The sequence below is a fragment of the Hordeum vulgare genome, chromosome 2H (assembly GCF_904849725.1).
Source record: "Hordeum vulgare subsp. vulgare chromosome 2H, MorexV3_pseudomolecules_assembly, whole genome shotgun sequence".
NCBI lineage: Eukaryota > Viridiplantae > Streptophyta > Magnoliopsida > Poales > Poaceae > Hordeum > Hordeum vulgare.
Genome location: NC_058519.1, coordinates 573879080 through 573951168, shown reverse-complemented (window position 1 = coordinate 573951168; position 72089 = coordinate 573879080). Strand labels below are relative to the sequence as shown.

Sequence of the window (72089 nt, the reverse complement as noted above, 5' to 3'; positions counted from 1 at the left end):
GCTCTCTAGTTGGCTGCTTCCCAGTCTTTTGCTAGCCTTCACTTGTACTAAGCGGAACACTGCTTGTGCTTCCACTTCCATAAACCCAAAAGTTTTTCCATGAGAGTCCACCATACCTACCTATTTGCGGTATCTACCAGTCGTTCCAAGTAAATTTGCATGTGCCATTCTCTAAACCTTCAAGAAATATTCTGTTTTGCATGCCCAAACCGCTCATGTGGTGACAGGGGGCTATTGGTATCTTCCATGTTAGGCGTGTTGTCCTCGACATGTGTTTATTCACTGTCATTCACGAGAAAGGGGCCGGTAATTGGAATGCCCAGTTCCACGCTTAAATCGAAAACATAACTGTAAAACAAGACTCTCCCCGGATTGATGTTAGTATGGACGGTACCCGAGGATTCGGCTAGCCGTGGAGTGTGATTGATTGGTGGTGGGGGAGTTAAAACTTTACTTTTCTATTTGGGAACCGCCTATACCATGAGTAGCATGCAAGATATTGAGAACTCTTGGTCATTGCGTTGACAATGAAAGCATGCCACCCAAAATTATTATCTCTGTTTTAAAAGCTTGAGCTCTGGCACCTGTGCAAATCAATGCTTCCCTCTGCGAAGGGTCCCTCTATTTATTTTCCTATTGAGTCATCCTCTTCTTACATAAGCACCAATTAGAGAGCACCTCTGTCATTTTTATGCTTTGCTTTTGATTGATATTGAGTATGACTATGACTGGATCTTTGTTTCTATGAATTACAATGTTTAGTCAGCCCTTGATCTTTGAAAGTGCTCTACATTTATGTTTTGCGGTCTCAGAAAGAGCTAGCGAGATACCACCTATTCATATTGCTTCATGCTTGTTTTGATTGAATTGTTGGTATCTGAAACTCATTATTATTTGCTCGCTAGCTGATTATGCCATTGACATTAGTTTACCGTGAGATCTTTGTGTCACTTGCTTATGTGGTTAACTTGTGATCTTGTTGAAATTCTGGTTATGAGTTAGACATAGTTGCAACAACAAGATCAAACAGAGTTTGTCAAAGTTTTTGTTTCTCTTTCAGTTTGTCAACTGAGTTGCTTGAGGACAGGCAAGGTTTTATGGATCATAAAAAGAATATCCTATGGGATAGCTATATTGTTGAATTTGAATATGATCCCACATGTAATTGCTATGAGAGAGGAAAATATTTTGGTAGAAACTTTCATGTTACCAAATTACCTCTCGTTATGTTGAGATTGGTATTGTCTCTTTCTTCTTCCTTGCATTTGTAACTATTGGTTGTCTTGCCAATTTGTTTCCCTATAAAATGCCTATGCATAGGAAGTATGTTAGACTTAGATTCCATCGCTTTTATGCCTAGCTAAGGGCGTTAAACAATAGCGCCTGTTGGGAGGCAACCCAACGAATCTATCCTTTTTCTTTATGTTTTGTGTTTTCTACACTTTCATAATTCTGTTATGATTGTGTCTCTTGTGTTTCTTTTTGCGTTTGTGCCAAGTGAAACCGTTATGATTAGTCTTGGGGATGATCGTTTGATCATGCTGGAAAAGACAGAAACTTTCTGCTCGCTAAAAGAATTTTCATTTTTTTTCTGTTAGAGATTTTGAGTTGATTCTTTTTTCTGCTGATTTCTACGCGAATTATTAAGACTCTCATAATTTTTCAGAATGTTTTAAGTAACATAAGTATACTAAGTATACAGATTGCTACAGACTGGTCTGCTGTTAACAGATTCTGTTTTTGTTGAGTTGGTTGCTTATTTTGATGAAACTATGGATAGTATCAGGGGGTTATTAGCCATGGAAGATTGAAAATACAGTAACCCAACATCAACATAAGTATAATTTAAGTTTTCTACAGTACCTAAGTGGTGATTTGCTTCCTTATACTAATGATATCACGAGTTTCTGTTTAAGTTTCGTGTTGTGAAGTTTTCAAGTTTTGGGTGGAGTTCTTATGGACAAAGAGATAAAGAGTGGCAAGAGCTCAAGCTTGGGGATGCCCAAGGCACCCCAAGTTGATTCAAGGATGCTGAAAAAGCCTAAGCTTGGGGATGCCCCGGGAAGGCATCCCCTCTTTCGTCTTCAATCCATCGGTAACGTTACTTGGGGCTATATTTTTATTCACCACATGTTATGTGCTTTGCTTGGAGGGTCTTGTATCGTAGGAGTATTTTATTTTTGTTGTGTCACAATCTTCCTTTCTGCACACCTAGAGAGAGAGAGACATGCACTCACCGTGATTCTGTCGAGCTTCAGTTATATCCTTTGGTTAGGCAATTCAGCTCACATGTGTTTCACTTATATCTTTTGAGCTAGTTGATTTTGCTCTATGTGTTTCACTTCTATCTTTTAGAGCATGGAAGCGCGTGGCGTGGTAGTTGATCTATGCTATGAAAGTAGTCTCAAAAGGGGTAGTTATCCAAAGGGATATGAAAACTTCAACCTTCATGTGCATTGAGTAGTTAGAGAAGTTTGATTCATCTCAATTAGTTTTGAGTTATGGTTGTGGTAATATTGAAGTTATACTAGTAAGGTGTTGTGGATCTAGAAATACTTGTGTTGAAGTTAGTGATTCCCGTAGCATGCATGTATGGTGAACCGCTATGTGATGAAGTCTGAGCATGATTAGTTTATTGATTGTCATCCTTTCTGTAGCGGTCGGGATCGCGCGATGGTTTATACCTACCAACCCTTCCCCTAGGAGTATGGGTTGAATGCTTTGTTTCGATTACTACTAAAACTTTTGCAACAAGTATATGAGTTCTTCATGACTAATGTTGAATCCATGGTTTAGATGCACTTTCACCTTCCGCCATCACTATCTTCTTTAGTGCCGTGCAACTTTCGCCGATGCATAAAACCCACCATTAGCCTCCCTCAAAACAGCCACCATACCTACCTACTATGGCATTTTCAAAGCCATTCTGAGATATATTGCCATGCAACTACCACCATGACATGTGCCACCACTTCTTCATTGCCATTGCATGATCATAAGATAGCTAGCATGATGTTTCCACTGATGTCTATGCCATGCTAGATCATTGTCATGGTACACTACCGAAGGCATTCCATATAGAGTCATCATTGCTCTAACTTTTGAGTTGTAAGTGTGATGATCATCATTGATGGATCATTGTCCCATGTGAGGAAATAAAAGAGGCCAGCGAAGCCCATTTACAAAAAGAGGCCAAAGAGCCCACCAAAAAAATGAGAGAAAAAGAGAGAAGGGACAATGCTACTATCTTTCCACACTTGTGCATATTAAGCACCATGATCTTCATGATTGAGAGTCTCTCGTTATGTCACCACCATATAGCTAGTGGGAAATTTTCATTATATAACTTGGCTTGTATATTCCAATGATAGTCTTCCTCAAAATTGCCTTAGGTCTTCGTGAGCAAGCAAGTTGGATGCACACCCACTAGTTTTCTTTAAGAGCTTTCACATACTCTTAGCTCTAGTGCATCATTTGTATGGCAATCCCTACTCATTCACGTTGATATCAATTGATGAGCATCTCCATAGCTCGTCGATATGCCTAGTCAATGTGAACATCTTCTCCTTGTTTGCCTTGCAACCTCCACCCCACTCCATTCCACTTATAGTGCTAAAACCTTGGCTCACGCTCATGTATTGCGTAAGAGTTGAAAAGGTTTGAGAAAGTAAAGGTGTGAAAACAATTACTTGGCCAATACCGAGGTTGTGCATGATTTAAATTCGTTGTGCAAGGATGATAGAGCATAGCCAGACTATATGATTTTGTAGGGATAACATTCTTTTGGCCTTGTTATTTTGAAAGTTCATGATTACCTTGCTAGTTTGCTTGAAGTATTATTGTCTCCACGTCAATAGCAAGCTATTGTTTTGAATCTAATGGATCTGAACATTCACGTCACATAAGAGGAGTTACAAAGGACATCTATGCTAGGTAGCATGAAAGCATCAAAAAATCATTCTTTATCACTTCCCTACTCGAGGACGAGCAGGAGTTAAGCTTGGGGATGCTTGATACGTCTCAAACGTATCTATAATTTTTTATGGTTTCATGCTGTTATCTTGTCAACTTTCGATGTTTTATATACCTTTTATATCTTTTTTGGGACTAACTTATTAATTCAGTGCCAAGTGCTAGTTCTTGTTTTTTCTGTGTTTTTACTCTTTTCAGATCTAATTTTGGAACGGAGTCCAAACGGAATAAAATCCCCAAAATAAATTTTTCCAGAACAGAAGAAGATCGGGGGACTTGAGGGCCAAGGCAGGAGGCCCACAGGGAGCCCACAAGCCCTGTCGCCGCGGCCAGGGGGGCCCGCGGCCACTAGGCTTGTGGCCTCCCTGGCGCTTCCCTGTCCTAGCTCTTTGGCCTATATATTCCCTAAAATCCCAGAAAAAATCAGGGCGTCCACGAAACCACTTTTCCGCCGCCGCAAGCTTCCGTTTCCGCGCGATCTCATCTCGAGACCCTTCCCGGTGCCCTGCCGGAGGGGACTTTGGAGCTGGAGGGCTTCTACATCAACATCATTGCCTCTCCAATGACTCGTGAGTAGTCTACTTCAGACCTACGGGTCCATAGTTAGTAGCTAGATGGCTTCTTCTGTCTCTTGGATCTTCAATACAAAGTTCTCCATGATCTTCATGGAGATCTATCTGATGTAATCCTCTTTGGTGGTGTGTTTGTTGAGATCCGATGAATTGTGGATTTGTGACCAGATTACCTATGAATTATATTTGAGTCTTTGCTGATTTCTTATATGCATGATTTGATATCCTTGTAAGTCTCTCCGAGTCTTGGGTTTTGTTTGGCCAACTAGATCTATGATTCTTGCAATGGGAGAAGTGCTTGGTTTTGGGTTCATACCGTGCAGTGACCTTTCCCAGTGACAGAAGGGGCAGCAAGGCACGCATCGTGTTGTTGCCATCAAGGGTAACAAGATGGGCTTTCATCGTAGATTTGAGATTGTCCATCTACATCATGTCATCTTGATTAAGGCGTTACTCTGTTCTTATGAACTCAATACACTAGATGCATGCTGGATAGCGGTCGACGTGTGGAGTAATAGTAGTAGATGTAGAAAGTATCGGTCTACTTGTTTTGGACGTGATGCCTATAGATATGATCATTGCCATAGATAACGTCATGACTTTGCGTGGTTCTATCAATTGCTCGACAGTAATTCGTTCACCCACCGTCTACTTGCTTTCATGAGAGAATCCACTAGTGAACACTACAGCCCCTAGGTCTATTCACAACTATAATCCGCGCTTTTACTTTTACTTTGCTTTGTTTACTTTTTGCTTTCAGTTCTCACTTTGCAAACAATCTATAAGGGATTGACAACCCCTTCATAGCGTTGGGTGCAAGCTCTTTGTGCTTGTGCAGGTACTTGTGACTTGACGTGATCCTCCTACTGGATTGATACCTTGGTTCTCAAACTGAGGGAAATACTTACCGCCGCAGTGCTACATCACCCTTTCCTCTTCAAGGGAACACCAACGCAAGGCTCCAAGGCCGCAGGGGAATCCTTTGCATATTTGCCAAGGAAATCCCTATAGGCGTAGCCAGTAGGAGAAGGATTTTTGGCGCTGTTGCCGGGCAAGGTCTTTTGTTGCCGTAGCAGGGAGTACCTGAGATATAATGCTTGATTCTCTGCCCATTTACCACTCTCGGACAATTACCTTCCGTGTTGTTGATCTTGATAGCACTGGGACGATATACTTCCTCAACAACATAGGGACCTTCCCATTTAGAGAGAAGTTTGCCTGCAAAGAATCTTAAACGAGAGTTATATAGCAAGACATAATCACCTACATTGAACTCATGCTTTTGTATCCTCTTATCATGCCACCTCTTAACCTTCTCTTTGAAGAGCTTGGCATCCTCATATGCTTGAGTTCTCCACTCATCAAGTGAGCTAATGTCAAATAACCTCTTCTCACCGGCAAGTTTGAAATCAAAGTTGAGCTCTTTGATTGCCCAGTAAGCTTTATGCTCTAGCTCAAGAGGTAAGTGACATGCTTTACCATACACCATTTTGTACGGAGACATGCCCATGGGATTCTTATAGGCAGTTCTATAAGCCCACAGTGCATCATCGAGCTTCTTAGACCAATTCTTTCTAGACCTGTTGACAGTCTTTTGCAGAATCAGTTTAGTAGGGAGACACAATTCTATGGTTGACATCGTACTTAGCAAGCATTTTACATAAAGCACCATGAATGAAGTGTGAACCACCGTCGGTCATTAGATATCTAGGGACTCCAAATCTAGGGAAGATAACTTCTTTCAGCATCTTGATAGAGGTGTTGTGATCAGCACTACTAGTGGGGATAGCTTCTACCCACTTAGTGACGTAATCAACAGCAACCAAGATGTGAGTATACCCATTGGATTTTGGAAAAGGTCCCATATAATTAAAGCCCCAGACATCAAATGGTTCAATGACAAGTGAATAGTTCATAGGCATTTCCTGACGTTTGCTAATATTACCTATTCTCTGACATTCGTCACAAGACAGGACAAACTTACAGCATCCTTGAAGAGAGTGGGCCAATAGAAACCTGATTGCAATACCTTGTGTGCAGTTCTATCTCCCGCATGGTGTCCTCCGTAGGCCTCGGAGTGATACTTCTGTAGGATTTGTCCCTGTTCATGTTCAGGTACACAACATCTAATAACACCATCTACTCCTTCCTTATAAAGGTGAGTATCATCCCAAAAGTAGTGTCTCAAGTCAAAGAAGAATTTCTTCTTTTGCTCGTACGTGAAACTAGGTGGTATATATTTGGCAACGATATAGTTTGCATAATCAGCATACCACGGTGCACTACGTGAAGCATTGATGACATTCAATTGCTCATCGGGAAAGCTATCATCAATAGGTTGTGGGTCATCAAGAACGTTCTCCAACCTAGACAAGTTATCTGCTACTCGGTTATCAGCACCCTTTCTGTCAACAACGTGCAGATCAAACTCTTGTAGCAAGAGAACCCATATGATAAGTCTAGGTTTGGCGTCCTTCTTCTCCATGAGGTACTTAATAGCAGCGTGATCAGTGTGGATAGTGACCTTGGAGTCAACTATGTAAGACCTGAACTTTTCACATGCCAACACGACTGCTAGAAATTCTTTTTCTATAGTGTCATAGTTTCTTTGGGCACTGTCTAGAGTTTTACTAGCGTAGTGAATAACATTCAACTTCTTATCGACTCTTTGCCCTAGAACAGCACCAAAAGCATAATCGCTAGCGTCACACATAATCTCAAAAGGCAAGTTCCAATCAGGTGGTTGAACAATAGATGCAGTTATCAAAGCCCTCTTAAGTATTTCAAAGGCTTCCTCACAATTATCATCAAAGACAAAAGGAATATCCTTTTGCAAGAGATTGGTAAGAGGCCTAGAAATCTTAGAGAAGTCTTTAATGAACCTTCTATAGAAACCAGCATGACCAAGGAAACTTCTTATCCCTCTGATATCTGTGGGGTATGGCATTTTCTCGATTGCATCAACCTTAGCCTTATCGACTTCAATACCTCTTTTGGAAATTTTATGTCCTAAGACGATGCCTTCATTAACCATGAAGTGGCACTTCTCCCAATTCAAGAAAAAATTGGTATCTTTACATCTCTGCAAGACTCGATCAAGGTTGCTGAGGCAATCATCAAAGGAAGACCCGTAAACGGAAAAGTCATCCATGAAAACCTCAACAATCTTTTCACAAAAGTCAGAGAATATCATCATACATCTTTTAAAAGTGGCAGGTGCAATGCATAAGCCAAAAGGCATACGTCTATAGGCAAAGGTACCGAAAGGGCAGGTGAAAGTGGTTTTCTCCTCATCAGATTGTGCAACTGGTATTTGGGCGAAACCAGAATGACCGTCTAGAAAGCAGAAGTGTGTGTGTTTGGACAACCTTCCTAGCATTTGGTCGATAAAAGGCAGAGGGTAATGATCTTTCCTAGTGGCCTTATTCAATTTCCTAAAATCAATCACCATCCTATAGCCAGTAATAATCCTCTGTGGGATCAATTCATCCTTATCATTAGGGACAACGGTAATGCCTCCCTTCTTAGGGACGCAATGCACCGGACTCACCCAATCGCTATGAGCAACAGGATAGATAATACCCGCTTCCAGGAGCTTTAGTATTTCTTTTCTCACTACTTCTTTCATCTTAGGATTCAATCTCCTTTGATGATCAACAACTCGTTTGAATTCAGGATCGGTTTTGATCTAGTGTTGGCATAGAGTGGGACTAATGCCCTTAAGATCATCAAGAGTATATCCAATAGCAGCACGGTGCTTCCTCAGAGTTTTTAGTAACTTCTTTTCTTCCTGCTCTAAGAGGCTAGCACTAATAATTAAAGGACATATCTCCTTTTCATCAAGATAGGCATACTTAAGAGTATCAGGCAACTATTTAAGCTCGAATAGAGATCACCCTTTGGTGGGGGTGGATCCCCAAGCATTTCCACAGGCAAGTTATTCTTAAGGATAGGATATTGTTCTAAGCCAACTCTATCTATCTCATCCCTTTCATCCATATGCATATCATTTTCATGCTCAAGCAAATACTGCTCTAATGGATCAGTAGGAGGCACGGAGGCTAGGGCAATAGTTTCATCCCTACTAGGCAACTCCTTTTCATGAGGTTGTCTACCAAACTTAGAGAAACTGAACTCATGTGACACACCTTCAAATCCAACAGTGACAGTTTGCTTCTCACAATCAATATAAGCATTGACGATATTGAGAAAAGGTCAACCAAATATGATGGGACAAAAGCTATCTTGACCAGTAGCAAGAACGAGGAAATCAGCAGGATACTTCGTTTTACCACACAAGACTTCAACATCCCTAACAATTCCCACAGGGCAGATAGTATCTCTAGTGGCAAGCTGAATAGTGACATCTATAGGTTCTATCTCAACAGGTGCAATCTCATCTTTGACTTCATCGTATAAGGATTGAGGTATTGCACTAACACTAGCACCTAAGTCACATAAACCATGATAACAATGATCTCCTATCTTAACAGAAACCACAGGCATGCTAGCAATAGGCCTATGTTTGTCTCTAACGTGAGTTTTAGCAATTCTAGCAGCATCTTCACAGAAGTGAATATTATGTCCCTCAACTTCTTCAGACAGAAGATCTTTGATAATAGCAACGCTAGGTTCAACTCTAATTTGCTCAGCGGGTGTAGGTGTTCTAATATAGCCTCTACGTATCACTGTTGAAGCTTTAGAATGATCATTTATCCTAACACGGAAATGTGGTTTCTCAATGTAAGCACTGGGAACAACAGGATCACTATAGGCAATGACTTTCTCTTCAACTGGAGTGGGTTTAACTACATTGACTTCTAACGAAGGATGAAATTTAAACCACTTCTCTTTGGGGAGATCAATATGAGCAGCAAAGGATTCACACAATGAAGCTACTATCTCAGAGTCAAGTCCATACTTAGCGCTAAAGTCACAAAAAGTATTTGTCTCAACAAAGGATTTAACGCAATTAAAACTAAAATTCTTACCTGACTCCTTACCTTCTTCAAGCTCCCAATCTTCAGAGTTGCATTTAATTCTCTCCAATAAATTCCATTTGAAGTCAATATCTCTCTTCATAAAAGAACCGATACAAGAAGTGTCAAGCATGGTGCGATCATCATGAGAAAGCCGAGCATAGAAGTTCTGAATGATAATTTCTCTCGAGAGCTCATGATTGGGGCATGAATATAGCATTGATTTAAGCCTCCCCAAAGATTGAGCGATGCTTCCTCTGTCACGAGGCCAAAAATTATAAATATAATTTCGATCACGATGTACTAAATGCATAGGATAAAACTTTTGATGAAATTCCAATTTCAACCGATTGTAGTCCCATGATCCAGTATCATCACATAGCCTATACCATGTCAACGCCTTATCCTTCAAAGATAAAGGAAATACCTTCTTCTTGACCTCATCCTCGGGCACACCTGCAAGCTTAAATAAACCACAAACCTCATCTACATAGATCAGATGCAAGTCTGGATGTGATGTTCCATCTCGTGTAAAAGGATTAGCCAGCAGTTTCTCAAGCATACCCGAGGGAAATTCAAAGAAAATATTTTCAGTAGGTGCAGCAACTTGAGGAGCAACTCTTTGTGCTTCCATTCGAGGTGAAGATACCCCGAACAAGCCCCTCAAAGGATTAGTATCCATATTGATAAGTGACAAGAAATTTCAGCACACTAAACGAATGTTTCCTTACCAAGTTCCACTTACCAAAGGCGCTTGACTCCCAGACAATGGTGCTAGAAAAGAGTCTTGATAACCCTCAAGTATAGGGGATCAATCGTAGTCCTTTCGATAAGTAAGAGTGTCAAAGCCAACGAGGAGCAGAAGGATCTGACAAGTTGTTTTCAGCAAGGAAAAATCTGCAAGAACTGGAATTGTCGGTAACAAGTGATTGTGTGGTGAGATGATTTGTAGCAAGCAACAATTAACAAAAGTAGCAACGGTGCAGCAAAGTGGCCCAATACCTTTTGTAGCAAGGGACAAGCCTGAACAAAGTCTTATAAGAGGAAAAACGCTCCCGAGGACACACGGGAATTGCTGCCATGCTAGTTTCATCATGTTCATATGATTCGCGTTCGTTACTTTGATAGTTTGATATGTGGATGGACCGGCGCTTGGGTACTGACCTTACTTAGACAATCATCCCACTTATGATTAACCCCTCTCGCAAGCATCCGCAACTACGAAAGAAGAATTAAGACAAAGTCTAACCATAGCATTAAACTGGTGGATCCAAATCAGCCCCTTACGAAGTAACGCATAAACTAGGGTTTAAGATTCTGTCACTCTAGCAACCCATCATATACTTACTACTTCCCAATGCCTTCCTCTAGGCCCAAATAATGGTGAAGTGTTATGTGGTCGACGTTCACATAACACCATAGAGGAAAAACAACATACAACCTATCAAAATACCGAACGAATACCAAATTCACATGACTATTATTAGCATGACTTATCCCATGTCCTCAGGAAAAAAATTAACTACTCACAAAGCATAATCATAATCATGATCAGAGGTGTAATGAGTAGCATCAAGGATCTGAACATAAACTCTTCCACCAAGTAATCCAACTAGCATCAACTACAAAGAGTAATCAACACTACTAGCAACCTTACAAGTACCAATCGGAGTCACGAGACAGAGATTGGTTACAAGAGATGAACTAGGGTTTGGAGATGAGATGGTGCTGATGAAGATGTTGATGGTGACGAGTCCCCTCCAATGAGAGGAGTGTTGGTGATGACGATGGCGACGATTTCCCCCTCCGGGAGGGAAGTTTCCCCGGCAGGATCGTCCTGCCGAAGCTCTAGATTGGTTTTGCTCAAGTTCCGCCTCGTGGCGGCGGCGAAACCACGAAAAAGCTCCCTTCTGATTTTTTTTCTGGACGAAACCCTCCATATAGCAAAAGAGGGGGGCAAATGGGCCAGCATGGTGCCCACAAGCCCCCATGGCGCGGCCTGGGGGGTGGTCGCGCCGTGCAGGCTTGTGGCCACCCCCTGGCCCTCCTCCGGTACTTCTTTGGCCCAGTATTTTTTTATGTATTGGGAAAAAAATCTTCGTTGATTTTCACGGTGTTTGGAGTTCTGCGGAATAGGTATCTCACCTTTGCTCCACTTTCAGGCCAGAATTCCAGTTGCCGGTATTCTCCCTCTTCATGTAAACCTTGCAAAATAAGAGAGAAAAGGCATAAGAATAGTACCGTGAAGTGAAATAACAGCCAAAGAAGCAATAAATATCAACGTGAAAACATGATGCAAAATGGACGTATCAAGGATCTGTCCCTGTTCATGTTCAGGTACACAACGTCTAATAACACCATCTACTCCTTCGTTATAAAGGTGAGGATCATCCCAAAAGTAGTGTCTCAAGTCAAAGAAGAATTTCTTCTTTTGCTGGTACGTGAAACTAGGTGGTATATATTTGGCAACGATATAGTTTGCATAATCATCATACCACGGTGCACTACGTGAAGCATTGATGACATTCAATTGCTCATCGGGAAAGCTATCATCAATAGGTTGTGGGTCATCAAGAACGTTCTCCAACCTAGACAAGTTATCTTCTACAGGGTTATCAGCACCCTTCCTGTCAACAACGTGCAAATCAAATTCTTGTAGCAAGAGAACCCATCTGATAAGTCTAGGTTTAGCGTCCTTCTTCTCCATGAGGTACTTAATAGCAGCATGATCAGTGTGAATAGTTACTTTCGAATCAACTATGTAAGACCTGAACTTTTCACATGCAAACACGACTGCTAAAAATTCCTTCTCCGTAGTAGCATAGTTTCTCTGGGCACTGTGTAGAGTTTTATTAGCGTAGTGAATAACATTCAACTTCTTATCAACTCTTTGCCCTAGAACAGCACCAACAGCATAATCACTAGCATCACACATGATTTCAAAAGGTAAGTTCCAATCAGGTGGTTGAACAATAAGTGCAGTTATCAAAGCCCTCTTAAGTATTTCGAAGGCTTCCTCACAATCATCGTCAAAGAAAAAAGGAATATCCTTTTGCAAGAGATTGGTAAGAGGCCTAGAAATCTTAGATAAGTCTTTAATGAACCTTCTATAGAAACCAGCATGACCAAGGAAACTTCTTATACCTTTGATATCTGTGGGGTATGGCATTTTCTCAATTGCATCAACCTTAGCCTTATCGACCTCAATACCTCTTTCAGAAATTTTATGTCCTAAGACGATGCCTTCATTAACCATAAAGTGGCACTTCTCCCAATTCAAGACAAGATTGGTGTCTTTGCATCTCTCTAAGACTCGATCAAGGTTGTTGAGGCAATCATCAAAAGAAGACCCGTAAACGGAAAAGTCATCCATGAAAACCTCGACAATCTTTTCACAAAAGTCAAAGAATATAGCCATCATACATCTTTGAAAGGTGGCAGGTGCATTACATAAGCCAAAAGGCATATGTATGTAAGAAAACGTACCGAAAGGGCAGGTGAAAGTGGTTTTCTCTTGATCAGATTGTGCAACTCGTATTTGGAAGAAACCAGAATAACCATCTAGAAAGCAGAAGTGTGTGTGTTTAGACAGTCTTTCTAGCATTTGGTCGATAGAAGGCAGAGGGTAATGATCTTTCCTAGTGGCTTTATTCAACTTCCTCAAATCAATCACTATCATATAGCCAGTAATAATCCTCTGTGGGATTAATTCATCCTTATCATTAGGGACAACGGTAATGCCTCCCTTCTTAGGGACGCAATGCACCGGACTCACCCAATCGCTATGAGCAACAGGATAGATAATACCCACTTCCAGGAGCTTTAGTATTTCTTTTCTTACTAATTCTTTCATCTTAGGATTCAATGTCCATTGATGATCAGCAACTGGTTTGAAATCAGGATCGGTTTTAATCTTGTGCTGGCATAGAGTGGGACTAATGCCCTTAAGATCATCAAGAGTATATCCAATAGAAGCATGGTGCTTCCTCAGTGTTTTTAGTAACTTCTTTTCTTCATGCTCCGAGAGGCTAGCACTAATAATGACAGGATATTGTTGGAAATATGCCCTAGAGGCAATAATAAATTAGTTATTATTATATTTCTTTGTTCATGATAATCGTTTATTATCCATGCTATAATTGTATTGATTGGAAACACAATACTTGTGTGGATACATAGACAAAACACTGTCCCTAGTAAGCCTCTAGTTGACTAGCTCGTTGATCAAAGATGGTCAAGGTTTCCTGGCCATAGGCAAGTGTTGTCACTTGATAACGGGATCACATCATTAGGAGAATCATGTGATGGACTAGACCCAAACTAATAGACGTAGCATGTTGATCGTGTCATTTTGTTGCTACTGTTTTCTGCGTGCCAAGTATTTATTCCTATGACCATGAGATCATATAACTCACTAACACCGGAGGAATGCTTTGTGTGTATCAAACGTCGCAACGTAACTGGGTGACTATAAAGATGCTCTACAGGTATCTCCGAAGGTGTTAGTTGAGTTAGTATGGATCAAGACTGGGATTTGTCACTCCGTGTGACGGAGAGGTATCTCGGGGCCCACTCGGTAATACAACATCACACACAAGCCTTGCAAGCAATGTAACTTAGTGTAAGTTACGGGATCTTGTATTACGGAACGAGTAAAGAGACTTGCCGGTAAACGAGATTGAAATAGGTATGCGGATACTAACGATCGAATCTCGGGCAAGTAACATACTGAAGGACAAAGGGAATGACATACGGGATTATATGAATCCTTGGCACTGAGGTTCAAACGATAAGATCTTCGTAGAATATGTAGGATCCAATATGGGCATCCAGGTCCCGCTATTGGATATTGACCGAGGAGTCTCTCGGGTCATGTCTACATAGTTCTCGAACCCGCAGGGTCTGCACACTTAAGGTTCGACGTTGTTTTATGCGTATTTGAGTTATATGGTTGGTTACCGAATGTTGTTCGGAGTCCCGGATGAGATCACGGACATCACGAGGGTTTCCGGAATGGTCCGGAAACGAAGATTGATATATAGGATGACCTCATTTGGTTACCGGAAGGTTTCCGTGCATTACCGGAAAAGTTTCGGGCTCATCGGTAGTGTACCGGGAGTGCCGGGAGGGGTGCCGGGGACCATCGGGAGGGGTGTCACGCCCCAAGGGGTCTCATGGGCTATGGGAAGAGATAAACCAGCCCCTAATGGGCTGGAATAAGTTCCCACTAAGGCCCATAAGGTTTGAGAAGGAAAAAACACAAGGTGGAAAGAGTTTCCAAGTGGGAAGGTGGAATCCTACTCCAAGTAGGATTGGAGTAGGACTCCTCCACCTCCAATTTCGGCCAAACCTTTAGGTTTTGAGGCTGCCTCCTCCCCTCCCTCCCACCTATATATACGGAGGTTTTAGGGCTGATTTGAGACGACTTTCTCACGGCTGCCCGACCACATACCTCCATAGTTTTTCCTCTAGATCGCGTTTCTGCGGAGCTCGGGCGGAGCCCTGCTGAGACAAGATCATCACCAACCTCCGGAGCGCCGTCACGCTGCCGGAGAACTCTTCTACCTCTCCGTCTCTCTTGCTGGATCAAGAAGGCCGAGATCATCGTCGAGCTGTACGTGTGCTGAACGCGGAGGTGCCGTCCGTTCCGTACTAGATCGTGGGACTGATCGCGGGATTGTTCGCGGGGCGGATCGAGGGACGTGAGGACGTTCCACTACATCAACCGCGTTCTCTAACGCTTCTGCTGTGCGATCTACAAGGGTACGTAGATCACTCATCCCCTCTCGTAGATGGACATCACCATGATAGGTCTTCGTGCGCGTAGGAAAATTTTGTTTCCCATGCGACGTTCCCCAACAGTGGCATCATGAGCTAGGTTCATGCGTAGATGTCTTCTCGAGTAGAACACAAAAGGTTTTGTGGGCGGTGATGTGCGTTTTGCTGCCCTCCTTAGTCTTTTCTTGATTCCGCGGTATTGTTGGATTGAAGCGGCTTGGACCGACATTACTCGTACGCTTACGAGAGACTGGTTTCATCGTTACAAGTAACCCCCTTTGCTCAAAGATGACTGGCAAGTGACGGTTTCTCCAACTTTAGTTGAATCGAATTTGACCGAGGAGGTCCTTGGATGAGGTTAAATAGCAACTCATATATCTCCGTTGTGGTGTTTGCGTAAGTAAGATGCGATCCTGCTAGATACCCTTGGTCACCACGTAAAACATGCAACAACAAAATTAGAGGACGTCTAACTTGTTTTTGCAGGGTATGATTGTGATGTGATATGTCCAATGATGTGATGTGATATATTGGATGTATGAGATTATCATGTTGTAATAGAAATATCGACTTGCACGTTGATGGTACGGCAACCGGCAGGAGCCATAGGGTTGTCTTTATACTAACATATGTGCTTGCAGATGCGTTTACTATTTTGCTAGGATGTAGCTTTAGTAGTAATAGCATAAGTAGCACGACAACCCCGATGGCAACACGTTGATGGATGATCATGGTGTGGCGCCGGTGACAAGAAGATCGTGCCGGTGCTTTGGTGATGGAGATCAAGAAGCACGTGATGATGGCCATATCATGTCACTTATGAATTGCATGTGATGTTAATCCTTTTATGCACCTTATTTTGCTTAGACCGACGGTAGCATTATGAGGTGATCTCTCACTGAAATTTCAAGACGAAATTGTGTTCTCCCCGACTGTGCACCGTTGCGACAGTTCTTCGTTTCGAGACACCACGTGATGATCGGGTGTGATAGACTCAACGTTCACATACAACGGGTGCAAAACAGTTGCACACGCGGAACACTCGGGTTAAGCTTGACGAGCCTAGCATGTGCAGACATGGCCTCGGAACACATGAGACCGAAAGGTCGAGCATGAATCGTATAGTTGATATGATTAGCATAGGGATGCTTACCACTGAAACTATTCTCGACTCACGTGATGATCGGACTTGAGATAGCGGATTTGGATCATGTACCACTCAAATGACTAGAGAGATGTACTTTTTGAGTGGGAGTTCTTAAGTAATATGATTAATTGAACTAATTGTCATGAATATAGTCTAATGGTCTTTACGAATTACGATGTAGCTTGCGCTATAGCTCTACTGTTTTTATATGTTCCTAGAGAAAATTTAGTTGAAAGTTGATAGTAGCAAACTTTGCAGACTGAGTCTGTAAAACCGAGGATTGTCCTCGTTGCTACGCAGAAGGCTTATGTCCTTAATGCACCACTCGGTGTGCTGCACCTTGAGCGTCGTCTGTGGATGCTATGAACATCCGATATACACGTTTCTGATGACTACACGATAGTTCAGTGCAAAATACTTAATGGCTTAGAAGCAAGACGCCGAAAACATTGTAAAACGTCACGGAACATAAGTGATGTTCTAAAGAGATGAAATTGTGATTTCATGCTTGTGCCCTTGTTAAGAGGTACAAGACCTCCAACAAGATTCTTTGTCCACAAAGTAAAGGAGAAAAGCTCAATCGTTGAGCATGTGCTCAGATTGTCTGAGTACGACAATCACTTGAATCAAGTGGGAGTTAATCTTCCAGATGAGATAGTGATGGTTCTCCAAAGTCACTGCCACCAAGCTGTGAGAGCTTCGTGATGAACTATAACATATCAAGGATAGATACAATGATCCTTGAGCGATTCGCGATGTTTGACACTGCGAAAGTAGAAATCAAGAAGGAGCGTCAATAGTTGATGGTTTGTAAAACCACTAAGTTTCAAGAAAGGCAAGGGCTAGAAGGGATACTTCGTGAAACGGCAAAACAGTTGCTGCACTAATGAAGAGACCCAAGATTAAATCCAAACCCGAGACTAAGTGCTTCTGTAATGAGGGAAACAGTCACTGAGGCGGAGCAACTCTAGATACTTGGTAGATAAGAAAGCTGGCAAAAAAATCGAAAGAAGTATATTTTATATACATGATGTTGATGTGTACTTTACTAGTACTCCTAGTAGCATGAGGGTATTGGATACCGGTTCGGTTGCTAAGTGATTAGTAACACGAAATGAAAGCTACGACATAAACAGAGACTAGCTAAAGGCGAGGTGACGATACGTGTTGGAAGTGTTTCCAAGGTTGATATGATCAAACGTCGCACGCTCCCTCTACCATCGGGATTGGTATTAAACCTAACTAATTGTTATTTGGTGCTTGCGTTAAGCATGAACATGATTGGATCGTGTTTATTGCAATACGATTATTCATTTAAAGAGAATAATGGTTACTCTGTTTTCTTGAATAATCACCTTCAATGGTTTATTGAATCTCGATCGTAGTGTTACACGTGTTCATGATATTGGTGCCAAAAGATACGAGTTAATGATGATAGTACCACTTACTTGTGGCACTGCCGCTTGAGTCATGTTAGTATAAATTGCATGAAGAGGCTCCATGCTGATGGATCTTTGTACTCACCTGATTTTGAATCACTAGTGACATGCAAATCATACCACATGAGCAAGGCCTTGTTTTCATTGAGATGAAACAAGATAGTAACTTGTTGGAAGTGATACATTTTGATGTATGCAGTCCAATGGGTGCTGAGGCACGCAGTGGATATCATTATGTTCTTACTTCACTGATGATTTGAGTAGATACAGGAGTATTTACTTAATGAATCACAAGTCTAAAATGTTGAAAAGTTCAATTCCGTTTCAGAGTGAAGTTCGTCGTAACAAGAGGATAAACTGTCTACGATATGATCATGGAAATGAATATCTGAGTTACGAGTTTTGGTACGCAGTTAAGACAATGTGGAAATTGTTTTGCAGTTCATGCCACCTGGAACATCATAGTGTGATGATGTGTCTGAACGTCATAGCCACACACTATTTGGTATGGTGCATACTATGATGTCTCTTATCGAATTACCACTATCGTTTATGGGTTATGCATTAGAGACAACCGCAATCACTTTAAATAGGGCACCGCGTATTTCCGTTGAGATGACACAGTATAGACTGAGGTTTAGAGAAATCTAAACTGTCGTTTCTTGAAAGTTTGGGGTTTCGACACTTATGTGAAAAAGTTTCAGTCTGATAAGCTCGAACCCAAAGCGGATAAATGCATCTTCATAGGATATCCAAAACAGTTGGGTACATCTCCTATCTCAGATCCGAAAGCAAAGTGTTTGTTTCTAGAAACGGATCCTTTCTCGAGGAAAGGTTTCTCTCGAAAGAATTGAGTGGGAGGGTAGTAGAACTTAATGAGGTTATTGAACCATCACTTCAACCAGTGTGTAGCAGGGCGCAGGAAGTTGTTCATGTGGCGCCTACACCAATTGAAGTGGAAGCTGATGATGATGATCATTGAGCTTCGAATCAAGTTACTACAAACCTCGTAGGTCGACAAGGTCGCGTACTGCTGCAGAGTAGTACGGTTACCCTGTCTTGGAGGTCATGTTGTTGAGCAACAGTGAACCTACGAGTTATGGAGAAAGCGATGGTGGGCCCAGATTCTGACAAATGGCTGGAAGCCATGAAATCCGAGAGAGGATCCATGTGTGAAAACAAAGTGTAGACTTTGGTAGAACTACTTGATGGTCATAGGACTATTGAGTAAAAATGGATCTTTAAAAGAAGACACACGATGATGGTGATAAGTCACTATTAAGAAAAGCTCGACTTGTCGCAAAGATGTTTTCGATAAGATCAAACAGTTGACTATGATGAGACTTTCTCACTCGTAGCGATGCTAAAAGTCTGTTAGAATTATGTTAGTTGTTGATGCATTATTTATGAAATATTGCACGTAGGATGTCAAAACATTGTTTTCTCGACGGTTTCCTTGAGCAAACATTATATGTGATACAACCAGAAGGTTTTGTCGATCCTAAAGATACTAGCAAGTATGCAAGCTCCAGTGATCCTTCAATGGACTGGTGCAAGCATCTCGGAGTTGGAATATACACTTTGATGAGATGATCAAAGATTTTGGGTTTGTACAAGGTTTATGAGAAACTTGTATTTCCAAAGAAGTGAGTGGGAGCACTATAGAATTTCTGATAAGTATATGTGGTTGACATATTGTGGATCAGAAGTGATGTAGAATCTCTGTAAAGCATATAAGGTTGTTTGAAAGGAGTTTTCAAAGGAATACCTGGATTGCGCTACTTGAACGTTGAGCATCAAAGATCTATGGAGATAGATCAAAAGCGCTTAATGAAAGTTTCAATAAAATGCATGCCTTGACAAGTTTTTGAAGGAGTTCAAAATAGATCAGCAAAGAAAGAGTTCTGGGTTGCGTTGTGAGGTGTGAATTTGAGTAAGACTCAAAACCCGACCACGGCAGAATAAAGAGAATAGAAGAAGGTTGTCTTCTATGCCTTAGCCGTAGAATCTAAAGTATGCCATGCTGTGTACCGCACCTGATGTGTGCCTTGACTCAAAGTATGTTGAGAGGTACAGAGAGTGATCCATGATTGAATCACTAGCAGCGGTCAAAATTTATCCTTAGTAACTAATGGACTAAGGAATTTTTTCTCGATTATGGAGGTGGTTAAAGAGTTCGTCGTAAAGGGTTACGTTGATGCAAGCTTTGACACTAATCCGAATAACTATGAGTAGTGAAACGGATTCGTATAGTAGAGTAGATATTTGGAGCATTTCCGAATAGCACGTAGTAGCAGCATCTATAAGATGGCATAAAGATTTGTAAAGAACACACGGATCTGAAAGTTTCAGAACCATTGACTAAAACCTCTCTCACGAGCAAGACGTGATCAGACCCCATAACTATATGGGTGTTGGATTCGTTGGAATCACATGGTGATGTGAACTAGATTATTGACTCTAGTGCAAGTGGGAGACTGTTGGAAATATGCCCTAGAGGCAATAATAAATTAGTTATTATTATATTTCTTTGTTCATGATAATCGTTTATTATCCATGCTATAATTGTATTGATTGGAAACACAATACTTGTGTGGATACATAGACAAAACACTGTCCCTAGTAAGCCTCTAGTTGACTAGCTCGTTGATCAAAGATGGTCAAGGTTTCCTGGCCATAGGCAAGTGTTGTCACTTGATAACGGGATCACATCATTAGGAGAATCATGTGATGGACTAGACCCAAACTAATAGACGTAGCATGTTGATCGTGTCATTTTGTTGCTACTGTTTTCTGCGTGCCAAGTATTTATTCCTATGACCATGAGATCATATAACTCACTAACACCGGAGGAATGCTTTGTGTGTATCAAACGTCGCAACGTAACTGGGTGACTATAAAGATGCTCTACAGGTATCTCCGAAGGTGTTAGTTGAGTTAGTATGGATCAAGACTGGGATTTGTCACTCCGTGTGACGGAGAGGTATCTCGGGGCCCACTCGGTAATACAACATCACACACAAGCCTTGCAAGCAATGTAACTTAGTGTAAGTTACGGGATCTTGTATTACGGAACGAGTAAAGAGACTTGCCGGTAAACGAGATTGAAATAGGTATGCGGATACTAACGATCGAATCTCGGGCAAGTAACATACCGAAGGACAAAGGGAATGACATACGGGATTATATGAATCCTTGGCACTGAGGTTCAAACGATAAGATCTTCGTAGAATATGTAGGATCCAATATGGGCATCCAGGTCCCGCTATTGGATATTGACCGAGGAGTCTCTCGGGTCATGTCTACATAGTTCTCGAACCCGCAGGGTCTGCACACTTAAGGTTCGACGTTGTTTTATGCGTATTTGAGTTATATGGTTGGTTACCGAATGTTGTTCGGAGTCCCGGATGAGATCACGGACATCACGAGGGTTTCCGGAATGGTCCGGAAACGAAGATTGATATATAGGATGACCTCATTTGGTTACCGGAAGGTTTCCGTGCATTACCGGAAAAGTTTCGGGCTCATCGGTAGTGTACCGGGAGTGCCGGGAGGGGTGCCGGGGACCATCGGGAGGGGTGTCATGCCCCAAGGGGTCTCATGGGCTATGGGAAGAGATAAACCAGCCCCTAATGGGCTGGAATAAGTTCCCACTAAGGCCCATAAGGTTTGAGAAGGAAAAAACACAAGGTGGAAAGGGTTTCCAAGTGGGAAGGTGGAATCCTACTCCAAGTAGGATTGGAGTAGGACTCCTCCACCTCCAATTTCGGCAAAACCTTTAGGTTTTGAGGCTGCCTCCTCCCCTCCCTCCCACCTATATATACGGAGGTTTTAGGGCTGATTTGAGACGACTTTCTCACGGCTGCCCGACCACATACCTCCATAGTTTTTCCTCTAGATCGCGTTTCTGCGGAGCTCGGGCGGAGCCCTGCTGAGACAAGATCATCACCAACCTCCGGAGCACCGTCACGCTGCCGGAGAACTCTTCTACCTATCCGTCTCTCTTGCTGGATCAAGAAGGCCGAGATCATCGTCGAGCTGTACGTGTGCTGAACGCGGAGGTGCCGTCCGTTCGGTACTAGATCGTGGGACTGATCGCGGGATTGTTCGCGGGGCGGATCGAGGGACGTGAGGACGTTCCACTACATCAACCGCGTTCTCTAACGCTTCTGCTGTGCGATCTACAAGGGTACGTAGATCACTCATCCCCTCTCGTAGATGGACATCACCATGATAGGTCTTCGTGCACGTAGGAAAATTTTGTTTCCCATGCGACGTTCCCCAACAGATATATCTCTTTTTCATCCAGATAAGCATACTTAAGAGTATCTGGCAAATGTTTAAGCTCGAACACAAGATCACCCTTTGGTGGGGGTGGATCCCCAAGCAGTTCAACAGGCAAGTTATTCTTAAGGATAGGATATTGTTCTAAGACAACTCTATCTATTTCATCCCTTTCATCCATATGCATATCATTTTCATGCTCAAGCAAGTATTGCTCTAAGGGAACAGTAGGAGGCACGACAATAGAAGCTAAAGCAATAGTTTCATCCTTACTAGGCAACTCCTTTTCATGAGGTTGTCTACCAAACTTGGAGAAATTGAACTCATGTGACACACCTTCAAAGCCAACAGTGATAGTTTGCTTCTCACGGTCAATATGAGCATTGACGGTATTGAGGAAGGGTCTGCCAAATATGATGGGACAAAAGCTATCTTGTGCGGTAGCAAGAACGAGGAAATCAGCTGGATAATTCGTTTTACCACACAAGACTTTAACATCCCTAACAATTCCCACAGGGCAGATAGTATCTCTATTGGCAAGCTGAATAGTGACATCAATAGGCTCTATCTCAACAGGTGCAATCTCATCTTTGATTCCATCATATAAGGATTGAGGTATTGCACTAACACTAGCACTGACGTCACATAAACCATGATAACAATGATCTCCTATCTTAACAGAAACCATAGGCATGCGAACAACACGCCTATGTTTGTCTCTAACGTGAGGTTTAGCAATTCTAGCAGCATCTTCACAGAAGTGAATATTATGTCCCTCAACGTCGTCGGAGAGAAGATCTTTGATAATAGCAATGCTAGGTTCAACACTAATTTTCTCAGGGGGTGTAGGTGTTCTAATATAGCCTCTACGTATCACAGTTGAAGCTTTAGAATGATACTTTATCCTAACAGGGAAAGGTGGTTTCTCAATGTAAGCACTGGGAACCAGAGGATCATTGTACGCAATGACTTTCTCTTCAACTGGAGTGGGTTTAACTACATTGACTTCTAACGGAGGATGATATTTAAACCACTTCTCTTTGGGGAGATCAATATGGGCAGCTAAGGATTCACACAATGAAGCTACTATCTCAGAGTCAAGTCCATACTTAGCGCTAAAGTCACAAAAAGTATTTGTCTCAACAAAGGATTTAACGCAATGAAACGTGAAATTCATACATGAATCCTTACCTTCTTCAAGCTCCCAATCTTCAGAGTTACGTTTAATTCTCTCCAATAAATTCCATTTGAAGTCAATATCTCTTTTCATAAAAGAACCGGTACAAGAAGTGTCAAGCATGGTGCGATCATCATGAGAAAGCCGAGCATAGAAGTTCTGAATGATAATTTCTCTCGAGAGCTCATGATTGGGGCATGAATATAACATTGATTTAAGCCTCCCCCAAGCTTGAGCGATGCTTTCTCTGTCACGAGGCCAGAAATTATAAATATAATTCCGATCACGATGTACTAAATGCATAGGATAAAACTTTTGATGAAATTCCAATTTCAACCGATTGTAGTCCCATGATCCAGTATCATCACATAGCCTATACCATGTCAACGCCTTATCCTTCAAAGATAAAGGAAAGACCTTCTTCTTGACCTCATCCTCGGGCAAACCTGCAAGCTTAAATAAACCACAAACTTCATCTACATAGATTAGATGCAAGTCTGGATGTGATGTTCCATCTCCTGTAAAAGGATTAGCGAGCAGTTTCTCAAGCATACTGATACGTCTCCATCGTATCTACTTTTCCAAACTCTTTTGCCCTTGTTTTGGACTCTAATTTGCATGATTTGAATGGAACTAACCTGGACTGATGTTGTTTTCAGCAGATTTGCCTTGGTGTTATTTTTGTGCAGAAATCAAAGTTCTCCAAACGTCCTGAAAATTTACGGGGAGCATTTTTGGAAAATATGAAAAATATCTGCGCCAAGTTCCACCTCAGGGGGTGGACCAGTGGGCCACAAGCCGTGGCTCCGCCACCACCCCCCTAGTGGCGGTGGGCAGGCTTGTGGGGCCCACACAGCTTTGCCGCCCCCAACCTCAGGTCTATAAGTTCCCTTTCGTCCCAGAAAAAATAAAAAGAGAAGTTTTCGTCGCGTTTGCGATACGGAGGCGGCGCCGCCACCTGTTCTTCATCTGGAGGGCAGATCTGGAGTCCATCTTGGGCTCCGGAGATGGGAAATCGTCGCCATCGTCATCATCAACCTTCTTCCCTCTCCAATTCTATGAAGCTCTTCGTCGTTCGTGAGTAATCTATTTGTAGGCTCGCTTGGCGGTGATGAATAGGATGAGATCTATCATGTAATCGAGTTAGTTTTGATGGGGATTGATCCCTAGTATCCACTATCTTCTGAGATTGATGTTGCTACTACTTTGCCATGCTTAATGCTTGTCACTAGGACCCGAGTGCCATGATTTAAGATCTAAAATTATTATGTTGTCACCATTATATGTGTGTTTTAGATCCGATCTTGCAAGTTGTAGTTACCTACTATGTGTTATGATCCGGCAACCCTGGAGTGACAATAACCGGAACCACTCCCGATGATGACAATAGTTTGAGGAGTTCATGTGTTCACCAAGTGCTAATGCGTTGGTCCGGTTCTTTATTAAAAGGAGAACCTTAATATCCCATAGTTTCCTTTTGGACCCCGCTGCCACGACAGGGATGGACAATAGATGTCATGCAAGTTCTTTTCCCTAAGAATGTATGACGACACACGGAATGCATGCCTACATCACATTGACGAACGGGAGCTAGCCACATATATCTCCGTGTTATAACTGTTGCATGATGAATATCATCCAAACAAATCACCGACCCATTGCCTACGAGTTTGTCCTACTGCTGCTGTTACTTGTCTTGCTTTGTTGTTGCTACTGTTGCTACTGCTGTTACTTGTCTTGCTCTGCTGCTGTTACTACTGTTGCTGCTGATGTTACTTGTCTTGCTCTGCTGCCACTGTTGCTACTACTGTCGCTTGCTACTGTTGCTACTTGCTACTGTTGTCACTACTGTTGTTCCTTGCCACTGCCGTTACTCGCTACTTTGCTGTTACTATGTTGCTTGCAGATACTAATCTTTCAGGTGCTGTTGAATCTGACAAATTCAACTGCTAATACTCGAGAGTATTCTCCCACCTCCTGTTTTGGCGAACAACAAATTTGGGTCGAATACTCTACCCTCCAAAACTGCTACGATCCCACGCGCTGGTGGGCCGTCGACAACATTCTTCTAGTTTCGATTGCCGGAGAGTGCTAGCAGCATTCTTCTCGTGCCGTTGCAAGGGGAAGAACAGTTGACATCACATACCCATAGGAAATTCAAAGCAAATATTTTTAGTAGGTGCAGAAGGTTGAGGAGCAACTCTTTGTTCTTCCATTCAAGGTGAAGATACCCCGAACAAGCCCCTCAAAGGATTAGTATCCATAGTGACAAGTGACAACAAATTTCAGCACACTATATGAATGTTTCCTTACCAAGTTCCACTTACCAAAGGCGCTTCACTCCCCGGCAACGGCGCCAGAAAAGAGTCTTGATGACCCACAAGTATAGGGGATCAATAATAGTCCTTTCGATAAGTAAGAGTGTCGAACCCAATGAGGAGCAGAAGTATCTCACAAGTGGTTTTCAGCAAGGTAAAATTTGCACGCACTGAAATTGTCGGTAACAAGTGATTGTGTGGTGAGATGATTCGTAGCAAGCAACAAGTAACAAAAGTAGCAACGGTGCAGCAAAGTGGCCCAATCCCTTTTGTAGCAAGGTACAAGCCTGGACAAAGTCTTATAGCAGGAAAAACGCTCCCGAGGACACACGGGAATTTCTGTCATGCTAGTTTTCATCATGTTCATATGATTCACGTTCGTTACTTTGATAGTTTGATATGTGGGTGGACCGGCGCTTGGGTACTGCCCTTACTTGGACAAGCATCCCACTTATGATTAACCCCTCTCGCAAGCATCCGCAACTATGAAAGAATAATTAAGACAAAGTCTAACCATAGCATTAAACTAGTGGATCCAAATCAGCCCCTTACGAAGCAACGCATAAACTAGGGTTTAAGCTTTTGTCACTCTAGCAACCCATCATCTACTTACTACTTCCCAATGCCTTCCTCTAGGCCCAAATAATGGTGAAGTGTTATGTAGTCGACGTTCACATAACACCACTAGAGGAAAAACAACATACAACACATCAAATTACCGAACGAATACCAAATTCACATGACTACTTTTAGCATGACTTATCCCATGTCCTCAAGAACAAAAGTAACTACTCACAAAGCATAATCATATTCATGACCAGAGAGGTAATGAGTAGCATCAAGGATCTGAACATAAAATCTTCCACCAAGTAATCCAACTAGCATCAACTACAAAGAGTAATCAACACTACTAGTAACCTTACAAGTACCAATCGGAGTCGCGAGATGGAGATTGGTTACAAGTGATCAACTAGGGTTTGTAGATGAGATGGTGTTGATGAAGATGTTGATGGTGACGAGTCCCATCCGATGAGAGGAGTGTTGGTGATGACGATGGCGACGATTTCCCCCTCTGGGAGGGAAGTTTCCCCGGCAGGATCGTCCTGCCGGAGCTCTAGATTGGTTCTGCTCAAGTTCTGCCTCGTGGCGGCGGCGAAACCACGAAAAAGCTCCTCCTTAATTTTTTCCTGGACGAAACCCTACATATAGCAAAAGAGGGGGCAAGTGGGCCAGCAGGGTGCCCACAAGCCCCCATGGCGCGGCCTGGGGGGTGGCCGCACCGTGCAGGCTTGTGGCCACCCCCTGGCGCCCCTCTTGCGCTTCTTCGGTCCAGTATTTTTTATAAATCCGGAAAAAAAACCTCCTTGATTTTTACGGCGTTTGGAGTTGTGCAGAATAGGTATCTCAAACTTGCTCCACTTTCAGGCCAGAATTCCAGCTGCCGGCATTCTCCCTCTTCATGTAAACCTTGCAAAAAAAGAGAGAAAAGGCATAATAATTGTACCGTGAAGTGAAATAACAACCCAAGAAGCGATAAATATCAACATGAAAACATGATGCAAAATGGACGTATCAGGGTGATCCAGGATAGAATCACTAAAACAACGGTCAAAATTATCCTTAGTAACTAGTGGACTAAGGAATTTTTCTCAATTATGGAGGTGATTAAAGAGTTCGTCGTAAAGGGTTACGTCGATGCAAGCTTTGACACTAATCAGAATAAACTCTGAGTAGTAAAACGAATTCGTAAGTAGAGTAAATATTTGGAGTATTTCCGAATAGCACGTAGTAGCAGCATCTATAAGATGACATAAAGATTTGTAAAGCACACATGGATCTGAAAGATTCATAACCGTTGACTAAAACCTCTCTCACGAGCAAGACGTGATTAAACCCCGGAACTATATGGGTGTTGGATTCGTTAAAATCACATGGTGATGTGAACTAGATTATTGACTCTAGTGCAAGTGGGAGACTGTTGAAAATACGCCCTAGAGGCAATAATAAATTAGTTATTATTATATTTCTTTATTCCTGATAATCTTTTATTATCCATGCTATAATTGTATTGATTAGAAACTCAAATACATGTGTGGATACATAGACAAAACACTGTCCCTAGTAAGCCTCTAGTTGACTAGCTCGTTGATCAAAGATGGTCATGTTTCCTAACCATAGACAAGTGTTGTCACTTGATAACGGGGTCACATCATTAGGAGAATCATGTGATGGACAAGACCCAAACTATAAACATAGGATATTGATCGTGTCGTTTTATTGCTATTGTTTTCTGCGTGTCAAGTATTTGTTCCTATGACCATGAGATCATATAACTCACTGGCACCGGAGGAATACCTTATGTGCATCAAACGTCACAACGTAACTCGGTGACTATAAAGGTGCTCTACAGGTATCTTTGAAGGTGTCCATTGAGTTAGTATGGATCAAGATTGGGATTTGTCACTCCGTGTGACGGAGAGGTATCTCGGGGCCCACTCGGTAATACAACATCACACACAAGCCTTGCAAGCAATGTGACTAAGTGTAAGTCATGGGATCTTGTATTACGGAACGAGTAAAGAGACTTGTCGGTAACGAGATTGAAATAGGTATGCAGATACCGACGATCGAATCTCGGGCAAGTAACATACCAAGGACAAAGGGAATGACATACAGGATTATATGAATCCTTGACACTCAGGTTCAACTTCACCCTGGGTGTTTGGGTATCCGAACCCGCTACCCGAACCCGAATTGTCGGGTAATTCAGGTATCTCGTAAGGGTTCGGTTCTCATTTCTTGACTATTCGGTTTTCGGGTTAGGGTTCGGGTTCTAGTGTGAAAAAACCGAAATACCCATACTACCCAAATTATTCATATTGTTCAAAAATTTCATGCTATTAGTACACTAACTTGTTACCCATACTAACTAAAATACTCATATTACCAAAAATACCCATACTCTTCAAGTTATTCATATCAAAAGTTGATGTATCCTCAGAATATTTTGGGTATTTTGGGTACCCGAATTACCCGAACCGAAATTTTGGGTAATTTGGGTTCGGGTATTTTTTTACAGAAATAATTTTGGTTCCCATTTTCAAATACCCGAATTACCCATAAACCAAACTACCCGAACCGAAATAACCAAAATACCCGAATGCCCAGGCTGAGTTCAACCGATAAGATCTTCGGAGAATACGTAGGATCCAATATGGGCATCGAGGTCCTGTTATTGGATATTGACCGAGGAGTGCCTCGGGGCATGTCTACATAGTTCTCGAACCCGCACGGTCTGCACACTTAAGGTTCGATGATGTTTTAGTATAGTTGAGTTATATACGTGGTTACTGAATGTTGTTCGGAGTCCAGGATGAGATCACGGACGTCACGAGGGTCTCCGGAATGGTCCGGAAACGAAGACTGATATATAGGATGGTTTCATTTGGTTACCGGACGGTTTTCGGGCATTACCGGCATTGAACCCGGAGTGACGAATGGGTCCCAGAAGTTCACCGGGAGGGGGGAAACCCACCCGGGGGAAGCCCAATGGCCTTAGGGGTGGTGCACCATCCCTTAGTGGGCTGGTGGGACAGCCCAAGAGGGCCTTGGCGCCAAGGAAAGAAAACCAAAGAAAAAGAAAAAAAAAGAGGTGGGAAGGAAGAGAAGGACTCCACTTTCCAAACCTAATTGGAGTAGGATTGGAGTAGGACTCCTCCTCTCCCTTGGCCGGCGCACCCTTGAGGGCTTGGCCCTCAAGGCAAGCCTCCTCCCCCTCCCTCCTATATATGGTGGTGATTTAGGGCTGATTTGAGACAACTTTTGCCACGTGCAACTCAGATCTAGACACCATAGTTTTACCTCTAGATCGTATTTCTACGGAGCTTGGGCGGAGCCCTGCAGGAGTACATACTCACCACCACCGAAGCACCGCCATGCTGCCGGAGAACTCGTCTACTTCTCCGTCTTGCTTGCTGGATCAAGAAGGCCGAGATCATCGTCGATCTGTACGTGTGCTGAACGTGGAGGTGTCGTCCGTTCGGCACTAGAACGGAACGGATCATGGGACGGATCGCGGGACGGTTCGTGGGGCGGATCGAGGGATGTGAGTACGTTCCACTACATCAACCGCGTTTCTTAACGCTTCCTGCTATGTCATCTACAAGGGTACGTAGATCCAAATCTCCTCTCGTAGATGGACATCACCATGACAGATCTTCGTGTTCGTAGGAAATTTTTTGTTTCCCATGCAACGTTCCCCAACAAGTATAAGACATTCTATGTCAATATGTATTGTTGTTCTAAAGATAATCATGATGCCCTCATGTCCGTATTTTATTTTATCGACACCTCTATCTCTAAACATGTGGGCATATTTATTGATCTCGGCATTCACTTGAGGACAAGCGAGGTCTAAGCTTGGGGGAGTTGATACGTCCATTTGGCATCATGCTTTTATATCTATATTTATTGCATTATGGGTTGTTATTACACATTATGGTACAATACTTATGCCTTTTCTCTCTTATTTTACAAGATTTGCATGAGGAGGGAGAATGCGGGCAGCTGGAATTCTGGATTGAAAAAGGAGCAAATTTTAGAGGCCTATTCTACACAGCTCCAAAAGTCCTGAAAAGTTAGGGAGAATTGTTCTGGAATATATATAAAATAATGGGTGAAAGAAGTAATGGAGGGGACCCACCAAGTGGCCACAACCCAGGGGGCGCGGCCTACCCCCCCCCCCCCCCCTGCAGGCTTGTGGGGCCCCTGGCGGGCCTCTGATGCCCATCTTCTCCTATATGAAGGGTTTTGACCTGGAAAAAATCATATCAAACCTTTAGGGAAGCGACGCCGCCGTCTCGAGGCGGAACTTCGACGGAACCAATCTAGAGCTCAGGCGGAGCTATTCCGTTGGGGAAACTTCATCACCACCAACGATCCTCTCAGCGAGAGGGGGTTAATCTCCATCAGCATCTTCATCAGCACCCTCTCCTTTCCAAACCCTAGTTCATCTCTTGTATCCGATCTTTGTCTCAAAACCTCAGATTGGTAAATGTGGGTTGCTAGTAGTGTTGATTACTCCTTGTAGTTGATGCTAGTTGGTTTATTTGGTGGAAGAATATATGTTCAGATCCTTAACGATTATTAATACTCCTCTGATTATGAACATGAATATGCTTTGTGAGTAGTTACGTTTGTTCCTGAGGACATGGGATAAGTCTTGTTATAAGTAATCATGTGAATTTGGTATTCATTCGATATTTTGATAAGTTATATGTTGTCTCTCCTCTAGTGGTGTCATGTGAACGTCGACTACATGACACTTCACCATTATTTGGGCCTAGAGGAAGGCATTGGGAAGTATTAGATGATGGGTTGCTAGAGTGACAGAAGCTTAAACCCTAGTTTTTGTGTTGCTTCGTAAGGGGCTAATTTGGATCCATATGTTTAATGCTATGGTTGGATTAATATTAATTCGTATTTTGTAGTTGCTGATGCTTGCGAGAGAGGTTAATCATAAGTGGGAGGTTTGTCCAAGTAAGGGCAGCACCCAAGCACCGATCCACCCACTTATCAAATTATCAAAGTAACGAACGTGAATCATATAAGCATGATGAAAAGTAGCTTGACATAAATTCCCATGTGTCCTCGGGGGCGCTTTTCTTTATATAAGAGTTTGTCTAGGCTTGTCCTTTGCTACAAAAAGGATTGGGCCACCTTGCTGCACCTTAGTTACAATTGTTACTTGTTACCAGTTACAAATTATCTTATCACAAAATTGTGTGTCACCGATAATTTCAGTGCTTGCAGAGAATACCTTACTGAAAACCGCGTGACATTTCCTTCTGCTCCTTGTTGGGTTCGACACTCTTAATTCTCAAAAGGACTATGATAGATCCCCTACACTTGTGGGTCATCAATTGGTCCACCCACGATGGAGGAAGCGTTGGTGATGACGATGGCATTGATTTCCCCCTTTCGGAGGGAAGTTTCTCCCGCAGAGTCGCTCCGGCTAAGAATAAAAGTGCTCATGTCCAGGTTCCGCCTCGAGACGACGACGCTTCGTGCCAAAAGATGCCTTCTGATTTTTTCTAGGTCAAAACACCTCATATACAAGAAGATGGGCATAGAAGGCCTGCCGGGGGCCCACGAGCCCAGGGGCGTGCCCTAGGCTCGTGGCCTCCTGGTGGGTCCCATGGTGGTATGTTCTTCGTGACTATTTTTTTATATATTCCAAAATAAATCTCCATAAATTTTTAGGTCATTTGGAGTTCCAGGAAACACCCAACTCTTCCATAGCCCTTCCCGATTGAGAATTCCAACTGTCGGTAATTTTCCTCTATTTATAAATATTGTAAAATAAGAGAGAAAAGGCATTAGGATTATATCATAAAGTGAAACAATGACTCAAAACGTAATAAATATCAACGAGAAAACATGATACAAAGTGGACATACCATTTGGCCCTGAGTAGCTGAGAGAGCAACTCTCGCTGATACCCAGAGGTTGTTGGCGATCGATGCCAAGAGGGTCTTTCCGGGCATACTTGTTACTATAGATTGTATGCACTAAAAGTGGAAGAACTATCCATTTCCTTGACACGGGCAGTACAAGGGCATGTGCAAGGTTCCACTATCATACTAGAAGATGTGGCTTCACAAGATCTGATACGGCATTCTTTCTTGGGGATGGCTGGTTCCCACAATGATATCAACATGCTTCACCGTTCTCCAATGTTCGCAAGGCTTGCAAAAGGACACTCTAGAGTGGTCAACTTTGAGATCAATGGCAACCATTACAACAAAGTATACTACCTGGCTGATGGTATCTATCCTCGATAGCCAATTCTTGTGAAGACGATACCCAATTCGCAAGTAGAGAAGAGATAAAGATTTGTCCAAATGCAAGGGAGTGCTAGGAATGGTGTGAAGCTTGCATTTGGTGTGCTTCAATCACGATGGGGTGTCGTTCAAAACCCTGCACTCACAGGAAGCACCAAGAAACTTTGGAAGATGACGATTGCTTGTGTGATCATGCATAACATGATCATGGAGGATAAACGTGCAAACAACATTTACGACCAGGGGTTTGATTTTCATAGTGAAAATGTTGACCGAGAGCGCCAAGATCGAAAACCTTTGAGCAGTTTACCAAATTTCATTGTGAAATGTGTGATTGCCATAATCAGCTCGGAGGATGACTTGGTTGAGCACATGTGGATTCACATTGACAACGGAGTTGATGTATCCGTTCATTTACGTTTCATCTATTCAAGACAATTTTAATTGGGTTGTAGAACTATTTGATTGTGTTTTCATTTGAACACGAAACTATTTATGTTTGTAAAACTATTTGATTGTATTTTCTTTAAACACTAAACATTTCTAGTGACCCTAGGCCTTTCCCTCACGGTGTGAGATAAAATGCGGCACGGGAAGCACATCAAGAAAAAGGTCGGACGTCGTCCATTAGAGCAAGTACAGTAGAGGTGAGTCGGGTGACTATAAAGAATAAATTAATATATTTTTGTTTAGTTAGAGGAAAGAAAAAATTAGAGAGAATGTAAGCGGGTTCTTAGCTAAGAGTCAGCTCTATCTCGTGCTCTTAGTCATTTTACGAGTATGAAAGATGGATCATATAATAAAACATAATACACTTTTGTAATAAACTATTATACATGTTGACTATAAAATGGGCTATAGATGATATGGCAATAACTTATAACCAGGAGGTCGTTATACTATTGTACTCCCTCCGGTCTTTTTTAGTCTGCATATTAGCTTTGTCCGAAATCAAAGTATCTCTACTTTGACCAAATTTATAGAAACATGTATCAACATTCACAATGTTAAATTAATATTGTTAGATTCATTACGAAAGGTAGTTTCATGATATGTATATTTGATATTGTAGATGTTGATATTTTTCAATATATATTTGGTCAAACTTTGACCCAAATCTAATATGCGGAGTAAAAAGGACGAGAGGGAGTACTTACCATACTCAAACGCATTCGGGTCGGAGTTTTTTTTTTTTACCTCCCCGTCTGGTGTTGGTGCTCACGGGGCTCGCGTAGATTTGACCTCCCTCTGCTCGCTGGCTCCTGCCAAGCCACAGTTGTCAGCACGGCTGCAGAAGAATCTTAGCTCTACGTGTACGTGCTTTTACTCCCCGAGCGTTGAATCGACCGATCACCCTTTGAGAAATACTTAGCTAGCTAGTCTACTCGATACGACCTAGCTAGCTACACTACGTGCGTATATATTCACCTGACATCTGAGCAACCGCCATGTGAGCCTCCTCTGTACGTGGTGGCAACATAGATTGGCCTTTTCGATGCCATCCATCGTACACTACCATCGGTTAATAACCGAGATCAGGCAATTAGTTCCCACTACACAGAGTTCATGAAACTCTGCCTTCATTTATTTCGGAACGCTTTCCTGTTGTTGTCGTCGTGGGAATAAGGACGAGACTACACAAACCGTTAATGTTGGGGTTAATTTTGCATAGAACACGAACACCTAATCTTCATGTTTGTTGCATAAAACACCATCCATCCATCTGTTGCAGCAAGCTCTAATCCATCATTTGCATATGTTAACATGGCTCCTGACGAATGGAGTCCTCTTGTAAGTGCACAAGTGAAAGAAAAAAAAAACTTTGACATTGGTAGGTCAAGACTGACAATATTCACAATTTTAGTTGCTCGTTACAATTCTTGGTTTGGAACTTAACATTTAACATTTAAAAAATGTAATGTATTATCCCGGTTTAATTTTTTACCACATGTACACTTACAAGCAAGACCCATCTGTTAGAGATCATATAAACACCCCCCGCAAAAAGAGAGAGAGAGAGACCATATAAACGGTATTAAATGACTGTTTACACCAATAGGTTGTGTTTTACGTAACAAACCCGAAAAATATGTGTTCCATACAAATTTGGCGCCAATAGTTGGTGGTTGGTGTAATTTTCTCTGCAAATAAGAGCTCTTCACCACGTACGAGACTCCAAACTGGTCCGCCGAGCAGGTTTTGAATTTGAGCAAAGTACCAGTTGAGGAGCATTGCGCTTGTCTGCGTGCGCCCCGGTCGAGCGTGTTGTGGTACGTGCATGCAGGTGGGCACTGTTCGCCTACGGCCGGCCTTGGTGCGATGTGCCTTTTGAGGCCAACACATGGCCAGCGTACGCTCCGGCGAGCATGCACCTGAAGCGAGTACGAAAAGAGACGCAAGAGGGAGAGAGAGAGAGAGAGAGAGAGAGACGAGGCCTTGAACCAGAAGCCGCAGCCTCCATGGAAGCAAAGCAAAGCAAAGCTCAGCTTCCCCCCGCGGCACGCTCGCCGCTGTCACTCGCGGCCGGGCACGCGCTCTCGGCTTCACTGCCCACCGTCCAAATAACTAATAGCTAAAACAAGAACGCTAGCTGAACTATTGATTGATGAACGCCGGTGTATAAATACTACCCTCCGTGACGGCCGAGCTTGCCTGCCACCACACACCAAGAGCAAAGGAGGACCGATGGCGCTGCGCGACGTGCTGCTGTCGGTGGCGCAGACGCCGCACCGGCTGCGGCGGAGGGCGCTGGTGACGTGGACGCCGGCGCAGGAGCTCAACGAGGTGCGCGACCGGTCGGGCGCGCGCATGGCGCGGCGGCTCGAGTGGTACGACCTCGTGGGGCTCGGCGTGGGCGGGATGCTCGGGGCCGGCGTCTTCGTCACCACCGGCAGGGTGGCCCGCGACACGGCCGGCCCCGCCGTGTTCGCCTCTTACGTCGTCGCCGGCGTCTCCGCGCTGCTGTCCTCCTTCTGCTACGCCGAGTTCGCCGTCCGCGTCCCCGTCGCCGGCGGCGCCTTCAGCTACCTCAGGGTAACCTTCGGTACGTTACCACCATGTGATCCGCAACATAATTAACAAGGAGTAACTGGCTGCCCGAACGGCCGGCCAAGAACATTCTTAATTTCTAGCGCCATTGTCCAGAATACCACGCCGTAAATCCGCGGTCCGATTTATCGTTTTTGTTGTCCGGCTCCGGCCTGGTTGCAACTGTTTGTATTTGTATGCTATACTAGGCGAGTTCGTGGGGTTCTTCGGGGGCGCCAACATCCTAATGGAGTACGTGCTGTCGAACGCGGCGGTGGCGAGGAGCTTCACGGACTACCTGGCGTCGACGTGCGGCGTCACGGAGCCCAACGCGTGGAGGGTCGAGGTGGAGGCCATCGCCAAGGGCTACAACGCGCTCGACTTCCCAGCCGTCGCGCTCATCCTCCTCCTCACCGCATGCCTCTGCTACAGGTACCTGCTACACATCTCATCGGCCGGCACCAACGTGCCTACTCTGCGCAATGAGAATGATGAGATTGGTTTTGCTGAAGGGCAGCACCAAGGAGAGCTCGACGCTGAACATGGTGCTCACGGCGTTCCACCTGCTCTTCTTCGCCTTCATCATCGTGGCCGGCTTCTGGAACGGCAGCGCGCGCAACATGGTGACGCCCGACGGGCTGGCGCCCTACGGCGTCCGGGGCGTCCTCGACGGCGCGGCCGTCGTCTACTTCAGCTACATCGGCTACGACTCGGCGTCCACCATGGCCGAGGAGATCAGGGACCCCGCCCGCGCGCTGCCCGTCGGCATCGCCGGCTCCGTGCTCATCGTCTCCGCGCTCTACTGCCTCATGTCCGTCGCGCTCTGCGTCATGCTGCCCTACACCGACATCGCCGAGAGCGCGCCCTTCTCGTCGGCCTTCAGGGACAAGGCCGGGTGGAGGTGGGCGAGCAGCGTCGTCGGGGCCGGCGCCAGCATCGGCATCGTCGCCTCGCTGCTGGTGGCCATGCTGGGGCAGGCGAGGTACCTGTGCGTCATCGCCAGGGCGAGGCTGGTGCCGGCGTGGCTCGCCAAGGTCCACCCTTCCACCGGCACCCCTATGAACGCAACCATCTTTCTAGGTACCTCATCACAATGTTGCCAATTCATTACTCCCACCAACTTGTGTATGTATCCCAGACTTAGGTTCTGTCCATATCCAGGACTCTGCACGGCATCAATCGCGCTCTTCACTGAGCTGCAGATAGTGTTCGAGATGATATCAATCGGAACCCTCCTGGCCTTCTACCTGGTGGCCAACGCGCTCATCTACCACCGGTACGCCAAGGTCGGCGCGACACGGCCGCTCCACGTCCTCCTCTTCCTGCTGCTCCTGACGCTGAGCTCGGTCGGCTTCTCCCTCGCGAGGAGGATCGACGGGAAGTGGCGATGGGGGATGGCATTGTTCGGAGCGACGTCGGTGGTGGTCGTTGCAATCTTCCACTGCACAGCGCGACAGGGCGTGGCCGGGCCACCGTCGGAGTGGACGGTTCCGATGATGCCATGGCCGGCTGCCGCGTCCGTCTTCCTGAATGTGTTCCTCATGACAACCCTGAAGGTGAGGTCCTTTCAGAGGTTCGGCATCTGGAGCCTGGTGATCACCATCTTCTACGTGTGCTACGGGGTGCACTCCACATACACGGCGGAGGAAAATGAGATTGTCAATGCAATGATTCATGACGGCAATGCAGACATATTATCTTAGCGATTAGCGTCGTAACAATAATAACATGGACATAAGCTTACCTGTCTCCTTGGAAATGTCCATTGCCTTGCCCTAAAAAAGATGCGGGCAAAAGGGAGGTCGCTTTAGCTTTATTAGGTTAATCCCTTCTTTTCCTGCTTTTGTGCTTGCTCACTGGCCAAAACTGTTTGCCTGTAACTTTGCTTTTTCTCTAGGCATATATGCAGGATAGTGCAGGGCATGTGGCTGTTTGATCAAAGATCTGTCGTTCCTCTATTTATAAACATATAAAATAAGGTTAAACTTCAACGTAACACATGAAAAAAAAAAGTATCCTTCATAAAATTGGGAAATGGAAACCAATTAAGTATGCAAATAGCAGATACACTCTGAAATACATACATCCAATTTTCAATACATTTGAAACAGATAATGTCAACCATGCTATTCGGTTTTTTATTAAAACTGAGCCTTCTTCTGAGTCATAACAGTGCCTCAAATCATCACACACTATCCAAACTAACCAAGGAAATCCACCAAGTAAATCACACTACAATCTAGAACCTACTCAACAGGCTGCGTGAGAAAATAGATGCACTAGTTCAAATCCTCGTTTCTTCAAGGGTGCCTATTTCATCGGTTTATAGAACATGCAGTTCCTTCTACATGGTCCTTAAAATAACGTTTCAAAAAGGACACACTAAACTTTTCTTAGGAAAAATGAAACTAAAAAAAGCCACTGTATTTGTCCTTGATTGGTGTTATTAGCTAATTTGCTATAATGCTCCATCTAAACATGTATTGTTCCTTTAATGTTTCATATACAAAATTTCCATGATAGATTGCAAAAGGATAATAGATTTACCATAGCTACATGCTGACTCTGGTAGTTCTCATAAGCATTGCGCGACATTTCATCCAAGATAACATGGAAACAGTTCAGATTCTGCCTCAAATTATACTCTAGTGGGATAACAGTTTGCTTAAATCAAATGTTACCTTGCTACCTGTTCAAGAAATGATGGCCATTTCAGACACATTTTCCACATCAATCAAGAGAGAAATGTTCACTGCAGAAGAGTTAATATTTACATTATAAAGAAAAGAGACCTGAATCACTTCAAAAGTTCTGTTTCTGTTTCCTTGAAAAACATTAGCATATTCGGGGAATATTCGACAAAAAGGCGGTCCTCGCAAGTCGAAAGATTCGAAAGAAATAGCTTTAGAAAAGATAATGATCAGTAAACAATGTTTATTATACACAATTTTACCAGGAATTCAAGGACCACACATGATGGAGCACGGATGTAAAGCCGCAGCATCATGGAACAGTTTCCTGCTTACAAAATCAGCACACTACATCGAGTCAATGTGCAAACCTGAATTTTCATTTGTTGCTAGTCATCTCAAGTGGTTGCTCAGTTGTTGAAGAAGCTATGTCAGATAGATAAAGGATAGATCCAAGCATGCTCAGGAGTCAGGACCACTCACTTTAATGGTGGTCCTAAATTCTACTTAAGTGGCACTTGCCTTCATCTGCGGCAAATTAATCGACACCAAAAGGAAGTACTAGATTGCATCGATGCAATCCTTTCTTGTATATAAACATATAGCTTTCAAGTAGCCATGTAGAGTACTCATTGGATAGGAAGATTTTAAGCAGCAAAAGGCTCACTGTAGCAGATCATGGAATGTCACCATTTTCAGCAGCAACTAAACTTCCAGATCACCTATAAACATGAAACGAAAAAGGAACTCTAGTAAGTTAATCCATTCAAACATGCCAACAATTTTTTTCAGTCAAGTGTTGCATAAAGTTTGACCAACAAGACACACAAATCAGATGTCATCACTGCATTACTATTGTCATGAATGATATACTCCCTTCGTCCGAAAATACTTGTCGGAGAAATGTATGTATCTAGACGTATTTTAGTTCTAGATCCATCCATTTTTATCCATTTCCGCGACAAGTAATTCCGAACGGAGGGAGTATATTCATAAAAACACATGTGACTGATAAACGTGCAAACAGACATAGCATTGTCATAAGTTTTTTAGTGGAGAAAATAACAGTTACGGACAATACCCAACATCGAAACTGCACAAATCTTTCCAATAAAAATTGGAAGACGACAACAGTAGAACATCAAACAAGGCAAATATATGTATGCAATCATGCATGATATATGCCATTTCGAGCTATTTTGATTCGCTGCCGAACCTCGCATCCACTTTTAACTCAGCTGGCATTCTTCTTTCTGTTTGTATCGCTCATTTTATGGTATATGACAAATTCACATGGATGAATTATCATTAGATAGAGGCACATACGAGTGATAGGCAAAAAGAATGAGGAACGGCATAAAAGCACTAATATACAGGGGAAATGGTTCTATTGTTTGTTAGTGATGAACGAATTCATGCATTCGTGTAGACAAACACAAAAACGAGGAATATAATCAAGAGGGAAAAGAAATGAAGAGACAAACATAACAGCAAGAGGATGGTTGCTCATATGAACGATCCAAGGAATCTTCCTTTTTTTTCTAAAGGCAGTCAACAGAGTTGCAATAACAGCCTATGAGCACCACGGGGAATTTTAATGAAGCATCTGTGTATAAGCAAGTGTAAACAACTCCAAGGGGGGCAGGAGAACATATTCACCTTTTATGCCATGCCGCGAGACGACCATCAGTTTCAGGGTATAACGGAAGCTGACTTGAAGAAGAGCCTTCTTGTACCATAATAAGAAAGAAGTGACTACTGAATCTATCTGCTTACAATGTGCAATATTTCACATAGGAGAGTAGGGTTACACATTAGTGCATCGAGTCAATTTGGAATGGGACTTTGCATATGTTTACTGGGTGAGTTATTCTAAGAGATAAGAAAACTAAAACAATAGTAGACTCTTCACACCTACCCCGTCTCAGGTATTATTCTTTTCTCGAGCCATCTTTGTTTGCCAGTGTCTTCTTTAGAGTTGTGTGCAAGGAAATAGTTTGTTTAAGAAACGTTTTGAGCGGTTCTAGTTGCATGCTTGACTTCTATTATTAAATGAATGTGGACTCCATTTCTTTTTGTAAGGTAATAGCAACTACTAAGTGTGCTGCTTTGGGAATTTGATACTAGGCAGTTGGACTAAATAATACACAGAGTCTGTCCAGATGAACAGTTTCGTCTTGCCTTTTTATTGGCGAAGGGGACTCTTGACAGAGAATCACAACACAGAACAAGAACTAGAGCTAGGATAGCAGGTTCAGAAGAAAGAAAGAAAAATAAGAACTAAGGACTTCCTTTCAGGCTTATTTGCTTGATCTGTATAAAAAGTACTCCCTCCGATCCTAAATATAAGTCTTTTAAGAGATTTCACTAGGGGTCTATATACGGAGCAAAATGAGTGAATCTACACTGTAAGGTATGTCTATATACATATGTATATAGTCCACTAATGGAACCTCTAGGAAGACTTACATTTAGAAAGGGAGGGAGTAGCAACCCATTGGAGATTTCAGAACTTATGAGTTGAGCACTATAAAAAGTGTAGATACAGGGTGCTGCCATGTGGCATGGATGATTTCCTTTGGTTCCACAACGCCACAAACGAGAAACCGAATAAAATTTAATATGAATTTTGAACATTAATATTCCCTTACACCCGTCTCTGCTTACAAAGACCACCTAGATAGAAATAAGGCTGCAGGACGCTAGCTTTTTTAATGGCCCAATGGGCCAAGCTCAACTTATTACGCTGCACATTGAGATCTACACAGAACAAACCATGCATAACTATGATCAGACTCTGGTTAGAGCTACTAAAAATGAGGCCATAAGATGGAGCAAGCATAGGCAGATTAACTAAATGAGTAAGGCGCTGACGTAAAGTTCAGCGGTGGGAAACTAGGGGTCAGGATAAACCTCCTCTATGGACAAGCACCAAGAACATCATTGAGTCTCCAAGTTAAATCAAGTTTAGACAGATAGGATTTAAAAGTTTGTGTTTTGTGTCCAGTTTTTTGTTACTCATCTGCATAATTTGCAGTCAAAAACTGTAACTGGGACAAACTTTTTTTTTCCAGAATTCCTTGGTTTACAGTTTATATCTGATAAATTTGACCTTCCTCACAACATAAATCCAAGAAAACAGAGACGCAATATGCAAGTACCAGATCAGGAAAACTCAAGATCTATTTTTTCTTTCCAATAAGATGTGCTTCCACTTGGCCACACAGCTATACAAAAGACGGTAAAAGCAGCAGTATTTGCTCTCTACGCATCTACATCTACGTGATGAGACGACCATGATCCATCATCAGAATCACAGCAGGTACATGGAGTATATGAAGGACGCAGCTCTAACACCTCAAGTCGAAAGCACGAGAGATCCTGAAAGGAGGGGACACCTTGGCCGCGCCGCCGCCTCATTCCAACGCGTCGACGATGCGGCCAACGAGGCCGTCCAGGAGCCGGCGCTGCGCGTCGAGGTGCCGCAGCGCCATCTCCATGCGCATCCGCTGCGACTCCCTCGCCGCCTCCATCCGCCTCAGCTCGGCGCGTACGAATCCCTCTCCGATCGCCCTGACCGCCTGCACCACGTCGCTCTCCCCGGCGTACCCTTCTTCATCGGGATCGGGCCGCTTCCGCTTCTTGGACGGGGAGGGGGATGGGGGGAGCGGGGAGGCGGGCGGCGGCGGGGACGGGGAGTGGGAGCGTGAGGGGGACGACGAAGGATCGTCGAGCAGATCTATGCCGTCGAGGATGGGGCAAGGGCGGCGGCGCTTGGAGCGGAGGCGGCGGCGGAGCTTCTCGACCTTGTGGCGGCACTGCCGGGCGGTCTTGGACGGGGTGGCGGCCGCGGCGACGGCGGCCCAGTCGGCGGAGCTGAGGTGGGCGCGGCCGACGGCGAGGCGGCGCGCGGTGTAGGCGCGCGCGAGCGCGACGGTCTCCTCGGGGGTCCAGCACGGGGGCGGCACGCGCCGGGCCGCGTGGGCGGGGGGAGAAGGCGGGGCCATGGCGCTGGTGGCGAGGCGGGGTGGGAGGCGGAGGCGGAGGGGGCGGGGGGTTATAACGGAGGAGGAGTCATGTTTAGGCGGCTACGAGGGGTGGCGGTGGGCGGCGGGCGGTGGGCGGCAGCGGCAGCGGCGGCGGCGCCTACCGCGGCTCGTGGGGGGTTAACGCTCACGCCTTGACCATCGGAGGCTGGCGCCCTCGCCTCCCCCCGTGGCCGTCGGATGCCGCTGGCCAGGCGTATCGGACGGCTGGGACGGGCCGACCGCTGGACGCTCGTGGAAATTAATAATAAGGAATAAATAATAAAGGAACTGTTGGAAGCGAGAGGAGAGGAGTGCGGGCGTGAAGGCGTGGGTCGTTGGCCGCGCGCGGCGGCATTGCGGTGCGACCTGGTACGGGGGGGGAGGGGGTGGCGTGCGGGTGCGGCAAGGTGGCGCGAGGCGCGGCTGCCGTGCCGTGACTGACGTGACCCCGGGGAGGGGCGCGGCGGGAACGTGATGGCCAAGGAGACGCCGACCGACGTGCCGCCTGGTGGATGACCGGGCCGGGTGGGTGGGTGGGTGGAGGGGCGCGTCGCATGGCATGGCCGCATGTGACGGATGCGACGAGGCCGGGCGGCCGGTCCGGCGTGGCGAACGACCCACGCCTTCACGCCCCAGCCGGGCGACGGCGAAGTGGCGTGCCTCGCGCGCCAGCCGGCAAGGACGGAGCGACTCCCTACGCGCGTGTTTCCAGGACCGGACTGGGACGGTGAGAGACGTGCGGGAGGTGGCGTGCGGAGCTGGCATGGCTCCGCCTCCGCCGCGCTTGGTCGACGTGCAGCCACTGTGCATCTGGCAAAACAGTTTCGCGGCTCCACTCGAAGCCCGTCTTGTTTACATTTAGATACAAAAAATGGCGGTGATCACCAATCGTCAATGCGAGCCATGGAGCACCCTTTGAAGTCATCAAAGTGAGAGCTCGACACCGGAGCCATGCTGCCCCTCTTTCGTGCCCTTCTGAGACTGGTCGTGGGCTTAATTAACTCAGAACGACGACTGCCAACCTCCGTGCTGACAATTCAGACCGCTCGCACAGTAATCGCACTTGATCATACAAATTTGTCTCAAAAAAAATAAGTGATCATACAAATTACTCCCTTTTTTTAAGGTAATAGCATGTAAGTTAAATGTGCGTTCACTTGCATCCGACTGCTTGACTAGTAACAGGCTCAGTTAAAGTTCAGCAAAGATGGGCTCAATAAGGAACAGCATGCCAAGCACATAACAGGACTGAAACATCTTTGAAAGAAAATGTGTGGGGGAAAATGCATATGAAAGCATCCAAGTATCGATACCTTTTAAAAATTTCATGATCATTGTATTGCGTACAGTACTAAATACAGAGAAAAACCACGTGGATACATCGTGATCAAAAAAAGTTACGATACAGAAAGCCTGTGCAACATTTGCACCACTGCTACATCTACCTATTCCACACACATGCTCCCTGGAGAAGCAACCAAATAGAAGCAGCGGTGCTTGCAACAATTTTTTGATGAAACTCGAGCAAAGCAGAGGAATACAAGACAGTTCAAGTCATATTAGTGCAACATTCAAGATTCAACTGGAATATGGTATTAGCGGCAGCACTCGGGTTAATAGTAAAGATTCATCATAGACAAGGTAGTTAAAGCTTTCTAAGTTCAACGCAAGCTTAAGATTGCACTACAACAGATCGCACATAGTAACTCAAATTCACAGCATAGTATTCCAATATATATTAATGGAGACTGTGCTAACATAACTAATTGCTCAAATGGTAAAAACGTAAGAGTGAGCATATAGACAGTTTTCGTAAATGCAGGTTATCATATGTTTCTACCAAAAACAAGTTGGGCCTAACGGCATTGTTGAATAGACTTGATTCCATAGTCCATAATGCAAAAAACTTAAACTGAGCTTTTATACTTGCAATTTGAAGAAGTGTTTCTTCCACATGCAAAACTTGTAATTAGTAGCCACCTTTCCCCCTGATCTACTTTTGTCATAAAAGTCAACAACCCTTCTTTTCCATCATATAAGCATTAAATCAACCAGCCGATGTTGATTCCATCACACATTCAATCCCTGTCTCCAGATTCACTGGCACCCTCTTATTTTGCTGAATTGTGTAAACTTGCACTATTGGTGAGCTAATGCCGTTAAAAAGATCTGATAACATCTTTGTTCATTTCAATCAAGTACTCCTACTCCAACAAATATTAAACACAATATCCAACAAAGAGCTCCATTAGAACCAATGCTTTGTTTCTGAAGACTGCCAAGGTCATCTCAATGATGCATCGAAAGAGGCCACACATGACCCCTCCAAGATTATCCAAACCAAGAATGCATAACTTTGATCTCCAGATGTAACCATAGTCATTTCACTTATTCAACCAATCAAGCAATTCCCAGTTAGTGCAGGTGAATCACAACACCTCGTTGTTACAGCGCAGAGAAAGATGGTACTAATACGGTTTGGTCGGCCTTATTGCTGCTTTATGTAGCATCTACAATTTGTATTTTCAACCATCTCTTTCACCTACCAATTTCTTCGAATTAGCACATGACATCAGCAACTCCCAAAAGGACATCAATAGTGTATGTTGTTTATAAACTTGTAGATGAAGAAACTCTTACTGATCTCAAACATCATTGGTTTATAAATAGACGATGCAAGGAAGTTACTTCAATATCATAAATTCGGTTCTTCTAAAACCATACGCCCCAATCCCCACACCCAACAATCAATGCAATTTGAGAGCCTAAAGGTAACATGCATAACCTACATAATGCTGTGAGGGCCTATACGTATCATATATAACCTATATTAAGTCATAGTGCACTAAAAACTATACTAAAGGAATTAGCAGAACTCAGAAAGACCAGATTCATGCCTCCAGCAAAGTTCTTCAAAACTTGCAACCATCCAACAGATATTTAGCTCAAAGATGTTATGATCCATGCTCCATGCAGAAGTTCAAAGATATTTCATAAACCATGGTGCTCAGTGTTGATAATGCTTGTTAAATTTATCTGGTGCCATGTACTCTATGCTGTTAATTGACAGCATTGCAAGGCCATCCAGTCATGTAGCTGTGAGTTCTGTTATCTTAAAATTGTGGGGAGGCCAAAGAAATTGCCTGGTGAAAGAACTACTTGAGCCATACAAAAGGCTTCTCCCAGAACCTGGCAACCAACAATCCAATTTTATCTGCAGTGCAGTTTAACAAATAACTAGTCCAAATTTTCAACCTGAACTTTCAGTCTCAGGTAGCAAAGTTCAATCCACTAGAGAACAGATGCGGCATGGTCTGAACCAAAGGTTTCAGAAGTAACAGCCTTACATGAAGCGCTCACTTCTAAGGCTTCATTTGTAAGTCTGATCTTCTGCTGGGTGATCAAAGTTGGCAGTCTCCAAAACACCTTGTGTTGCAGGAAGGAAACGACCTCAAAGATTACTTATTGAAATACTCCATATCTCTCAATGTTATAGAAACACTGGAAGTAAACATGTCAACACACCATGGCTGGCTAGTTCACAACTCTTGACCAACTAAAGCAAAGCCTTACATTAAATAAACATGCCGGAACATCCACAAGACTACTGCTTCAACCAACTCGATGTTCCTGACTCCTTCAAACATGCCTTATTGATTGCCCACACTTGCCACTTGTCCAGATCCACAGGCCTTAAGTTAAGGAGCTCCATACAATCCATGGCCTACACCAATCTCCTATGGTGCCACATCTGTTCCACAAAGACGGTCGAATGCCAAATCTGTATCATTAAAATAATTCATGGTTGATCACGGAGGGTGTTCCGTGTTTGATACAAGGGCAAACATTTTCCCATCTCCTAAGTGAGCAACCGGCGCGATGATCGGGATGACGGCGACAGATGGTGAACAAAATTCATGTGCAAAGCAATTAAACTTAAGGAGAACTTAAACTGATTAGAGCTTTCACCTTAGTAGTATGAACTGGAACCACTGCCACCAAAGTACCCACTGCTGCTACCCGTGTTACGACCCGAGTAATGTGATGAATATGAACTCCCGCCAACCTGACCAAACAGTCAAATGTTGATCGTCATTTTCCATGGAACAAGGTCACTTGACACAAAAAAAATATACATTATGGAATTGCATTTAATGTTGAATCGGTATCAATTTGATGTTGTTGATGCTGGTAGTTTTTCCTTCATAGATGGTCAAACTTATAAAAAAATCACTAGCACTGGACCTATAGGCTAGTTCTTTTGGACGATTCTCCCAGAATCCCCCCCACCCTCTCCCAGAATCATCGCTTCATATTTTTTTACAATCCAATTTAGTTAAGGTCTAATTAGCTAGGATTGCAAAAATATATATGGAGTGACGATTCCGGGAGAAGCTGGGGAGGGGGCGATTCTCGGAGAATCGGCCAAAAGAACTGGCCCATAAATTTGACTTGGAGAGAGCAATAGGTAGTAAAACCATTGGACATAGAATACTTCAAGAAGACTTACATCAGATCCACGAGGCATGTAGTCTGCACTGTAATTTGAAGTGTAATTTCCACCAGCATCTCCAGTACTTGCAGAACCTACGAAGATGAGATGCATTAAAAATGGTATAAGCATTGGGTCAAAAAAGGTATCATGACAAATAGCATAGCCTTCAAGAGTATATACCTCCATAACTCAAGCCATGGCGGCTGCTGCTGTACACCGGGTCATGACCAGCGACAGATCTGCCGCTACTGTATCCCACATGAGACCGCCCAAGCCTAAGGATGGGCATTTGTAAGAACGTGAGACCAAAATCACATACCAAGACGTTCTCTAAAACAAACAAATACCAAGCAAAAGGACTTCATGTTACTAAATATACACCAACCTCTCAGTATAAGCATCTGCATACCGAGCACTGCTACCACCAACATCATAATCTAAGCGTGCCTTGGGCTGACGAACGCTAATGTCGTGATACCGAGGAGGCACGTCATCCTTGCATCATTAACAATACTCAGGTTGATTGAGGAATAAACTGCCAGTGCATGCAAAAAATGAAACAGCAAATTCAACTACCCTCACCATCTCAACATATGAGCGTTTTGAACCAGATATTGTATCATAATCACGCCCACGGGCCTCCCTATAGGTTGGCAAAGGTCGGTCAATCTTCTCTACATAACCATCATCAGCATATGCTCTCCTGTCAGAAAGACGGGGAGCGCTGCGAGGAGCTAGGTCTGAATAGGCTGATTCACGGGGCAAATAGTCGTCCCTGTAAGTGTGTCGCCTATCCACTGGAACTCTTGCACTGTAGTCAGCAAAGGTAGCTCTGCTCCTTGGCGGAGGAGGTTCATCACGTCTTCCATATTCCCTCCTTGGACTTCTCTTTGGGTAAACAGGAGCTGTACAGAGATGAAGTATGAAAATTTTGATGTGGACACAGTCAATTGTTCTACAAAAAAAAATGGGTGCCATCTATACGCACCTGGGGGCCTTCTATCATAGGATCTCTCTGGAGGAGGCAAACGCCTAACTCTATCTGGTATTGACATAACAGGGCGTCTATCTCTAATATCCATTGGCCTCTTCAGTGGAGGCCTCCTGACGGGAGGTAAGCGAGTATCAGGTCGTACAAGACGTGGCAGAGGCCGGCGTGGAGGAGGCCGGGTGTATGGGAAACGGCCACCTCGAGGAGCACTATGCCCAATCCTGAAATTTCCTCTTAATCCATGCTTCATTCTAGGAGGTCTCTGTACTGGCCTTGACAATCTGGCTCTCACTTTTGCCTGAATCACAAAATAAAAGTCATTAGAAAGTATTGCATGATAATTTTATCTGTTATACAGTGGACTGAGTAAATGGAAAAATCAGCTAAGAAGGTACAGCAAACTCAGTTGAAAAACAAACCTTGCTATCACCTTCACCAATCTCAGAACTAGTTATCCCATCAACACATGCAACAGCATTATCATGCGTATCAAAAGTAACAAATCCAAAATCTTTTCTTTTGGCCGCAGGCATGTTTCGAGCGAGTTCAACTTTTTCGATAGCTCCATACTTTTTAAGGTACTTCTTAACACGATCTTCTTCCCATGACGGGGGGAGACCATCAAGAAATACAGTTCTGACCTGAACCACAGAAGCAAAATGAGGATTCAATAATAACTTTAAACATATTAGTTTCATACCAATATTAAACACAACACCAGAAAATATAAACTAGCAGCTGCCAGAGTGTATGACCAAACAGTATCAAAATATTCTTACTAACATGCCACTTAAAAGGGGCAAAAAAAAAACAGTGCCACTTAAAACTACTGTATTAAACAAGTGCTGACCTGTGCCATCATTTCATCATCGACTTCAGGGTAGGAATCGGCAAAGGAAACCTTTGCAGTGCGATCAACTCCAAAGACTACATCCCTCTTCTGCAACCGCCTGAAAGCATCCATAGCTTCAGGGCGAGTAGAAAACTCAAGTAAAGCATACCCACGATTCATCCCTGGGTTATTGCTGTCCTCAACCAATATTAAATCGTCAAAATTCTCGACCTCATAGATCTTCAGCTTATCCTTCAGCTGTAAATTTCAAAACAAATTATTTCTTACACCGAGAAGCAGGCAGAAGGTATAAGGGAGAAACGAGTTTAAGCATCATACATGTTCTTTTGTCCATGTCTTGCAGATATTGCCAACAAAAAGTGTGTCGTTGTCACGACTAGGAGCAACACCGCATTGTTTACCTCGCACCTACAGAAATTCAGAAACAGTTATGCACTTGCAACAAATATACTATAAACATATGAAATATTTCCCTTTTGGGGTAGGAATATATGTATTGAACATATGTAATCAGTTGTAAGACCAACCATCGGATTTTTCAGGTCTGAGACAGCACGCTTTGCTTGCTCCACGGTCTCAAATCGCAGGAAGGCAAAGCCTTTATTCTTCTTGGTAACAGGGTTCATCATCAAACGAACTTCAGTGATCTCGCCGACTTCACTGAACACCTTCCTCAGGTCACTTTCTGTTGCATCTTTATCTAGCCCACCAACAAAAACTTCAAACTCCTTCCTCTTGCGATGTGCTTTCACCATTTCATGATGGTCTTCGTCCTCCACGTCCACATCATGGTCTTCATCTGCATTTTCATATTCCTCGCCCTCATCATCATCCCCGCCATTATCCAGCTCCTCCTCATCCACCATCTCAGTCTCCTCTTCGACTACATCTTCAGTGTACTCCAACCCTTCATCACCGTCTTCATATTGCTCCTCATACTGCTCCAAATCCTTCTCGTCGTAGTCTACAACAGGCTCCTCTTCATATTCGGGCTCATCCTCAAACTCCAGTCGTTCACCTTTGTCCTCTTCTTCATATGTTTCTTTTGCAGTTCCGTCATCTACAAAAAAATTAGATAAGCATAAGGCATATACACCTCAAACCCTCACACATTTATATAGGAAAAAGACGCGAAGCCCAAAGCGAGGGAAAACAGCATGTCGTGGGACAGATCTATACGCGAAAAAAGTATGCGTTTCTGTAGGAGGAACAGAGGAGCAAACGCGATACCTTGCGCGTGGCTTGCGCCGTTCTCAACGGCAACCGCCTTGGCCTTCTCCTCAGCGGCCGGCTGCTGCGGCGGCGGCGACGGCTGCGGCTTCTGCTCCTCCACCTTGGGAGCCTCCTCCGCGGCCTTGACGACCTCGACGGGCGCCTCCTCCGCGTGCGGCTGGGGCTTGGCCGCCCTGGCCTTGGTCGCCGACCCCTTCCTCGCCGCCGCGGCGCCGCCCCTCTTAACCGACTTGGGCGGCATCTCTCAGGCCGCCACAACAAAACCAAGAGCACCGGCTGCAAACAACCGGAAGAGCAGACGGGATTAGCGGAGGCAGGCGTCGAATCGGCGGGCCGGAGACCATGGGCGGTGGGTGCGTACCTGGTGCCCTCGCTGAAGATCGAGTTCGGGGAGACCGAAACCCTAGCGACGGAGACGAGACGAGACGCAAGCCTGCGGCTTTCGTTAGGTTTGCGGCGAGACAAGACGGACCGCGCGTGGCCTCAGCCTGGCTTTGCCTAGGTAGGTAATCGATCCCCTCCCCTCCCGGGTCGAGTCGTATTCTCCGCAATCTGGAGACGCTCCTGGGATTTGCTGGGTGTAATTACGGATTGACCACCGGGGCCTCGCGTACCCCCCGTTGACTGCCTCCCACGCAGTGACGGGGCGCGCTGGTCTTTTCGGGTGGGGGGGTCCTTTTATTCGCGACGTCATGGTTTTCTTTTTCTTTTTTTGTGGAACTGCGACGTTACAGGTCGGTGCCCAGGAATTTCCTTCCCGCCTCAGCCTTCTCGGTGCACAACGAGCCTCACAGTGGGTGGATTCACTGTTCGACTCCATGTGTTGCTTGGTCTCACGCAATCTTCAAAATAAATACAGTGCATATGCACATTCAGAAACTAATAATTGGCAAAAGAAGTGTTTTCAGTGGGACCTCGGTGTTGACACCAGGTTTTGGTATGGTTAGTGAGTAACATGAAAATTAATGTAACCATATTTTTCTCTCTTATGATAATTATATGTGGGGTCATATTTAAATTTAACAATCCATATACCTAATAATAAAGCGGCTATTGCTTCCGTCGGAAAATCCACCGCGTCATTTTTATAAAAAAAAAAACTGTAATTTTTGTTATTCAACCCGCGCTCCATCATTTATTTGCAACGCAAAAGGAAAAGACGATTCGCTGTAAAAATTATACCCGTACGCATCGCCTCCTCCCGTCGACCCTGGGCCGCCCTCGCCTGTGCCCAGGCCGCCGCCACACCACTCGCCGCCGCGGCCGACCTCAACCGCCACCGCTGCCGATCTCAACCCACCCGCCTCCGCGGCCGTACCTCTTCCCGCTCACTGCCCCCCGTTGCGGCGCTCGAGCGCATCGCGTCGACCCTGGTCCATCCTGGCATGTGCCCAGGCCGCTGCCACACCACTCGCCGTCGCGGCCGACCTCAACCACCACTGTTGTCGATCTCAACCCACCCGCCTCCGCGGCCGTACCTCTGCCGCTTGCTGCCCCCGTTTCGGCGCTCGAGCACAGCTTCTGGATCAAATCAACGCGACAGCTACAATGACTGGGGATGATGCGTCTGCTCGATGCAGAACGGCGGCGGCGCGGCGGAGCGAAGTACTTGCAGGTGGAGGCGGGCCTCCATGGCTCACACGGGGAACTCCGAGGTTATGGCGCTGCAACGGCGACTTCTTATGGCCAGATAGAGGCGCCTAAGCCTTGCTCCCCTCATCATATCCCCCCCTCCGGCACGAACTCATCATGTGGTGAGATCCCCTCCCCATGCCTCCAACCGTGTGCCAAGCACCGGCAAGAAATTTTGTTTTGTGAGGATTTGTTTGTTGATGAATGAATGTATTGAATGTAAGATTGTATTGTTGTAGAGACAGAGAATGGAACACCACCTTCAGTTTGTCATGTGATCCCACATTCTCTACCCCATGAGTGAAATAAGATAACAGTCCATTGATCAATTCACGTAGCCTCTTTGTTTTGCTTTGCTTGTCCCGCTCAATTTCTCATCATGGTGAAATTAACAATGGACGGGTTGAATTTTTAACAAAATAGGATAGGACTGACTACATTAGTTAGTTAGCTTATTATTTTAATAAATCAAAATGATTATAAAAGGATTAAAAGTGTGTGATATTTTTTTCTCCCGTTGCAACGCACGGGCCCTTTTGCTAGTATAGATCTCATATAAAATATCTCTTCATGATCCACATGCATAAAAGTTTTACAGTTTTTCAAGGTAGTGGGATCACCATTAACTAAAGTCATGACCTCTTCAAATCTACCTTTCTCAATAAAATCATAAGATTGAACACTGATCGAATATGTGGGATTCTTATCTAAAGTTGACATTATTCCAAATCCACTTTCAATATTATTGCAAACATTGTTATCCATAACCCAATCACCATGTGGCTTAAATAAATTTTCAAGATCGAAGAAAAACATCATTGCCCCAATCATGATCATTGTAATAAAGTAGTGGACATAACAAATTATCATCCCAAAGCGTATAGCTTTGCATATCACTAGCACAATTGACATTAATAGAATTCATAGTAACATTATTGCAATCATACTTTTTGGATGCAATAGCGATAATTTCATTTTTTAACATAAGGATCTATAGCAACATCTCCATAAACATCATTAATATTGGCATCATGGCCATAAGAATACCAAGCATCATGTTCATCAAGAGGGGATATTTCAGTCGAATCAAAGGAATCATTATTTTCTTCCAAAGCAACAGACATTCTATCAATAAATTCTTTAACATAGGCATTAAGAGCATAGTTTTCATAGCAATATTTAAGTATGGCAAAAAAAAAATTGTAGAGAGTAGCATCATATTTTTCAATGAAAGAAGCAACTTAATAAGCACCCTTAAAAGCAACAAATTCTTCAATTTCTTCGATATCATAGTAACTATAAACACCCTTGGCATAAGAAGATAAGATTTCATTATTATTAAACTCACACAAGTAGGGAAGGTGTTTTTTAGGATTCTCAAAGCAGCAAGTAAAATCATAAATTTCACACAGATTCCAAGCATAGCATAGCAAACAATTTAGTCGATGCCATGAGAGTCTCCTCTTTTGAGACAACCGGTGACGCACAAAATAAGCATGCTCATATAATGATTTCTCCTCAACTAAGCTAGTTGGGGTTTCAGCACGAGCACAAATGGATCGAAAATGACCCAAGTAGAAAACTTTAAGTTGATCCATAAGTCTTTACCTTCTATTTTTGTGTGATAACATGATTTTTGCAAGCAAACAAGTAAACTAGCAAGATCAATATTTTTGTATTTTTTATTTGTATGCAACAAGAAAAATATAACAACAAATAAAAAAGAAGAACAAGTGAATGATAATTTATGTGAAGTTACTTGATAGTAGGTTGGCGATACTCCCCGTCAACGGCGCAAAAATCCTTCCTCGTGCTTGTGATTAGTATTGGGTTTTCTATGAAGAGGAACGAGTGATGCAACACAATATATATAACTATTTCCCTGAATAGAGAACCAAGGTTTATTGAACCAACAGGAGTAACAACTAGTCCCTATCTTCAACAACTGCACACTAAAGAAACAAACACTTGCATCCAACGCGGGCAAGAGGGTTGCCAGTCCCTTTGGACTCGTTATTTGCAAACAAATAAAGTGTCTAGATAGAACTTGTAAAGTGCAAAGTAAATAAAAAGTAAATTAAGGTTGCAGGGAAATTATAACATGTGTAAACCTATAAGTGAATAGACCCAGGGGTCGTATTTTTTCCTAATGGCATCTCTCATGTAGTAGGCATACGGTGGGTAAACAAATTACTGTTGGGCAATTGATAGAAAAGCGCATAGTTATGTGATATTCACGACAATGATCATATGTATATAGGCATCATGTCCATAAGCAAATAGGTTGAATCTTGCATACATCTATTACTATTACTGCACTTCAAGAGCACTTCTTGCTTGCCTCTCTATGTATTAAGTTCATGACAAACACAGTAATGCCTAGAGAATGATGACATGATGTAGACAAAGAGAACTCAATCAATATGAATTAACCCGTTTGCTTCATCCTTAGTGGCAACAATACAAAGACGTACCTTGTGCACTTTTGTCACTGGGATATAGAAACCGGTCAAATTGAACTCACTAAAACGCACCCCTCTCATTGAATAAATGTCAATCTAGTTGGGCAAACTGTTTCAGTTAGTCAGAGAGATTTATGAATCTATGATAATCATTGATAATCCACAAGTATAGGGAATCGCGACAGTCTTCACGGATAGTATTTCACCCTAATTTATTGATTCGACACAAGGGGAGCCAAAGAATATTTATAGGCCTTGATAGTTCAGTTGTCAATTCAACCGCACCTGAGATATATCTCTCTACAACAAAGGTTTAGTAGCACGAAAAATAGTAGTAGTAGTAACAGTAATAGCAACAACTGGTAGTAGTAATGACAGTGACGGCAGCAATAGTAACTTAGCGAGATTCAGTATATGTAAAGCGTAGGCACATGGTACAATGATGGAAAGAGATGGATGACATCAATCACGTAACAGTTACACACTAGAGCAACACAGAACTACTCCAATTCATCAATATAATGTGGGCATGTATTTCGTATATAGTCATACGTGCTTGCTATAAGAACTTGCATGACATCTTTTGTCCTACCCTCCCGTGGCAGCAGGGCCGAAACTAAGGGATATTTAGGCATCTTTTTAGTAGAGAACCAGAACAAAGCAATAACACATGATGAATACATGAACTCCTCAAATTGTGGCAATCACTGGAAAGAATCCCAATTATTGTCACCTTGGGGTATGCGGATCAAGACATATAATAGGTGCATACAACTTGCAAGATAGGATCTAAACAACTTTTCATATTCACAGAGAACATAATATGTTTAGGTCTGAAATCATGGCACTCAGGATCTAGTGACAAGCATTAAGCATAGCAAAGTCGTAGCAACATCAATCCCAGAACATAACGGATACTAGGGATCCAACCCTGTCAACTTAACTCGGTTAGATGATCAATCCCATCCAAACCCTACCACCGACCAGCAAGCCTACAGAGGAATTACTCACTCCCGGTGGTGAGCATCATGATATTGATGATGGAGAAGGCTTGATTATGACGACGACGGCGAATCTCCTTCTCCGAAGCCAAAAACAAGCTCGAGATAAGCCCTCCGGAGGAAGAGCACAAGTTGGCGGTGACTCTGTCCCATAGATCATGACGAAAACTTCTCTCTGATTATTTCTCCGAATATGTGAATTTATAAGACTGGAAATAGGGTCGGCGGAAGCTCGTGGGCCCCACCACACAACACGACGCGCCCATGGATGCTGGGCGCGCCCTGTTGCCTAGTGGGCCACAAGCAGCCCCCACCCGGTGGGTCTTTGCTCCAAAATTCATTATAAATCACAGAAAAAAATCACAAAAAGTTTTGTCCAATTCTGAGAACTTTTATTTTTGCACAAAAATAACACCAAGGCGGTTCTACTGAAAACAATGTCAGTTCGGGTTAGTCTCATTCAAACCATGCAAAATAGGGTCCAAAACAAGAGCAAAATTATTTGGAAATGTAGATACGTTGGAGACGTATCAACTCTCCCAAGCTTAACTCATTGCTTGTCCTCAAGCAATTCAGTTGATAAACTGAAAGTGATAAAGAAAACTTTTACAAACTGATGGGGACATCAACACCATTGTTAAACCCAGAGCCCCAGTTGCTATACATACTGGACCAGTTACTAGAGCTCGTGCACGCCAATTGAATTACTGGTACTTTCGTTTCTTAGGAATACTTCTAATGTTCATGAACATATGATGATGCCTAAGTTAGATACTTTTGTTGTGCTCATTAATGAAGGACCTAGCATGGACAATAAGGATATCCGTTGGAGCGGGATCAAGCATGGAGAAGAAGATGCACGCGTGGGAGAGAACAATGGAGCTTCCACTGGTGATTTTCGCACTCTAAAGCCACCATAAGGAGAGCATGAAGGCTTTGGACAAAATATTCAAGACGCCACTTTATAAATTTCGTCCATAGGCTATTATAGGTGTTGCCCACCTTATTTTTGGGCCAGGCCCATATAATTTCTAAATACCATAATATAGGCTATTTTTAGAGTCCGTATGTGTGGGGAAACCGAGTTTAGGGCTGTTTTCGGACCCCTCCTCCAAGGGTCACGAAATTGCCTCTCTATTCCCTCATATATACATCCCTTAGGGCACCGTTTAGACTTGGTTTTGTTTAGATTACAAGTTCGTCATAGCTGCAACTTCGCATTCTTTGTTTGTGTTCTACGACGAGATAAAGGCGTCACAGAACCCCCACCTTCATCAATAAAGCTTACCTCTTATATTCGCAATATCTTGATTGCATCTTAGTTTCTTGCTTGTTCTTCGTTTGCGTGCAGGAAACAGACCTTCGTGGTCAGGTTGATCGTGCTCCGGTGTGGTCAATAACCTCTCGGGGTTGGTTTAGTGATTGCTAAGGCGCGACGTCCTCACACGTTCATAGTCGGATCGTCAAAGTCTACTCCACCAAAACGATACCCACGATCTCATCGAAAGACAGGGACAACTTCGCCTCTATCAAGTGGTATCAGATTTCCAGGTTGCTCGACGAGATTTTACCAGTTTTCATAGTTAGATCGCATTTGTCTTCATACCTATCGTCCACGAAAAAGCCATAAAAAATTAGGGTTAGATCATCATATCTGAACCAATCTGAGCCTTTGCATAGTCTTTTCAGTAGTTTGCTTTGTTGAAGTTGCAGTTACATCGTCGTGTCGAGTTGCTGGTCTTATTGTCTAGTTCTTTAGAGTTTCGAGTTGTGTTCACAGTTGTCACGCTGCCACCGCACCATCTTTCATCACTGCCATATACCACCTCCACGCTGCCATCATCGCTACTGCCATATACCACCACCACGCCACCATTATCCTTGCTGCCATATACCACCACCATATATCCACCACAATCATTTCCGCCTTAGGTTAATTTTGAGATCCTTTTGCTTTCGGTTTCGCGTTTTCTTACCTGAGTAGGTTTCGAAAAGAAAAAAAGTCTGGCACGCTTTCCAGAGCACTTTTTAGGCCAAAATTTCGAGGGGTGAAAATCTATTTTCCCTATCATTTTGTTAGACTTTTTAGAGAGTTTTGAGACACTCGCCATCATAGTGATTTTTGTCGCAATTTTTGGTCCTTGGGAAGAGTTTTTTTCCGTGCCTATCTTGTTTTTGGTCCTTGGGAAGAGTTTTGAGACTCTCACCGTTATAGTGATTTTCTGAAGAAAAAACGCAAAAAAAGAGCGCAAAAAAAGAGAAAAAAAATCAGAGTGGCTCTTCCCTTGATTAGTACGTGTCGTCGTGACTTCGTTGGTGTTCTAGGCTCGTGTCTCTAGTACGGTCTAGTCTAGGACCAGCACGGTACCGTCGTTGAGCGTCTTTTCAATTTTGCATCTGTGAACTGATTATTGTTGACCCTTCTTGCTATCATATTATAAGCCTTCCCAGCTCCACATACATCTACATCATGTGTTTGACACCACCTGGCAATCTCTCTATCCAAGCTTTGAGAGTTTTAACTACACCGGTTGCCGATCGCCACCTCCTCTGTGTAAGAATTGGTAAGAAATTGGGATTTGCTTGACGGATTTGTGACACATCACCACCACCACCACCACCACCACTTCCTAGTAGTCTGTAGGTTCATATTCTTATGTGTCCCTATTGCTGCTAACCATGCCAGGATCACACGACGAGGAGATCGATTGGGAGAACCTGACCAACCGGGAGCTCATGATAAATTTCAACAAATGATGTCTAACCAGGTACAGGATTTCGTGACCACCTTTGGAGAGGCCATGGACAAGCTCGAAGGTATGGAGAAGAAATTTGACACCAAGACGAACGCCAAGTTCAATGAGGTGCTTGCCCATTTACCACCACCAGCAGCATCTTCTGTCCCTCTTCAACCACAACCACAACGGCTACGAGCGCGATGTGTGCCTGTCGGCCAAGTGCAGAATTTTGGTGTTGTTGCTACTACTGCTGTTGCTGCTCCTCCTGCTGGTACTACCGAGGTTTTTATGGCTGATAAGAATGAGGATTATGATGATAATTATGATGGTGATTACGATGATGAGGGAGAGGTTGCTCCAGTTCAGCACTAGGAACAACAACCATCACGACAAGTCATCGGTCATCCACATGGATACAATCGCAATGGTAGGGATGCACCACACCCTCCGGTACGGGATCATGACCATCTCCCTAAACTTAAATTAAATATTCCTACTTTTGATGGTCGATGTCCTGATATATACCTTACTTGGGAGTTTGAAACAGAGCAACGTTTTACATGCTTGCAATTTCCTGAAGATAGAAGTTTTGCTGCTGCTATTTGTTCTTTCACTAGACTTGCTTATGTTTGGTGGACTGAATATTGTCGAATACATCATGCTAATATTCCAACTACTTGGGTTGCTTTGAAAATTGCTATCCGTACTTGTTGGGTTCCACCATATTATCAATGTGAATTACTTCAAAACTTACAGCGTTTAAGACAAGGAAAAAAGTATATAGAAGAATATTATCAGGAATTACAAACTGGAATGATTAGATGTGGTATTGTTGAGGACAATGAAGCTATGCTTGCATGTTTTATGAGTGGATTAAATAGAGATATTCAGACTATTCTAGAATATAAGGATTATAACACTATCACTCGTTTATTCCATCTTGCTTGCAAAGCTGAACGTGAAGTGCAAGATCGACAGGCATTGGCGAGAACTAATTTTTTCTGCAGGACGCACTTCCTCATGGACGCCACAAACTACATCTACTTCCACACGCCCTTCTACATCAGCATTGCCTACTTCAGCCGCCAATTCCACCAGAGATACAAGGAAACAGGCCCCTGCCCCGCCCTTCGCCAATAGCACACCTTCCGAGCCCGCACAGAGCTCTTCTTCATCCATGGCATCCACATGGCAAACACATGAGGTTATTTGTCGTCGTTGCAAGGGTGGAGGTCATTATGCGAGAGAGTGCCCATCCAAGCGCGTGATGATTATTACCGAGGATGGTGGATATGACTCCGCTAGTGATTATGACAAGGAGACTCTGGCTCTTGTTGCAAGTGAAGAACGGGGTGTCGATGATACTGAACAAGAGACACACTACATGGTTGCTGACTACACTGACAGGTATGAAAGCTTAGTTGCTCAACGTGTTTTAAGTGTGCAGGTAACACATGCTGAGCAAAATCAGAGGCACAACTTTTTCCATACAAAGGGAGTTGTAAAGGAACGTTCTATTCGCGTCATCATCGACGGAGGGAGTTGCAACAACTTAGCTAGCATGGAGATGGTGGAGAAGTTATCTCTCACCACCAGACCACATCATCATCCTTATTATATCCAGTGGTTCAACAACAGTGGCAAGGTTAAGATAACACGTACTGTTCGTGTGCATTTTAGCATTGCTATATATTCTGATTTTGTTGATTGTGATGTGGTACCCATGCAAGCATGCTCCGTTTTACTTGGTAGACCATGGCAATTTGATAAAAATTCTGTACACCATGGTAGAACAAATCAATATACTCTTATTCATAAGGATCAAAATATAACTTTGCTTCCTATGTCTCCTGAACATATTATGAAAGATGACATTGCTAGAGCTAGTAAAGCAAAACATGACCAACATAAGAGTGAAAATCAGATTGTAGCGAGGGGATTTGAGCAACACAATAAGCCTACTAAATCATCATCTAGTGTTGCATCTGAAATCAAACTAAAGAATGGTTCTTTACTTGCCACTAAATCTGATATTACTGATTTGGATATTACTACATCTGATTGCTATGATTTCGTGTGCAAAGAGGTACTATTTTCATTTGAGGACATGCCACTCTCTTTGCCTCCTGTTGTCATTAACATTTTGCAGGAGTTTGCTGATGTCTTTCCACAAGATGTACCACCGGGGTTACCACCTATTAGAGGGATTGAGCATCAGATTGACTTAATTCCCGGTGCATCGCTACCCAACTGTGCACCATACGGTACCAATCCAGAGGAGCCGAAGGAGATTATGCGTCAAATACAGGAGCTGCTCGACAAAGGTTATATACGTGAATCTTTTAGTCCTTGTGTTGTTCCTATTATTCTAGTGCCGAAAAAGGATGGTACATCGCGTATGTGTGTTGATTGTAGAGGCATTAATAATATTACTATTCGTTATCGTCATCCTATTCCTAGGCTAGATGATATGCTTGATGAATTAAGTGGCTCTACAATTTTCTCCAAAGTTGATTTGTGTAGTGGATACCATCAAATTCGCATGAAATTGGGAGATGAATGGAAAACAGCATTTAAAACTAAGTTTGGATTATATGAGTGGTTAGTTATGCCTTTTGGATTGACGAATGCACCTAGCACTTTCATGAGATTAATGAATGAGGTTTTACGTGCTTTCATTGGACGATTTGTGGTAGTCTACTTTGATGATATACTGATTTATAGTAGATCTTTGGAGGAACACTTGGATCATTTGTGTGCTATTTTTATTGCTCTACGTGATGCACGTTTGTTTGGTAACCTTGGGAAGTGCACCTTTTGCACAGATCGAGTATCTTTTCTTGGCTATGTTGTTACTCCACAAGGAATTGAAGTTGATAAAGCCAAGATTGAAGCTATTGAGAGTTGGCCGCAGACCAAAACGATCACACAAGTGAGGAGTTTCCTTGAACTCGCCGGGTTTTATAGGCGTTTTGTGAGAGATTTCAGCACCATTGTTGCACCTCTCAACGAGCTTACAAAGAAGGATGTGTCGTATTCTTGGGGTGCCGCACAGGAAGAAACCCTCACAGTTTTGAAAGATAACTTAACACATGCTCCTTTGCTCCAACTTCCTGATTTTAATAAGACTTTCGAGCTTGAATGTGATGCTAGTGGAATTGGAATAGGAGGTGTGTTATTACAAGATGGTAAACCTGTTGCATACTGATACGTCTCAAACGTATCTATAATTTTTGATGGTTCCATGCTATTATCTTGTCAACTTTGGATGTTTTATATGCATGAATATGCTATTTTATATCTTTTTGGGACTAACCTATTAACTCAGTGCCAAGTGCCAGTTTTTGTTTTTTCTGTGTTTTTGGCCCATTTTCAAACGGATCCCAAATGGAATGAAACTTTTACGATGATTTTTTTGGACCAAAGGAGACCCCCGAAGCTTTGGAAGAAGGCCAGAAGAGCCACGAGGGAGTCAGAAGCCCTGACGCCGCCACCACCCCCCTAGGTGGCGCAGGGCAGGCTTGTGACCTCCTCGTGGGCCCAACCGACGTAATTCCACCGCCATAAATTCCTATAAATTCAGAAACCCCCAAAAAGAAACCTAGATCAGGAGTTCCGCCGCTGCAAGCCTGTGTAGCCACCAAAAACCAATCTGGAGCCCGTTCTGGCACCCTGCCGGAGGGGGAATTCATCTCTGGTGGCCATCTTCATCATCCCGGCGATCTCCATGACGAGGTCCCTCGGGGCTGAGGGTATGTACCAATAGCTATGTGTTTGATCTCTCTCTCTCTCTCTCTCGTGTTCTTGAGATGTCTTGATCTCGATGTACCGTGGGCTTTGCTACTATAGTTGGATCTTATGATGTTCTTCCCCCTCTCCCTTCCTGTAATAAATTGAGTTTCCCCTTTGGAGTTATCTTATCGGATTGAGTCTTTGAGAACACTTGATGTATGTCTTGCACGTGTCTATCTGCTGTGATCAACTTGTGGGTTTGTGACAATTGGGAACCTATGCATATGGGTTGGCACACGTGGATTCATGTGAGTACTTGATGTATGTTTTGGTGATCAACTTGCGGGTTCGTGACATTGGGAACCTATGCACAGGGGTTGGCACACGTTTTGACTCTCTGGTAGAAACTTTGGGGCACTCTTTGAAGTTCTATGTGTTGGTTGAATAGATGATTCTAAGATTGTGTGATGCATATCGTATAATCATACCCATGGATACTTGAGGTGACAATGGAGTATCTAGGTGACATTAGGGTCTTGGTTGATATGTATCTTAAGGTGTTATTCTAGTACGAACTCTATGATGGATCGAACGGAAAGAATAGCTTCGTGTTATTTTACTACGGACTCTTGAATAGATCGATCAGAAAGAATAACTTTGTGGTGGTTTCGTACCCGACAATAATCTCTTCATTTGTTCCCCGCTATTAGTGAATTTGGAGTGACTCTTTGTTGCATGTTGAGGGCTAGTTATATGATCCAATTATGTTATCATTGTTGAGAGAACTTCACTAGTGAAAGTATGAACCCTAGGCCTTGTTTCCACGCATTGCAATACCGTTCGTGCTCACTTTTACCATTTGTTACCTTGCTGTTTTTGTAATTTCAGATTACAAAAACCTATATCTACCATCCATATTGCACTTGTATCACCATCCCTTCACCGAACTAGTGCACCTATACAACTTACCATTGTATTAGGTATGTTGGGGACATAAGAGACTCTTTGTTATTTGGTTGTAGGGTTGCTTGAGAGAGACCATCTTCATCCTACGCCTCCCACGGATTGATAAACCTTAGGTCAGCCACTTGAGGGAAAATTGCTACTGTCCTACAAACCTCTGCACTTGGAGGCCCAACAACATCTACCAGGAGAAGGTTGCGTAGTAGACATCACATACTTACTGAAAAATTAAGTGGGCCTAGTCTGAATTATTCTACTTATGATAAGGAATTATATGCTCTTGTTCGGACTTTGGAAACATGGCAACATTATTTATGGCCCAAAGAATTTGTCATACATTCTGATCATGAATCTTTGAAACATATTAAAAGTCAAGCAAAACTGAACTGTAGACATGCTAAATGGGTTGAATTCATTGAGACTTCCCCGTACGTCATTAAACACGAGAAGGGTAAAGAAAATGTTATTGTTGATGCTTTGTCTCGTCGTTATACTATGCTTTCACAACTTGACTTTAAAATATTTGGTTTGGAGACCATCAAAGATCAATATGTGCATGATGCTCATTTCAAAGATGTGTTGGAGAATTGTAAAGAAGGGAGAACATGGAACAAGTTCATCATTAATAATGGATTTGTGTCTCGTGCTAACAAGTTATGCATTCCAGCTAGCTCTGTTCGTCTTTTGTTGTTACAGGAGGCGCATGGAGGAGGATTTATGGGACACTTTGGCATAAAGAAGACAGAGGACGTACTTGCTACACATTTCTTTTGGCCAAAGATGCGACAAGATGTTGAGCGTTTTGTTGCTCGTTACACGACATGTAAAACAGCTAAGTCATGACTCAATCCTCATGGTTTATATATGCCTTTGCCTGTACCTAGTGTTCCTTGGGAGGATATATCTATGGACTTTGTTTTAGGTTTACCTCGAACAAAGAAGGGGAGGGATAGCATATTTGTTGTCGTGGACAAATTTTCAAAAATGCCACACTTTATACCATGTCATAAAAGTGATGATGCCGCTAATGTGGTTGATTTGTTCTTTCATGAAATTATTCGCTTGCATGGTGTGCCAAACATGATTGTTTCAGATCGTGATGCTAAATTTCTTAGCCACTTTTGGCGATGTTTATGGGCTAAGTTGGGGACAAAATTGCTTTTTAGTACTACATGCCACCCCCAAACTGATGGACAAACTGAAGTAGTCAATAGATCTTTGTCTACTATGCTTAGGGCTGTTTTGAATAACAATCTAAAACTGTGGGAAGAATGCTTGCCTCATATTGAATTTGCTTATAATCGTTCGCTGCATTCTACTACAAAGATGTGTCCTTTTGAAGTTGTGTATGGTTTCCTACCTCGTGCACCTATTGATTTGTTACCTCTTCCATCTTCGGAGAAGGTTAATTTTGATGCTAAAGAACGTGTTGATTTGATATTAAAGATGCATGAGTTAACTAAGGAAAACATTGAGAGCATGAATGCTAAATATAAACTTGCTCGAGATAAGGGTAGAAAACATGTTGTCTTTGCACCTCGAGACCCTGTTTGGTTGCATTTGCGTAAGGATAGGTTTCCTGATTTGCGCAAGCCAAAGCTAATGTCGCGTGCTGATGGTCCTTTCAAAGTGTTAGAGAAAATAAATGATAATGCATATAGACTTGATCTGCCTGCAGATTTTGGGGTTAGTCCCACTTTTAACATTGCATATTTGAAGCCATATTTGGGTGAGCAAGATGAGCTTTCGTCGAGGACGACTTCAGTTCAAGAAGGGGAGGATGATGGGGACATCAACACCATTGTTACACCCACAGCCCCAGCTGATATACATATTGGACCAGTTACTAGAGCTCGTGCACGCCAATTGAATTACGAGGTACTTTCGTTTCTTAGGAATACTTCTAATGTTCATGAACATATGATGCTGCCTAAGTTAGATACTTTTGTTGTGCTCATGAATGAAGGACCTAGCTTGGACAAGAAGGATATCCGTTGGAGTAGGATCAAGCATGGATAAGAAGGTGCACGCGCACGAGAGAACAATGGAGCTTCCACTCGTGATTTTCACACTCTAAAGCCACCATAAGGAGAGCATGAAGGCTTTGGATGAAATATTCAAGACACCACTTTATAAATTTCGTCCATAGGCTATTACAGGTGTTGCGCCACTTTATTTTTGGACCAGGCCCATGTAATTTTGAAATACCATAATATAGGCTATTTTTAGAGTCTGTATGTGTGGGGAAACTGGGTTTAGGGCTGTTTTTGGACCCCTCCTCCAAGGGTCACGAAATTGCCTCTCTATTCCCTCATATATATAGCCCTTAGGGCACCGTTTAGACTTGGGTTTTGTTTAGATTACAATTTCGCCATAGCTGCAACTTCGCGTTCTTCGTTTGTGTTCTACGACCAGACAAAGGCATCACAGAACCCCACCTTCATCAATAACGCTTTCCTCTTATATTCACAATATCTTCATTGCATCTTAGTTTCTTGCTTGGTCTTCATTTGCGTGCAGGAAACAGACCTTCCTGGTCAGGTTGATCGTGCTCCGGCGTGGTTAATAATCTCTCGGAGTTGGTTTAGCGATTGCTAAGGCGCAACGTCCTCACACGTTCGTAGTCGGATCGTCAAAGTCTACTCCACCAAAACGATACCCACGATCTCATCGAAAGACAGGGACAACTTCGCCTCTATCACAAACTCTTTTGTTATAGTTTCCATATATATGCTTAGCTAGTGTTCAGATTTTCAGCATAAATCATAAATAACCATATCCATGATAAAAATTAAACATCACATTTACTCATGGCAATACATAACCAACTAGTAAGCAATAATAAGATATCTCGCATGCCAACAATTTGTCAAAACAATCACAATATAATATGATGACATGGTATTTCGCTAGCCCTTTCCGAGACCGCAAAACATAAATGCGAAGCACCACTAGGATTCAAGAAGCGAATAAACATTATAATTCGGGGTAGAAGAGATCCAGTCATGCTCATGTTCAACATTTTCTAGACTCGATGCATAAGAATGACAATAATGCTCTCTCGTCTCGTGCTTTTAGTAAGAATATGATGACTCAAGAACAACATGAAGGTAAATATAAAGGTCCTTAACAGAGGGAGGCATTGATTTGCACATGTGTGAGAGCTCAAGTTTTAAAACTGAGTTGAAATTGTAATTTTGGGCGGTGCACTTTTCCTGTCAATGTTACGACAAAGGTTTTCAATATCTTCCATGCTAAACTCGTTATTGTCGATTCCCAAACAGAATTGTAAAGTTTACACCTTTCCACCATCCATACACAAACCATGGCTAACCCAATTCACACGTGCCCTCCAACATATCAACTGGCCCAAGGAGTTTTGTTTAATTTAATTTTGATTATGCAGGACTAGGCATCCTTTTTACCAACCTCTATCGTACAATGACGACAAATAAAAGACCATCTTGAGAATAACTCACTTAGCATGGAATACCGACCGCCCAGTCGCTAATGAGCGATACGAGTGCACAAAAATAGGTGTTTGTTTGAATATTAGATGTGGCACCTGCAAATTTACTTGGAACGGCAGGGTAATACCTGTTGGAAATATGCCCTAGAGGCAACAATAAATTGATTATTATAATATTTCCTTGTTCATGATAATCGTTTATTATCCATGCTAGAATTGTATTGATTGGAAATTCAAATACATGTGTGGATACATAGACAACACACTGTTCCTAGTGAGCCTCTAGTTGACTAGCTCATTGATCAAAGATGGTCAAGGTTTCCTAGCCATAGGCAAGTGTTGTCACTTGATAATGGGATCACATCATTAGGAGAATGATGTGATGGACAAGACTCAAACTATAAACGTAGCATATGATCGTGTCAGTTTATTGCTACTGTTTTCTGCATGTCAATGTATCTGTTCCAATGACCATGAGATCATGCAACTCCCGGACACCGGAGGAATACCTTGCGTGTATCAAACGTCGCAACGTTACTGGGTGACTATAAAGTTGCTCTACAGGTATCTCCAAAGGTGTGTGTTGGGTTGGCATGGATCAAGACTCGGATTTGTCACTCCGTGTGACGGAGAGGTATCTCGGGGCCCACTCGGTAATACAACATCACAACAAGACTTGCAAGCAATGTGACTAAGGAGTTAGTTACGGGATCTTGTATTACGAAACGAGTAAAGAGACTTGCCGGTAACAAGATTGAACTAGGTATAGAGATATAGAGATACCGACGATCGAATCTTGGGCAAGTAACATACAGAAGGACAAAGGGAACTACATACAGGACTATCTGAATCCTTGACATAGAGGTTCAACCGATATAGATCTTCGTAGAATATGTAGGATACAATATGGACATCCAGGTCCTGCTTTTGGTTATTCACCGGAGAGTGTCTTAGTTCATGTCTGCATAGTTCTCGAACCCGCAGGGTTTGCACACTTAAGGTTCGGTGATGTTTCGGTATAGTTGAGTTATAGGTGTTGGTGACCGAAGGTTGTTCAGAATCCCGGATGAGATCCCAGACATCACGAGGATCTCTGGAATGGCTCGGAGGTAAATATTGATATATAGGAAAGTGGGTTTTGAACAACGGAAAAGTTTCGGGCATTTCCGGCAGTGTACCGAGAGTGACGAATGGGTTCCGGGGGTCCACCAGGTGGGCCCACTCACCCCAAAGGGTCTCATGGGCTATGGGAGGACGTGGAACAACCCTTAGTGGGCTGGCCCAAGCCTCCACTAAATCCCAAGGCGGATTGGAGGTGGGAAGGAAAGAAACCCAAAGGTGGAAAAGGTGGAAAGGGTTTCCAAGTGGAGAGGAGGAACCCTACTCCTAGTAGGATTGGATTAGGACTCCTCCACCTCCAATTTCGGCCAAACCTTGAGGGTTTGAGGCTGCCTCCTCCCCTCCCCCCTCCTATATATACTAGAGGTTTTAGAGGTGAGGGACAACCCTAATTTCCACATGCTCCCTCTACTTCTCTCTAGATCTGTTTCTCCTTTAGTCTAGTTCGACGGTGCTTAGGCGAAGCCCTACTAGATTAGTTCACCACCACCACCACCATGCCGTCGTGTTGGAGAACTCATCTACCTCTCCGCCCCTCTTGCTGGATCAAGAAGGTGGGGACCGTCATCGAGTTGTACGTGTGCTGAACGTGGAGGTGTCGTCCGTTCGGCACTAGATAGGATGGATCGTGATGGGATCGCGGGACGGATCGTAATGAGAGCGCGGGACGGGCTGCAATTTGGATCACCAAGATGTTCCACTAGATCAACCGCGTTATATACGCTTCCGCTTAGCGATCTACAAGGGTATGTAGATGTTGGAATTATGCCCTAGAGGCAATGATAAATAAGTTATTATTATAATTCCTGTATCAAGATAATCGTTTATTATACATGCTATAATTGTATTGAATGAAGACTTAGATACATGTGTGGATACATAGACAAAACATTGTCCCTAGCAAGCCTCTAGTTGGCTAGCCAGTTGATCAAGGATAGTCAGGGTCTTCTGACTATGTACAAGGTGTTGTTGCTTGATAACTGGATCACGTCATTGGGAGAATCATGTGATGAACTAGACCAAAACTAATAGACGTAGCATGTTGATCGTGTCATTTTGTTGCTACTGTTTTCTGCGTGTCAAGTATTTATTCCTATGACCATGAGATCATATAACTCACTGACACCGGAGGAATGCTTTATGTGTATCAAACGTCGCAACATAACTAGGTGACTATAAAGATGCTCTACAGGTATCTCCGAAGGTGTTCGTTGAGTTAGTATGGATCGAGACTGGGATTTGTCACTTCGTATGACGGAGAGGTATCTCGGGGCCCACTTGGTAATACAACATCACACACAAGCTTTGCAAGCAATGTGACTTAGTGTAAGTTGCGGGATCTTGTATTACGGAACGAGTAAAGAGACTTGCCGGTAAACGAGATTGAGATAGGTATGCGGATACTGACGATCGAATCTCGGGCAAGTAACATACCAAAGGACAAAGGGAATGACATACAGGATTATATGAATCCTTGGCACTGAGGTTCAAACGATAAGATCTTCGTAGAATATGTAGGATCCAATATGGGCATCCATGTCCCGCTATTGGATATTGACCGAGGAGTCCCTCGGGTCATGTCTACATAGTTCTCGAACCCGCAGGGTCTGCACACTTAAGGTTCGACGTTGTTTTATGCGTATTTGAGTTATATGGTTGGTTACCGAATGTTGTTCGGAGTCCCAGATGAGATCATGGACGTCATGAGGGTTTCCGGAATGGTCCGGATACGAAGATTGATATATAGGATGACCTCATTTGATTACCGGAAAGTTTTCGGAATTACCGGAAATGTACCGAGAATGACAAATGGGTTCCGGATGTTCACCGGGGGGGCAGCCCACCCCGGGGAAGCCCATAGGCCTTAGGGGTGCCAGCCCAAGAAGGGCAGTTGAAAAGGATCGAGATGGACCTAGAGGGGGGGTGAATAGGTACAAGTCCAAATTTTAATAATTACTTGGCAATTTTAGGCAAAAGTGCGGAATATGAGTGTAGGCCTAATAATTGATACGACAAGGAGTAAGCTATTTGGAGTGAAGTAAGACAAGCGGTAAACAATAATCAAATACAAGTACGTAATAAGGATTAACACAAGTACAGAGTTAGGGTTAGGAATAACCGAAACTCCAAGAGAGACAAGGATGTATCCCAATGTTCACTTCCTTGGAGGGAAGCTACGTCACCGTTAGAGGGGTGGGTGTTACCACGAAGGCACACCAATGCCACGAAGGCTCACCCTATTCTCCCTTTGAGATAACTCCACGAAGGCGTTTCTCAACCACTAGTGGTAAGCCTTGAGGTGGCTTCCAAACCTTCACAAACTTTCCGGGGGAAATCGCAATGGTTTGATTCCTCTCCGAAGACTCCTACCGCCTAGGAGTCTCCAACCTCCAAGAGTAACAAGATCACGGGGATTGCTCAAAACTTGCTCAAATCACAAATCACTTTGGTGGGAAGGAGGAGAGGGAGACGATCTATCTTTTGATTGGAACAACACTCAAAGGGACTCACAAATGCTCTTGGGATCTAGGATTTGGTGTAGACAAGAGTGAGTGAGAGTAAAGGTGTTCTTGGATGTATTCTAGCTGTGTTGAACACTCTTTCACGAGGTGGGAGAAGAGTATATATAGTGGGGAGTGAAAAACAGCCGTTGGGGACACTTTAAGTCACACAGGGTCCGGACGTCCGACGGTTGCCGGAAGTCCGGGCATCCGCGAGGTGTCGGACGTCCGACAGGGGTCGGTCGTCCGAGGCCTGTAGATATGACTAAAAATACTATGGAATGAACAACGGCCAGACGTTCGGAGAGGACCGGAAATCCGAGTTATTCGACTCAACTTCTTCTGGTGGTAGGTTCCGGATTTCCGAAGGGGAACAGACGTCCGGCCCTCGGACGTCCGGAGGGAGCCGGAAATCCGAGTTATAGAGTTCATGTTCTACTGGTGCAGGGCTCCGGATTTCCGGGGTTGGTCGGACGTTCGGCCCTCGGATGTCCGGAGGGAGCCGGATTTCCGAGTTATATGACTCACAAACTTCTGGTGAAGGGCTCCGGATTTCCAAAGCCTGTCGGTCGTCCGGCCCTCGGATGTCCGGAGGGAGCCGGATTTCCGAGTTATATGACTCACAAACTTCTGGTGAAGGGCTTCGGATTTCCGAAGCCTGCCGGTCGTCCGGCCCTCGGACGTCCGGAGGTAGCCGGACGTCCGAGGCAATAGACCTGTTTTGAGATAAGAACAAAGTGGAGAATATGTGGTATTGGGTGTGATAGTGAAGATGTGGTACGAGCAAGTTCATCGCAAAACCTGTGATCCCCTCTTAATAGTGCGGGATCCCTATACTCAATATCAGTAAACTCAAAAGAATAGTCTACATCATCTTTTCTTAATCCCGAGACTTCTCGAAATATAAATCCCAATCTTCTCAGACAACCTTTGGCACATAATTCTCAATCTACTAAAGTACTTGCCATCCTGAGATACACTCAACAAATAGGATTAGTTTCCTATGTATGTGTTGTCATTAACACCAAAAGTCGATTAGGGGCATAGCATGCACTTTCAGTCTCCCCCTTTTTGGTAGTTGATGACAACATATACATAGATCTCAAAAAGATTTAACATACATTATAGTCTAGGAGATATTTAGTACGGAGCTCCCCCTTAGTATATGCATGATAAAATATCGAAGCCCCCCTTTAATGTGTTTATCGAACATATAATGGATCAACATGTAAAAATAATAGATCATCATAGAAAGACAATAGATCATCATAGAAGTAGTGGAGCAAAACACAATAGTCTATGATGATATCATAGCAATCCATAGCAAATCACAATCATTCATAAGTAGCCATGCATGAGTTTATCCATTACATTAAATCTCCAAAGACTAAAAACTACGATACATTACTCCCCCTTTGGCACCAAGTACCAAAAAGGGAGACACCAACAACACCAACCACGCTCAGAGCTCATCAGCATCATCATCAGCATCATCAGGCTAGCCACTGCCACCAACCTCGTCAAGGAAATCAGCCCACTCAGGACCAGATGGGAAGCAAAAATCAGTAGGAGGAGCAGCAGGAGTGGCCTCATCATCACTCACATCAAGAGCGCCCGAGGCTCTCAGACGAGCCTTGAGGGCATTCTTGGAGGAGACTAAGCGAGAAACCACATCATGAGTTTGACCACACTGGAAAGAGACGGCCTTCATCATAGCAGAATGTGCCTTGCCAAGGAATTTGGCAATGCGACCGAGAGGAGCGGAGCTAGATGAGGGGGTGGTTGACCGGGCAGCAGTGCAACGAGTGGATGTGGAGGATGAGGGGGTTTTCTTGGGAGCATAGTTATCCGCCATGTGAGCGGGAATGACCCACTTGCGATGTGTGTGAGTGACAGCCACAGAGAAATCAACAACATGATTAATAAGAGCCTGTATGAAGGGGGCATGAGGAAAGGCTCGCTTGTACTGAAAGCTAGCAAGCCGAATCTCATGCCATAGAAAATGAGGCACATTAATTTTGCCCTTGGGGTGCTCGAACAAGTGAGACATGATGTCAATACAATAGCCAATGCAAGAGCCCTTATCACCCATCTTGGGATAGATGGTGCGGATGAGACACTGAAAAATGATGAAGTAAGGTGATCGCCAGATGGATACCTGGTTAAGGCCCTTCATGCGTTCATCCACATCAAGCTCACTTAGTGGTTTGAGAAGATACCCACACGCGTCAATGGACTTAGGCGCATGGTTAGGATCATCCCTATGTATTTTGAAGCCGGAGTTGGGGAAACCAAGTGCGGCAACAAATGTATCATAAGAAGCTGTGAAACGAACGTCAGAGGTGATCCAGTTGACAGTGTGGTTTGGACCAAAGTAGCATGTGGCATAGAACTGGTGAATGGCAGCAACATTAAAGTCGCGATGAAAGGCAAACGGGGCGGCAAGCCCCGATGCCTCAATAAGCTCAATGGCACCCGGATATTTCGCCGGGTGCATGCGAATATGCTCAACATCAATATAGAGATGAACAGATAAACCCTTAGGAACTATGACTGTGGTAAAAATGCCCGCTTGGACGTGTGTGCGGAAATGTGAGTCCGTAGAGTCACGTACGACAGTGTATTGATCAATGTCGCAGCGGAAAGT

At 43.7% G+C, this 72089-nt stretch overlaps 3 protein-coding genes across 7 annotated transcripts; 1 reads left to right on the top strand and 2 right to left on the bottom strand.

Moving 5' to 3' along the window:
- Positions 1-34940: 34940 nt before the first annotated feature.
- Positions 34941-37476, top strand: LOC123427398 (cationic amino acid transporter 6, chloroplastic-like). The gene is made up of 4 exons (XM_045111430.1): positions 34941-35551; positions 35745-35967; positions 36053-36615; positions 36697-37476. Exons 1-4 carry the CDS (start codon positions 35194-35196, stop codon positions 37236-37238), a joined length of 1686 nt encoding a protein of 561 aa, XP_044967365.1. The 5' UTR covers positions 34941-35193; the 3' UTR covers positions 37239-37476.
- On the bottom strand, positions 37321-50342 carry LOC123427396 (nucleolin). 5 transcript variants are annotated; one of them, XR_006622393.1, is made up of 15 exons: positions 50187-50342; positions 49823-50101; positions 49120-49652; positions 48911-49000; positions 48590-48829; positions 48159-48380; positions 47737-48037; positions 47331-47653; positions 47134-47243; positions 46929-47023; positions 46764-46840; positions 46223-46319; positions 38489-38947; positions 38217-38287; positions 37321-37490 (listed from the first exon to the last, which is right to left on the bottom strand). XR_006622393.1 is itself a non-coding variant. In XM_045111429.1 (13 exons), the coding sequence occupies exons 2-12, from the start codon at positions 50064-50066 to the stop codon at positions 46224-46226; spliced, it is 2331 nt and encodes a 776-aa protein (XP_044967364.1). In that variant the 5' UTR covers positions 50067-50101; positions 50187-50342; the 3' UTR covers positions 38333-38947; position 46223. The 5 variants fall into 5 exon arrangements, 3 of the variants coding, with proteins under 3 accessions (XP_044967364.1, XP_044967363.1, XP_044967362.1); XR_006622394.1 differs by having other exon boundaries at positions 38225-38287; XM_045111429.1 differs by lacking the exons at positions 37321-37490; positions 38217-38287 and having other exon boundaries at positions 38333-38947.
- Positions 41391-42656, bottom strand: LOC123427399. Its single transcript, XM_045111431.1, has one exon. The coding sequence runs from the start codon at positions 42230-42232 to the stop codon at positions 41642-41644; it is 591 nt and encodes a 196-aa protein (XP_044967366.1). The 5' UTR covers positions 42233-42656; the 3' UTR covers positions 41391-41641.
- Positions 50343-72089: the final 21747 nt, after the last annotated feature.

Excerpts from the sequence above, each read along its gene's own strand:
- LOC123427399 (XM_045111431.1), bottom strand. The coding sequence starts at position 42,232 with ATGGCCCCGCCTTCTCCCCCCGCCCACGCGGCCCGGCGCGTGCCGCCC.
- LOC123427396 (XM_045111429.1), bottom strand. The coding sequence starts at position 50,066 with ATGCCGCCCAAGTCGGTTAAGAGGGGCGGCGCCGCGGCGGCGAGGAAG. Across the intron at positions 48,381-48,589 it reads ATGATGAAATGATGGCACAG|GTCAGAACTGTATTTCTTGA; the intron begins GTCAGCACTTGT and ends TCTGTGGTTCAG. Across the intron at positions 47,244-47,330 it reads AACGCTCATATGTTGAGATG|GATGACGTGCCTCCTCGGTA; the intron begins GTGAGGGTAGTT and ends TAATGATGCAAG.
- LOC123427398 (XM_045111430.1), top strand. The coding sequence starts at position 35,194 with ATGGCGCTGCGCGACGTGCTGCTGTCGGTGGCGCAGACGCCGCACCGG. Across the intron at positions 35,552-35,744 it reads CTACCTCAGGGTAACCTTCG|GCGAGTTCGTGGGGTTCTTC; the intron begins GTACGTTACCAC and ends ATGCTATACTAG. Across the intron at positions 35,968-36,052 it reads ACCGCATGCCTCTGCTACAG|CACCAAGGAGAGCTCGACGC; the intron begins GTACCTGCTACA and ends GCTGAAGGGCAG.